The sequence below is a fragment of the Alosa alosa genome, chromosome 14, assembly GCF_017589495.1.
Source record: "Alosa alosa isolate M-15738 ecotype Scorff River chromosome 14, AALO_Geno_1.1, whole genome shotgun sequence".
Lineage (NCBI taxonomy): Eukaryota > Metazoa > Chordata > Actinopteri > Clupeiformes > Clupeidae > Alosa > Alosa alosa.
Genome location: NC_063202.1, coordinates 32,629,392 through 32,701,480, shown reverse-complemented (window position 1 = coordinate 32,701,480; position 72,089 = coordinate 32,629,392). Strand labels below are relative to the sequence as shown.

Here is a 72,089-nt window from a genome sequence, read left to right as displayed (position 1 = left end):
TATTGGAACTCCACCATATTGGATTTAGTCTAAACTCTACGAAAAGTTTCAGCGGTTACAAATTTCATCCGATTTTCACAGAACTTGAGGAGATGATCTTCAGACCGAAAATACGCACAAACGATACTGGTCAGATTTTTTAATTTCATTTTTGTTTGCTCGTGACAGCCAATCAAATATGGTGATGAAGCCACCAAACAGGAAGTGGACTATCATCTCCGTGGCACTTTGAGTTCACATAACAAAACTCGATACCATTAGTCACGACACTGTCCCAATCACTCACAGCAAATTTTATGCATATACATTGAACACTCTAGCGCCACCACCAGTTCAATGCTGGACATGCGTTCATCGTGGATCCTTGACTCTTTTGTCTGATTTCACAATTGAGGTAGTGTCTGTGTCCTTGACCATCCCGAAGTTCATCGACTCTATCCCGGCCTCTCCGCCATATTGGACCTCCGCCAAATTGGATTTGGTCCAAACACTACGAAAAGTTTCAGCGGTTACAAATTTCATCCGATTTTCACAGAACTTATGGAGATGATCTTCAGACCGAGTGCTACAAACGATACTTGTCAGATTTTTTAATTTCAAGTTTATTTGCCCGCAGACAGCCAATCACACAAGGCGATGATGCCGCCCTAACAGGAAGTGGGCTAACATCTCGCCATGCTTTAATGTATGAAGTCCAATCTTGGTACAGGGACTTGGTATCTGATTGTGAGGACGTACTACAAAATTGGCATCATGTGGCCTCTATGGGGGCGCTGTAATGCAGGAAGTGAGCTTGTATCTCAGCAACGCTTCGGTGTAAAAAGTCCAAACTTGGTATAAGGACCTGTTACCTGATTATGATGATTCACTAGGAAATTGGAATCATTTGGCCTCTATAGGGTGCTGCAATACAGGAAGTGAGCTCCCTATCTTAACGCTTTGATGTATGAAGTCCAAATTTGGTACAGGGACTTGGTACCCTCATTGTGAGGACACAGTAGGAAATTGGCATCATTTGGCCTCTATAGGGGGCTGTAATACAAGAAGTGGGCTCATATCTCACCAACTTGGTTGTATGAAGTCCATACTTGATACATGGACATATTAGCTGATTGTGAGGACATGCAAGGAAAGTGGTCTCATTTGACCTCTAGGGTGCTGTAATAAAGAAAGTGAGCTCACATCTCAGCAACACTTTGGTATATGAAGTCCAAACTTGGTAGAGGGACATGGTAGCTGATTGTGAGAACGCACAAGGACATTGGTGTAATTTGGCCTCTAGGGACGCTTGTAACAAAGTAAATGAAGCTTATTTCTCAGCAACGCCATACATGTTCTTCCATACTTGATACATGGCCATATTAGCTGGATTGTGAGGACACATGCAAGGAAAGTGGTCTCATTTGACCTCTAGGGTGCTGTAATAAAGAAAGTGAGCTCTACATCTCAGCAACACTTTGGTATATGAAGTCCAAACTTGGTAGAGGGACATGGTAGCTGATTGTGAGAACGCATTGCTGACATTGGTGTAATTTGGGCCCTCAGGACGCTACAACAAAGTAAATGAGCTTATTTCTCAGCAACACTTTGGAGATGATCTTCAGACGGGGCGCTTTAAGCCTTGATACTTGTCAGATTTTTTTTTTAATTTCAAAGTTTATTTGCCCTGACATTGAAACAATCACATTGCTGATGATGCCGCCTAACAGGAAGTGGGCTAACATCTCGCCATGCTTTTAATGTTATGAAGTCCAATCTTGGTACAGGGACTTGGTATCTGATTGTGAGGATCGCACTACAAAAATTGGCATCATGTGGCCTCTATGGGGGCTGTTGTAATGCAGGAAGTGAGCTTGTATCTCAGCAACGCTTGGTGTAAAAAGTCCAAACTTGGTATAAGGACCTGTTACCTGATTATGGATGATTCACTAGGAAATTGGAATCATTTTGCCTCTATAGGGTGCTGCAAATACAGGAAAAGTGAGCTCCTATCTTAGCAACCTTTGATGTATGAAGTCCAAATTTGGTTTTTTGGGACTTGGTACCTCATTGTGAGGACACAGAAATTGGCATCATTTTGGCCTCTATAGGGCGCTGTAATACAAGAAGTGGGCTCATATCTCACCAACGCCATTGGCGAAGTCCATACTCTGACATGGACATATTAGCTGATTGTGAGGACATGCAAGGAAAGTGGTCTCATTTGGACCTCTAGGGTGCTGTAATAAAGAAAGTGAGCTCCACATCCTCAGCAACACCCTTGGTATATGAAGTCCAAACTTGGTAGAGGGACATGGTAGCTGATTGTGAGAACCCTGGGACATTGGTGTAATTTGGCCTCTAGGGACGCTGTAACAAAGTAAATGAGCTTATTTCTCAGCCATTCTTTATCCAATTGCAATCAAACTTGCTGTGAGTGCTTGCTCATGGCATGGCAATGCCATTCCTGCTATAGCGCTCTGCTTGGCCCCCACATTGCTGCTTGCAGCTATATTTATTATTGTTATGCATAATCTTTCTTCCACCATGGGAGTCTATGGCAGCCCATAGCCAAAAGCTACTTATAGGCGTTTCAGTGTTCAGAAGCATTTACCCAATAAAGGCAATCATCAATAAATCAAATAATAAAAATAGTTGACAAAACCCCCTAACAGATATAAGGACTTGGGAGCCAAATGTGAGAACGCACAAATGAATTGACTTCATCTGGCCTCAGGGGGGCCCTGCAATAAACACTAAAATGTTTTTTTGAAAATACCTGTTGCTTTGTTTACATTGGAAACTTTACTAGGGGTGGCAATAATTCTGATAGGCAATGTAAGTGGCTGAACTTCACAGACAGACCCCAGTCAGTCAGAGTTGACGGCCACATATCTAGGACAAGAACTATTAGGCATAGGGACCCATAGGGTCTAGCTGTACCCAGTGTGGCTGTATGCTACTGCATGGTATTGCCATATGGCAACAGTTAATATATCTTAGTGTTTCTAATTGGTAGTAACACAAAACCTATATTTTATTATTTAAAAGTGAAGAAGGGGACTTTAATTTTGGTATGAAAAAATAATTGTTAGGTCACATGACTAGGATATGTTGTTAGTACTTCACATTTCTACAGAGACGTACCTCTATGACAACCACCACCTACCTTTGGAAGGCCAAAATTCAGAATTTAGGCATCATTTCTTTGAGAAAAAAAACACTATCTGGACTATGTGAACATGAGCAATGTATCATTAAAACAAATTTAGATATAATGAGTTTTTTGTAAATCGGCAAAATATAATTGTTGGCATATGGCAACTAACCTGACCCTAGCCAGATGAATTTCGCTCCGCCTAGCTCCACTCATCCATTTGGAACCAATCCATTGGAATGGTGTTTCAGAAGAAGGCTGGGCCCTAATCAAAAAAATGTTTGCATATGATTGAATAAACCACTTGTCCGTCATCTATTGGCGTGCTACTTCAACCACTCACATCGAAGCCAACCCGTGGACGCTGATAACAGTCTCAATGGCCGCTTCTCCACTCACGTCACATCTATGAAACTCCGCCCTCGTCCTGATTGGCTGAACCATAAAGTCGGTTGCAGAAATCACTCTCAATGGAAGAGGTCCCAGATGGATGTGAGTGAAGCTAGGCGGAGCTAAGCGGAACAAAATTCATCTAGCTAGGGTCAGGTTATATGGCAACAGCATGCACTTATGAAATCTTTTTATGCCCATTCAACTGAATGACATCATAGGATTACAATAGGAATACTGGAGCGGTAAGATGTATTTTGTGTTATTGTTCACTACACAATCAACTAGACATGCTTTTTTCATCATTTCTGTTTGGGATTTTGGGAAAGATAAAGACACATTGTTGGCTCTCCCACCAATGAAATGTCAGAATTAGTTATAATGCAGCAGGGAGGAGAACAACATTGATAAGTATAGCGGATATAGACTGCAGTCACCCATTCTGGCCCTATCGCTACAGTTTTAGTACTTTACAGGCCCAAATTCAAGGGCAAAAAGGGTGACCTTTCTCTCCTATCACTATAAATGGTGTAAGAAGTGGGCTGGCTTGCTATGGAGCCATCCAACGCATGCCCAGGGTGAGCCTGTAGTATAAACCACACCGGGGACCCCTATGTTAGGTTGATCCTTGTGTGTGGGACCCCAGATATGAATGAGGCATGACTTTACAGGGCAGGAGAAGTGTATCAGGGGGACTTAGTTGTTATGGAGCATTGTGTTATTTGGGGCAGCCGTACTGGTTAGCACTTCGGACCTGTAACCGGAGGGTTGCCGGTTCGAACCCCGACCAGTAGGCACAGCTGAAGTGCCCTTGAGCAAGGCACCTAACCCCTCACTGCTCCCCGAGCGCCGCTGTTGATGCAGGCTGCTCACTGCGCCGGGATAGTGTGTGCTTCACCTCACTGTGTGTACACTGTGTACTGTGTGCTGTGTGTGTTTCACTAATTCACGGATTGGGATAAATGCAGAGACCAAATTTCCTTCACGGGATCAAAAGAGTATATACTTATATGTAATTTGCAAGTTGGATGACTAAACTAACACTAGCATCATGGGGGTCATCCCTATGTTCCCAGGGTCCTATGTTTTCCTGATTAATATGGTAGATAATAGGAACATGAAAAAGAGTCCTATGTTACCAGGGCCCTATGTTCCCTAGTTAGAGGGTCCTATGCCCTGAAAGGAAATGTATACACGCAGTTTGAAACTACTTCAAGAATCTCCATAGAGTGCTGCTTTTCAGTGGGTGCTTGACTTGTATAATCATTCTATGTTGTTTTTTATGGTTTAATTATTACTTTTTTAACACTTTTAAGCCCTTTTATGCTTTTATGTACTATTACCTTGTGTATTTTATGTTTTCTTATTATGTTTTATTCTTTACTTTTTAAATTATTCTTTGACTATTGCCCTTCTATTCCTGTTTGCTTTTGTTTATGTATAGTACATTGAATGACCTCTGTGTATAAAATGCGCTATATAAATAAAGTAGACTTGACTTGACTATTTCTGCTTATTTTATCAGACAAATAATGATGAACAAAATTGTTTATTTTTATTTTATTTTAAGTGTAAGATTTTTGTTTGACCTAGAACACGAAAGATGTTATTTTTAGAGGCCAACTCATTGTGTGGTGTATAGTGATATTTGTAAGGGACGCGGCATTCAGTTCACAGAAAGAAATGCACGTTCGAGGGGGTAAAACGGCCCGACGCGCCAGTGGCCAGCGTAAGTGCATTTCTTTCCTGTGAACCGAACGTCGTGAAGTCCATTACCCCGCTTATACCACTGTTGCCACTTCCGTTGTGTTCATTTGCTGTTTTAATTTAAATGTTTTAATCACTAAAACGGTCTTGTTTGTAGAACACTTACTTCTTTCTGCCACATATCAACTAATTTCTCAACTTGCAGGACAAACTGCCATTGCTAGTTCTAAATGGATGGTTGCTATGGCCAAAGGCATCTCCCATTGTCAAGCGGGCATATCCCAGAATTCTGATGAACCTTAGCTTTGAAACATTGCTATTTTACTCAGCCTACTGCCATGTAACTAGCTAAAAGCCACCTCCATCATATGCTACAATGTTGCTATGTTCTGAACGTCTGTATTTTACAGCTTTGATGCAACATGACAAGTTTGGCGAAATAAAATATAAGTGTGATACAGCCAAAAAACAGGAGCTCCTTCATAGTTGTGCAAATAACCTACAGTTATTACACATTCTAAAGAACGCAAATTCAACCAAGCAGGGAAATTCAACCAAGCATTTGTGTGTGTGTATATATATATATATATATATATATATATATATATATATATATATATATATGCCTACTGTATATTTAAACTTAAAATGTATCCTGACCTGAACATAAAAGAAGGATTAATGGATGAATCTCTGTGTTGGGCATTGACACAGTCGGGTGTTTACATTAGCTAATTGCAGCCTGACTGTTGTTGGCGTTATTAATATTAACTGTTTATAGCTGACTGTTTAATTGCACACAGACTAACCTTTTTGTAGCGATGTTACAAGGAGTTGGTGTTTTAGTTAAACCTATAATTTCAGGCTATGGGATATACAGTGCCAGATTTATCATTTTGCCAGAGCCTTTATCCATGATGCTAGGCTACTGTTAATTTACTGTCATCAAACTTGCGAATGACAGCTATTGCACGTCTTTATCCATGATGCAAGAGCATACCTATGTTCCCAAGGTCCTATGTTCCCGAGTTAATTTTTTTGCTAACACAGAGTGGCTAAATCTCAATTGCGCATTCCCACCAAAGTCTGTGAGGACTAAGGGCTGTCCCACTATGAAATTGTGAAATGCATGAGGGCTCACTCTCACCCTTTCCATGTCCTTTCCATAACTTGGTATTTATGCACTTTACCCAAGATAATTAATAACAAATCATAATATTGTAATGCTGTAACACACAGTTATGAAAAGGGAGTGTAAGGCCAAGATTTTTGGACCAAGCTGTCAATTTCTCCAAAAAGAGAAACTGGTTTGACGGTCACTTCTGAAATCTCTGTAAATGTATGCTGTGAATATGACACATTCATGTTTGGTCTTGAATTGATACTTGTAATGTGGGCAGCAGTCTGATCATGGTTTCATTATCATCTAATATATCTGTGCATAGTTGAAGACTAAGAACTACACTGTAGTCTGTATGGGAATCTCACATCTATATGTTTTTACACCAACTGACCAATGATCTGCAGGCCAGTTGGTTGGCAGTCTCTGCTTGATTCTTCTGATATACTGCTGGCTGGAGGTCACTCTCTCCTTTCTCTGACTTCTTGGCCACTCTCTTCTTACTTTTGGGTTTGGTCTTTCTTTTACTTTATATTTGATTGTTTTATCTGGTGTATTTGACATTCTACCTTGTTAACTTGTTACGTTTAGATTTAAGTTTGTTATTTGGGTAAGTTTACTTTGTTCTTTTGTTACTTTGTTACAGTATATAGACCTATCTGAGTTTTACCTTTCATTCAATGTTAAGTGATATTGATCACATCTACCTTTATGATTTATTAGTTAATAAAGTGTTAATTCACCCACCATCTTAATTATTCTCTTATGCCATGCCACTCCTCTGCTATAGTTGATGACATTTATTTGAGGTCGATTTCTTAATTTTATGGAGTCAGATTAATTGTAGTACTTTTAGGCAAGTCCGCTCGGTGGCCATATTGTAACGCTTTTTGGGCACTTATCAGACATCCATTTCGGCAGAAATGCACTTGCACATGGCTTCATGACACCGACCTTGCTCCAGCGGCGAGATCATAACACATGATTGGCGCGATGTATTCACAACACACCGCATGATTAGCACAATGTATTAACATGTCAACTTCTTTGCTGTGGAAGGGGCGGGATATGTGTAGACAACTGCCATATTGGCGTTACAAACTAACCCCATGCATTTCTATAGAGGATTTTTTGAGTGCTGTGTCTCCTCATCAGAAATTCTCTGTCGTAGTTTCTCATAATATTTACCACAGCTTCACCAGTTCATCACTGCAAACATCACCTAACCAACCGCTAGCTGTGCAGTATGTGTCCTGAATACACTGTAAAAAAATGTGATCTCTGTGGACAGCCCAGGCTCCAAGAACGGCAACAAAAACAACCTGGGCAACCTAGCCCATGAAAACATAACAAACTGTTCCAGCAAATCACAGGCGAGATGCGCATTTAGGAGAGTTTCAATTGCACGGGAGCAACACGGGAGGGAGGGGGAGGAAGTAGCGAGCTAGCTCTCTGTTTTGTTTGAAAGTCAACAGAAGTGATCGCTTAGAGCACCTTTAAGTTTTTGAGGGTTTTTGAAGTATTTCATTAGTTCAGTTCATATTTTAGTAAAGTATTATTCAGGCTTTCCTATTATACTATATCCTATTAAGTTTTAAAACAACTATACATGCTATAACCAAACATTGTCATGAGTGTCATGGTCTCTAAAAATAACATATTGGTATTCTGGGTCAAATATCAATACCAATATATAAATCCAAAAGAAATCCAAAAGAACAAATCCAAAAGAAAACTCCATTGGCATATGGGGTGTGCCACAACAAAATTAGTCCAGTTTGAGAAATTTATTGGATATTCATAATCCACAGACCTTAGGGTCATTTGTTCAATTCCATTCAGCCAACCCAGAGATATTGGCCAAAATGTGAAAGCTATCCTCATCTCAGCAAAAAACAAGTTTTGAGAAAATCAGCTTTAAAGTTTGTGAAGTGTAATGAGCATATTATGTATATTTCCTCTCGACCAATTACCACAAGACTATGCATCCTGATAAAGTTCCTATGGCCTTTGGAATTAAAATAGCCCCAGTGCTGTCGCTGTCAACCTCTGTTGTCCATTCTCCAAAGAAATCCATAGCCAAAGATTGAATTGCTTCAGAATCAAAAAGATCGAACTACACAGCGCAGTTTCGAAATGCTCCATTCACACAGGCGGTAAAACTCGTAAGGCATTAGTGGTTAACTATAACTTGTGAGGTAGCCTATAATGTCGATAATCTTCTGACAGACAACAAGGACAATAGCCAAATGCTTTATGCATAGCCCAATGTTTTTGTTTTTAAATAGGCCGCCAACTACAAAACATATTATATATTGGACCAATCGGGTGCAATCTCCGTGAAGAATCTGGTCAGCAACAACTGTATGTTTAGGCTAGGTTGCTGTTTCTCCTCCTCAATCTCGGCTAAAATAGAAATTTTCTTCAGAATAATTATGAGCGGATAGGCTATTCATGATGACTTCTTGAAGAGGCCAAAAGCCAAAACACGAAGTTATCAGACCAAAGAAAAAAACGGAAACTTTCCTGTTCTCTCATACAGCAAGCCTCTGTATGAGGAAGAGGAAGCCTACACATTTGGCCTTCAAAATCATATTTCTTGGTTGCTTTACAGTAATGTCAATGAGTGATAGATAAGAGGTTTTAAGGAATTACAAAAAAATACATAATTTAGTCATTTTTCGACCCTCTCATCATTCAAATCTCTAAATGGATTTCCGCGACATAGGACTCATTTTGTCATGGTACGCCCCATATACTGTAAACGTACAGTACCTGTGCAATATCTGAAATTTGTCTTTGTATGTGTAGACTGATGGGATGGATGGATTATAATGAATTTGTTGTGAAAACCAGTAGTCAAAGGAACACGAAGAAGATGGGGCCCTGGGAACGTAGGACCTTGGGAACATAGGGCTCTGGGAATATAGGACCCTGGGAACATAGGACCCTTTAACTGGGGAACATGGGTCCCTGGGAACATAGGACCCTTTTTCATGTTCCCATTACCTACCATGTTAATCTGGGGAACAAAGGATCCTGGGAACATAGGGATGTTCTCTTAATGATGCTACAGACATTATTTGCTCTACACTGGCATTTTGTCTGAATATGTCATGTCCTCTCCACAAGAGTAGCAGTATCCATAAAAAATAAAAGGAACTAAGGGCTGCTGAGAAAAAATGGCATAAATCCAAAGATGCCAGTGATCCGCTATCTGCCTTTTCATCCACAGTTACACTTGCTAAAAAAGATTTCTATCAGAGAAAACTTGAGAATAAATCTGCCTGCCTAGTATCTGCGCTCATTTTCATTTCACTCTCAGCCACCGGGGTCACCGGGGTAATTAGCGATGAGAGCGTATGGTGTTAGTTTCAAAATCAAAACTGGCTGTGGTCAATGCTAATAGCTATGCCTGCAAACATTTAAAAATGTGCAGTCAGAAGAATGTGTAAATTTATGTACAGCAAAGGTAGGCCTAAATAAATTGTTTCCTGTGCCAATGCGGTTTATTACTGGTTTGTAAAGGTTAGGCGAAGTAGGAACTAATGTTACGAATCAATGTGATTGGTTAGACTGGACCAATGATTTCAAAGTTAACACAAAGTATACCCGTGTGACGATGCTAGGGTTGCAGACATTCTCTATTGTGAGCGGACAGACTCTCTTCACAAAGTGAGGCAAAGCAGTAAGTATGGTAATGAGGCTAATTCAGAATGCCACAGGCAGTAAAAAACTTTGAACTTTACTTTCAAGTCCCTTCTTAATCCTCTGCTTCCATAAGCTATTTCACTCAACAAAGAATCAGCAAAGTTATCCAACATTACATCCTCTGGGTCCCGTTACATCCATTCTTCTACAATCTATCACACTCAGGCCATGTCCACAAAACTATATATATTTTTTCTTACCGTTTTCACACCTTCAACGACACTGGTAAAAAAAACCCTTGCATCTACACAAAGAGGTGAAACCAACATAAAGCACTAAACTTCTAACAAAAGGTTGATACTCACGTGTACAGAAATCATGATATCTTAATGTGACAAACAAATGGTTTGGTTAGAGTGCGGTGGCTGGGTTTAGTGGTGGGGCTTTGTCGTAATCGAAAATGCAGGTTTTGCTGTCTACACGGCAAGGGCTAACCGACGGTTTTAAAAAAAAAAAAAACACTCTGGAAAAAACACTTTAAAAAAAAGATTGATTTCAGGGATCCTAAAACACTGGGGTCGTGTGGACTCAAGGCCAAACCAATAAAAAACTTTACCGGTTTCAAAAAAATCAGCCTCGTTTGGACGGGCCCTCAGTATTTTGCCTGCGGTCACGTATGTTATTAATTCATCACTCAGTTCTGGAGAAGCTCCTTTTTCTTTCAAACAAGCAAGGGTGAAACCTTTGCTCAAGAAAAGCACACTCCATTCAATGGTCATGGGTTTTGTAAAGTTCCCTATGGAATCTCCCTATAGGACTTTTGGTTATCCAAAATGCATACTGACAATCAAATGCATACTGCCTATGAACCCCTTCGTGTAGATTGTAGAAGCATCATCTTGGTCTCAAATGAAAGGTAACACTTTGAAGTTTCATGCTTGCATTTCAATTGTACTTCAGGGATTCTGATATGGAATGCCTACACTAAGTATGGAATAATTACACAAATATAAATAAATAATAAAATAATAATAAACAAATAATAAATCTTTGCAATTTTTATTTCAATTCAATTGGTGTATACGAGATAGACTATATATCTGCACAACTAATATTGGATAAAATAACATTATTCAATTTCTATGGATTCCTGTGAATATTTCAAGACCCGATATGCTATATCTAGCATATTGCTAAGGATATACAGTACACTGCAGCTAGAAGGTAGAGAAGCACCAAAGGCGGAGGAGGGGGAGGAGGGCATTTTTGATTAAATGTAATTGAGACATAGTTAGATTAATCTGACAATGTAAAGCACTACACATATTTTACATGTATAAAAATGATTTAGAATGTTGGGGGGTGATGGGGGAAGGGGCAACCGTCCCGCCGGCGGGACATCGCAGAGGATGTGGTTTTAATTAAGCAATAAGCCCTGAGAGACCATAGTTAACAATGATCATAGAACAGCTAAGGAGCATTGCAACCGCCCCTGTTCTAAAATCACTTACAGATTTAAGTGGCTTATTGCTTTTTCAAAACAGTTACATGTACACGGCAAGATTTCACAAAATAAAGGAACGGCAATGAGAAATGTAACAATTTATTCATAGATAATCATTCTTCCATGCAGATGCAGCAACTCTAACTTTTGTATCAAGTTGTGGTAGCGAAGCAATATAGAACGAAATGCGGTCAACATGTGGTTGTGCTGGATTACAACAGCATTGAACACGATTCAGCCAGTCATAAAAAGGACCGGAATTATCCATTTTAGAATGGTTAATATGCAGTGCTCGAATTTTGTGGGAGCCAGAGGGAGCTGAGCTCCCATAGAGTGAGGACCGGCTCCCATGAAAGCAACAAAGTCAAAAATCTGAGGGGATCTCTCATATCTGAAGGTGTCTGGCATTGTAATTTAATCTTAAACAACCGCTCATTATCCCACCCTGTGTGATCTCTTACCATTAAAGACGTTAAATTAAAATATAAGCTACTACGGGACATAGACATAGACGTACTCTACGCTCTTGAACAGACCAGGACTGCACTTCACCACCACACCACTAGACTATATGAGCAAACCGTATACGATCGATTTCATAGCACTCGCAAGTCTGAAGAAGTCACCCTACTTTGATGCGAGTGTTTTGTCTATTTACATAGGCGTTCATTGGGCTAGTCTACATTGTTTGATACATGCGTAAAGTCCTGTTTGCTGTTGAACTTGCACTTCACCTCTTCTATGTTGATTGACAAAGCCATAAATTATGGCCCATAATGCAGCCTACTGTACTTCAATGATTGTGTGAACTGATCTGTAGCTATCGTCTGCCATTCAGAGCTCCGGAAAGTTCCCAGATATTTTGAAACACCTGTTAGCAATCTCTGATGGCGGACTATTCAATGGCTATATGACAACATCTCAGTTGCAAATTCCAAAATTGTTTGTCTATTAATTTTCCACGGTTCAACACACGAGACGACTGAACACCCAGGTGTTGTTATATGTGTACATTAGCCTACTAGAACATAGTTTGGCTGCAATGGCTTTGATTAACTTTCTGCCAGTTAGTGCATTATCCCTGTGTATAAGTTATACTACATGCATTATTATGTTTGACACTGAGGATAGCCTATCTGAGACGGTGGTCTGGTTCAAATGACTTAAGTGCGCCACATACTCGACGCACCCGACCTGTAGCGCGACAATGTGACGTCACAGAAGCGCCGTAACCATTTATACTCGCGCATCGTGGTCACGACACGGGCTCTGCTATTAGCTAGCCTCTGTGATGGTACTTCAGACTTTGGTTGCTACTATTCACAACTACCACCATCATTATCATCTAGTTTCCAAGGTGTGCGCACAGGTAGATGCTAGTAACTTTATTAACTTTATCCAGCAAACTATTACAAATTCACGACTGTAACAAAACACTGCAACTCTCGCTTGCCCTCGAACTAGTCCATCTTCCTGTTTCCGCTTTGTCGCGCTTGTCTGAAAAAAAATGAGTGGTGCGCTACTTCGCGCTACCTGGCTAAAATCCTGGCGCGCCAGCAAGATCTACGTCATTTTGACGTCACGGTGTCGCGCTACCGGTCGGGTGCGTCGAGTATGTAGAACGCCTTACATTGTGAAATTGAGAATGGCACTCATACTAAATCGTTTAGTCTATTTCTTTGTATTGTGAAATTGAAATGAAATATGGACTATTACAATCAATAATATGTTGAAATTAATTAAAAGGAATCCATTTCTATGAAAAATCTCTGTCTGTTGTGTGTGTGTGTCAAGGTAAAGCCTATGGCCTACCGTGCGCATATACTGCGCAAAAACGCCTAGGCTATTTAATTGTATCGCCTTGTGAGGCTATGCGCGGGGTGTGCCAACTTTATGAGATAGATGACCCCCTTAAAGACAAAAAGATCATTCGAGCCCTGTTAATATGTGTTCCCTAAACACACGTTACCATCAGGGATGGATTACTGAACGGGCCTACAGGGCCCAGGCCCAGGGGGCCAAGGGGGCCCTGAAGCCCAAGCCTTTGCATGGAATCATTGCCTCAATATCAACAAGTCAGGATGTAGGCTATGAATCTGATTGAATTTAGTATTGGCCATCCCCAAAATGCACCAGAATACAGGAAATCACATCAAACAATTTAAAAAATTTCTGGGGGAGGACCCCCAAACCCCCCACCCACATATACGACAATTAGTGGGGGGCCCTTAATACATCTGGGCCCAAGGGCCCGAAAGTTATTTGGAACCGGAGAGTTGCCGGGTCGAACCCCGATCAGTAGGCACGGCTGAAGTGCCCTTGAGCAAGGCACCTAACCCCTCACTGCTCCCCGAGCCCCGCTGTTGTTGCAGGCAGCTCACTGTGCCGGGATTAGTGTGTGCTTCACCTCAATGTGTGCTGAGTGTGTTTCACTAATTCACGGATTGGATAAATGCAGAGACCAAATTTCCCTCACGGGATCAAAAGAGTATATATACTTATACATATACCACATATTTTTCAACCCCCTGAATTAAAGATAAACGTCTACACTTCATGCACATATTGTTTCATTTCAGATCCATTATGGTTGTGTACAGACTGAGGCAAAATTACAAAAAGAAATAAGAAATAAGAAAAATGTATCACTGTCCAAATATTAAGAACATTTGCTAACTTTTTCTGTAGCTCTAGCCATTGTTTTCCCTAACTTAGTCCAGCATCACCACCTGACCCCACTTTGTTACTGGTTGTGAGTATATTGTCTACTACATTAGTGTGCTTCATTAATTTATTCATTCAGTCAATTATTCAACCTTTATTTAATTCTCAGAAATTCATTGGGAGTAGCAGTCTTTTTCGGTGATGCCAAAATCACAAGTAAAACAAAAAAGAATAGTAATACAATAGAATATATATGGTTATGGTCATGGTTATGGGATTTGGCAGACGCCTTTGTCCAAAGCGACACACACAAAAACAACAGAATATTTAAAACTTAACAGGGAACAGATTAAAATGTTGGTCAAACTATAATAAGGAGAATAGCAATGATAAACAACAATGTCAATTCAATCAATAGCCTAATAAAATAAGCAATGAATATTTACAAAATAAACCAAAACAAAATGAACATAAAAGATAAAAAAAGTAGTTATTCAGCAACAATGGTTGCCAAGGACCAAAATAATACAAAATGTTTTATTTGCCACTGTGACTGATTCTACTCAGTTCTATGTTTGCTTGTGCATGTTGGTCTTAGCCAATCACAACTGAAGATCGAAACTGTCTGTTTGACAGTTTGAACCACCTCAGCTGAGAATTAAAAATATTATAGTAGTGGGGCAAAAGGATTAATTCAGTTTTTTTTTTTTTTTTTTAAATGTTAAAGATTGGTGCAACTTATTTAATAGCTTAAGGTTAAATCTTGTTGGGAACCAAAAAAAGTATTCAAGAAAAAAAAAGCTCTGTTAGTGCTCTGAAGGGAAACATGTAGACTAACATGTCTGATTACCCTGTAATCAAATACTAATTTTTTGGCCCATCCCAGGCTGCATTAAGATGTTTTAATAATATTTCTGTTTCACTTGAGTGTCAAAAGTGTGATTTAGAGAACAGTACTCTTTCCCACCTTTCACCAATAAAAGCATAAATGCACGTATCAAGACAGGACAAACGGGCAAGTGCTTGAGCACCACTTGTCTGTCTGAGGCCCATACTCCTTATGAACTATACACTATATACCACACTCCATATCTAACATTCTGCTAATGAACAACCAATTCAACCTCTACATTGTGATCCCAGGGTGGTGGAACTGGATTTACAAAACACACAGAATATGAATTGAATGACATTTTATCATAACTGGGTGAAGTTGTAGGAAACTGGGCAGACACATTTGAATCCAGTTTTACAGCCATACTACCTGCCATACTGCAATTGGTCTAAAAATATCAATACACTTTTATATATTAGGCTAGTATACTTTTTTCTTTTCCTCTTTTTATTTCTCATTCTTCATCCTGTCTGTTCGGTTTGTTTTTTTTATCATTGTTATTCATTCTTTCCTACTTTCCCACAATTTTTTGTCCTTTAATGTTTTATTTACTGTAGTCTCTTATAACCTAAGCCTATTTAAATGTGTGTACAAATAAGAAAAAAAGATCACTATGGATGCACAAAGATTGATCATCAAGAGTTGAAGAATCTTATTAGTATTTTGTATTGTCCCATGAGAAATGATAGTGATTCTTTTTCATGGATATTGGCGTTTCCTGTCTGAGTTTCCATTTCATGTAAATAGGAAATTTGTGAACACTAGGAAAAGCAAGTTTGGTTGAGTGTATGTTTCTGTATGCAAGTGTGTGTCCCTAAGTGTGTACTGCAATCGCAGCAGCAGTGTTGGTATGTCTGAGTCAGCAATGTGCTGTGTGCTATATCAGGCAGAGCTTGGTTGCAGCATGCCTAATTTTGGATTTTCCATAAGTGGCATGTGTGCTAAATATCCTCAGAACATGCTGGGCAAAAAAGGCTTCTGGATCTACCTTAATACTCCATTTTCTTCTTAGATTAGTGTTGGTAAAACATTAGAATTTATACACTTTATATTTATATTTAGGCTATTATATACTACTGTTTATCTTATATTGGTTGTAATCTGTTGAATTTGTTGTGAACTATTCATAGGTTACATTAATATCAACATAAAATGCAAGTTTGGTGGGGTTACTTGCTTGCCCCCCTTATTGAGATAAAATGGAATACAGAAAAAAATCTCTGCAAAATCATTTAGGCAAAATCCAACAAATATTAACATATTGACATCTCTATCTGATGGGTGAATAAAAAGGAGCATATAAATGATTTTGCCGCAAGCCTGTGCTCATCTTGTTTCCACCATAGCAGGATTTATTTCCCAACATTAGGGATAGTCACGCTTAAGAGGAAGTTGATATCTGGGCCCAGGGTTATCAGATTGGATCAAATGTTGAAAAGGGGTTGTTCAAAGGGAAAAAAGGATCCTGAAATTGGATTGGATCATGTAATCGAATATTGGTTTTGATCTGGATAAATTGTCATTGTGATATGTTAGAAACACATATCCGGATTTTGTAATTCTGAAAAGGTTGTATCTGGATCAGGTTGATCCAATCCCAAATTGCTTAAATTGCCAAATTGGCATAAAAGAAAAATGGATTATCTGATCCTGGATTGTAAAACATATTGTAAAATATCAGGGCTGGACTGGGACAAAAAATCAGCCCTGGCATTTTTGGCCCAGGCAGCCTACACCCACCATGATTGGTCAGACACATTCCCTGCAGACAGTCCACTTAAAATATGTGTGCATTCATTCTATGTCATGAGATGCCTTCTGCGAGTCTCAAGACTTATCTGTTCAGCTTACACTTAAATAATGAATTCATTCTTAGAGTTATGATTTGTATATTTATGGTATTTTTTATTATTGATATTTGATATTGTATTGACATTGTTATTATTACTATATTTATTAATATTGCAGATATTGGCCTAAGTGAGGGTCCAGGGGTTCTTTCCCACAGAAATTTTTAAAAATCTTGCTGATAAACACACCATTTTAACACAGTTTGGGAGGGACATACAGAGCAAGTAGAGCTCGCCTTCTGTCTAATTCGGCTAGGTGGCGTGAACATTGGCTACCTGCATATCACTTCACTGCTTGACAATAGGCCTACCCTGCATGGTGACATTTCACGTTAATAATGGAGATGTTAGCAAAACTATAGCTTTTGGTTAACAGAGATGCATTGTTTCTTTTTACTTTCGGTCCGCGGTTCTATGATATGATTCAATTGTGCCGCAAATTAACAGACAGCTGGGCGTAATTCAAATTCATGGCTCCATAGACCAGCAATCTATTCGTCGAGGAGGCTCATAGTTTGAGAAACGCTACAGATCATAGACAGAGATAGCTCTGGGAACAGAACATAGGCATTATTTTGTTGTCACAGTCGGCGTTGTATTAGTCCAAAAAAAATGGTATGGAAAATGTAGCCTACATATGGGGAAAAAAAACCATACAAACTGTATATATAGCCTAAATTATAATTACAGCGGCAATTTGGCCCAAAAGTGCATCGGCCCACCGGGAAAATCACCAGTATGCCAAATGGCCAGTCCAGTCAGTGGGCCACAGAATTCATTTTAATCAATTTCAATTAGAAAACAAAATATTTAAAAAGCAAGGACAGTTAGTGGCCGACTGGTTCATTTTCTTTACTGACACTGGGCTCGTGGGCTGGCCCAATAACAGGCCCCACCCCTCCCACTTTGGCTCTGTTAGCACGTCAAGATGGATAAACAAAGTGCATGTAGAAGCTGCAAAGGGTAAGGCTATTTGCACCCTTGGAACAATTAGCAGTGTATGCTATTCGTACCCTGGTGCAATTAGAAGTGAATTCTATTCATACTCGGGTGCACACAGCAATGTGTTCTATTAATACCCCGTCTGATACAAATATTAATGTATGCTATTCGTACCCTGGTGCACACAGCAATGTGTTCTATCAATACCCCGTCTGGTACAAATATCAGTGTATGCTATTTGCACCCCTGTGCATTTACTCTGGCATATTGATCACACAATGTTATAATAAAAAATAAAAAGAGCAACATGTTTTTGTTGTTCCGTCACAGGGTGTGAATAGCTCAGCTGTGTAATAGACGCTCTGAATAAGGTATGCTTAGATGTATAGTAGAAGTGGATGCTATTTGTACCCTGGTGTATATAGTAAATTATGCTATTTACATCCTGGTGCGTGAGCTAGCTAATTGTTGCAATCAAAACTTTTGAGAACCGATTTCTTGTTCAAATTGTGCGCTTTCTCTCCAGAGACATTGGTACACGTGCACACTCACTCTGCCAAAACGCATTATGCAGGAATGCATATTCCTCATGTGGAAATAACTGGTAGGAAACTGCATATCCTCATGTGGAAATAACTGGTGGGAAACTGGGAAACTTAATATCCTCATTTGGAAATAACTGGTGGGAAACTGGGAAACTTAATATCCTCATGTTGAAATAACTGGTAGGAAACTGCATATCCTCATGTGGAAATAACTGGTGGGAAACTGGGAAACTTAATATCCTCATGTTGAAATAACTGGTGGAAAACTGGGAAACTTAATATCCTCATGTGGAAATAACTGGTAGGAAACTGCATATCCTCATGTGGAAATAACTGGTGGGAAACTGGGAAAATGAATATCCTCAATGTGGAAATAACTGGTGGGAAACTGGGAAACTTAATATCCTCATGTGGAAATAACTGGTAGGAAACTGCATATCCTCATGTGGAAATAACTGGTGGGAAACTGGGAAAATGAATATCCTCACGTGGAAATAACTGGTGGGAAACTGGGAAACTTAATATCCTCATGTTGAAATAACTGGTGGGAAACTTAATATCCTCATGTGGAAATAACTGGTAGGAAACTGCATATCCTCATGTGGAAATAACTGGTGGGAAACTGAGAAACTTAATATCCTCATGTTGAAATAACTGGTAGGAAACTGCATATCCTCATGTGGAAATAACTGGTGGGAAACTGGGAAACTTAATATCCTCATGTTGAAATAACTGGTGGAAAACTGGGAAACTTAATATCCTCATGTGGAAATAACTGGTAGGAAACTGCATATCCTCATGTGGAAATAACTGGTGGGAAACTGGGAAAATGAATATCCTCACGTGGAAATAACTGGTGGGAAACTGGGAAACTTAATATCCTCATGTTGAAATAACTGGTGGAAACTTAATATCCTCATGTGGAAATAACTGGTAGGAAACTGCATATACTCACATGGAAATAACTGGTGGGAAACTGGGTAACTTAATATCCTCATGTTGAAATAACTGGTGGGAAACTTAATATCCTCATGATGAAATAACTGGTAGGAAACTGCATATCCTCATGTGGAAATAACTGGTGGGAAACTGGGAAAATGAATATCCTCACAAGGAAATAACAGGTGGGAAACTGGGAAATTTAATATCCTCATGTTGAAATAACTGGTGGGAAACTTAATATCCTCATGTTGAAATAACTGGTGGAAAACTGGGAAACTTAATATCCTCATGTGGAAATAACTGGTAGGAAACTGCATATCCTCATGTGGAAATAACTGGTGGGAAACTGGGAAACTAAATATCCTCATGTTGAAATAACTGGTGGGAAACTGGGAAACTTAATATCCTCATGTGGAAATAACTGGTAGGAAACTGCATATCCTCATGTGGAAATAACTGGTAGGAAACTGCATATCCTCATGTGGAAATAACTGGTGGGAAACTGGGAAAATGAATATCCTCACATGGAAATAACTGGTGGGAAACTGGGAAACTTAATATCCTCATTTGGAAATAACTGGTAGGAAACTGCATATCCTCACGTGGAAATAACTGGTGGGAAACTGGGAAACTTAATATCCTCATGTGGAAATAACTGGTAGGAAACTGCATATCCTCATGTGGAAATAACTGGTAGGAAACTGCATATCCTCATGTGGAAATAACTGGTGGGAAACTGGGAAACTTAATATCCTCATGTTGAAATAACTGGTGGGAAACTTAATATCCTCATGTTGAAATAACTGGTAGGAAACTGCATATCCTCATGTGGAAATAACTGGTGGGAAACTGGGAAACTTAATATCCTCATGTTGAAATAACTGGTGGGAAACTGCATATCCTCACGTGGAAATAACTGGTGGGAAACTGGGAAACTTAATGTCCTCATGTTGAAATAACTGGTGGGAAACTGGGAAACTAAATATCCTCATGTTGAAATAACTGGTGGGAAACTGGGAAACTAAATATCCTCATGTGGAAATAACTGGTAGGAAACTGCATATCCTCATGTGGAAATAACTGGTAGGAAACTGCATATCCTCATGTGGAAAAAACTGGTGGGAAACTGGGAAAATGAATATCCTCACATGGAAATAACTGGTGGGAAACTGGGAAACTTAATATTGAAATAACTGGTGGGAAACTGGGAAACTAAATATCCTCATGTTGAAATAACTGGTGGGAAACTGGGAAACTAAATATCCTCATGTGGAAATAACTGGTAGGAAACTGCATATCCTCATGTGGAAATAACTGGTAGGAAACTGCATATCCTCATGTGGAAATAACTGGTGGGAAACTGGGAAAATGAATATCCTCACATGGAAATAACTGGTGGGAAACTGGGAAACTTAATATCCTCATGTGGAAATAACTGGTAGGAAACTGCATATCCTCATGTGGAAATAACTGGTAGGAAACTGCATATCCTCACGTGGAAATAACTGGTGGGAAACTGGGAAACTTAATATCCTCATGTTGAAATAACTGGTGGGAAACTTAATATTCTCATGTTGAAATAACTGGTGGGAAACTGGGAAACTTAATATCATCATGTGGAAATAACTGGTGGGAAACTGCATATCCTCATGTGGAAATAACTGGTGGGAAACTGGGAAACTGCATATCCTCATGTGGAAATAACTGGTGGGAAACTGGGAAACTTAATATCCTCATGTGGAAATAACTGGTAGGAAACTGCATATCCTCATGTGGAAATAACTGGTAGGAAACTGCATATCCTCACGTGGAAATAACTGGTGGGAAACTGGGAAACTTAATATCCTCATGTTGAAATAACTGGTGGGAAACTTAATATTCTCATGTTGAAATAACTGGTGGGAAACTGGGAAACTTAATATCATCATGTGGAAATAACTGGTGGGAAACTGCATATCCTCATGTGGAAATAACTGGTGGGAAACTGGGAAACTTAATATCCTCATGTGGAAATAACTGGTAGGAAACTGCATATCCTCACGTGGAAATAACTGGTGGGAAACTGGGAAACTTAATATCCTCATGTGGAAATAACTGGTAGGAAACTGCATATCCTCATGTGGAAATAACTGGTGGGAAACTGGGAAACTTAATATCCTCATTTGGAAATAACTGGCGGGAAACTGCATATCCTCATGTGGAAATAACTGGTAGGAAACTGCATATCCTCATGTGGAAATAACTGGCGGAAACTGCATATCCTCACGTGGAAATAACTGGTAGGAAACTGCATATCCTCATGTGGAAATAACTGGTAGGAAACTGCATATCCTCACGTGGAAATAACTGGTGGGAAACTGGGAAACTTAATATCCTCATGTTGAAATAACTGGTGGGAAACTTAATATCCTCATGTGGAAATAACTGGTAGGAAACTGCATATCCTCATGTGGAAATAACTGGTGGGAAACTGGGAAACTGCATATCTTCACGTGGAAATACTGTACATTGTTCTAAAACATGAAAACCCATGCAATAATATAAACCCTCATGAAACCCATGATTACATCCCTTTAAATCATGAAAATCCACCATATTGCGGGCATCGGCCTAGCCATGCAAATAAATCACTGTTGTACACCATTTACGAGGCTCAAAGTAGCTCCACACTTCATTGGTAGACTACCTCCACCTAGAGCCTGTTATTTGTTTTGCAAAAATCCACAGCTCCCAGTTCTTCTGGTCCAATCAGAGCAGGGCTGTGTGAGATCTGACTGTCAGTCATTGTCTGGTGCACACTGACGAGCACAAACTCGATGAGAGGGTGCTCGGTGGTAGTGGGGGAGGGGCATGAGAGTTGTAAACATTCAAAATTTTGACTAAGTCCCCTCAATCTGTCAGACTTGCCAACTGCAGCTTTAAGGAACATGGATGTGTTTATGAGGGAGGAAAAAAGAGAGGGGCTTAGGCTTGCCTTTCATTGCGAATGTTTTTTCTCTCGTAGAATAACATGTTTGTGTGTGCAATGCATTGTGGGTAACGTAGTGTGAAGTTGTGTAGTTCAGGAGTAGCCAAGCAACGAGTCAACAGCATGCTGTTGCAAAAGTGCAAGCAGACAGCGTCACTTGTAAGGAGATGGAAAAAAAAAACATAACGTTTAATTGGATCTCAACAGTGGCGCTTACAAGGAGAGGAGAAGAAGTTTGGTGTGAAATTGACCTAAAGTGTGTTAAAACATGATACAGAGTGTGAACTTTTGTCTCATAGCTCATCTCTGCTTGTCCCCTGCACTCCGAAATCTGGCGCTAGTTAGCCGATGCTACCAACAGGTTTTCGATGGGGGTGCCTCGGGCATCGGCCTAGCCATGCAAATAAATCACTGTTTTACACCATTTACGAGGCTCAAAGTAGCTTCACACTTCTTTGGTAGACTTCCGAGGGCCCTGACATTTAAAACGAGACATTGAGAACCTTGAAAAACCACTGGTAGTTTATTTATGTAGCCCAGGGCAGCACTTTGTACACTTTTTCTGATACATTAGATCATTTCCTTCTCCCCCTTTCTGTCTGCGCACATTCACGGTCAGGCATTAGGGCCCAGCGGGAACGTGGTTAGGTTAATGAGGTCTCACTTAGGCCTTAAAATGTCATCTGTAAATCACCTGGCACGAGACGCCGAGCCTATTGTTCATCCGAGTGCACCTGTGTCGTTGGCAAGCGTGGCCTACTTTGCCTCCATACTGGAATGTTTGTGGATTGTATCGGATGTGCGTTTAAGTCTTTATCTTCATACTGGATTGTTAAGTCAAGCAGCCTCGGTGGTGGTGTGAGCCTAGCTGTAACGCCGTGCCTGCAACGAGACGAGTTTCATACTGGATTGTATCGGATGTACGTTTAAGTCTTTATCTTCATACTGGATTGTTAAGTCAAGCAGCCTCGGTGGTGGTGTGAGCCCAGCTGTAACGCCATGCCTGCAACGAGACGAGTTTCATACTGGATTGTATCGGATGTACGTTTAAGTCTTTATCTTCATACTGGATTGTTAAGTCAAGCAGCGTCGCTGGTGGTGTGAGCCCAGCTGTAACGCCGTACACGCAATGAGACGAGTTTCGGGGTTAAGTGAGTCAACCAAGGTAAGGTTGCTCTCTTTCTCTGGTGAGTGTATTTAATGCTTCGGGTGTTTGGTATACATGAGATTAACTACGATCATTTCCTAACATGGTAACTCCCATTTCTACTCTCAGGAACGAGTCTATATTACTACACGGTGGCTTGCCGCGGCCGTGGTCCTAATTGGTGTTGCTACGATAGAGGGGGGCACCACTGTTTTTCCCATGTTGATTTTATTGTTTTTTATTAAGTTTGTTTCTTATTGAGCTCTCGTGAATTTAGTGGGCTATGTGCAATATCTGACTAGGCCTAGGTTTCTGACTAGTGTGTGCTGTCGCAAACTGAAGAGGCATATTGGGTTAGTGCAATATCTAAGGTGACCTCTAATGTGTGTCTAGTGATTTGCATTAGTTGGGTTAATATTCAACGGGTTTGTGCAATTATATCTATGTGCAATTATCAGTGGCTATATGGTAAGTGCAATACCTTTCAGTCTTTGATGTTAGTACACAGGTTAACTAAGGTGTGTGTGTGTGCGTATAGCCAACCCCAGTTATTCTCACCTTTGTGTGCTGTGTATCTTGGGCACTCTGAATAGAAGTTAGCTTCTCTTAAAGTGGCAGCTGCATTTATTTTCATTTGTAGCCTACATTAGGTGTTTTGTTTGATTTTGTTTAGTGTTTGCTGTGAAACATCTTTGCTGTGTGGTGTGTCTTATTGGTTGGTACCATCACTACATCTCTGAGCCTCAGTACTGGCTGTTGAGTACTGGTTGTATTGAGCTGAAGTCCTGGACTATTGCAAATTTGCAGTGTACTGTCTGACCGTTGGATGTCATTTATAATCCTTTAATAGTAACTTATTTCAGTGACTATATTGTTCCTATCTACTAGTGTTTGCATAATGATATCTGCCATATTTATTACTTCATGCCATTTTGCACAATATCTGCGATACTACTTACTGCCATTTTGCACAATATTGAGATCGCTTTTTTGCACATTGCCTACGATTACCCTCACTGGTGGCGATTTATAGCCCATTGTCTTCCATGTGTATAAAAATAACTCTGTGAAATAAATAAGAATTTGAATACATGACGGCTGTACCCTGATCAGTTTATTCTCTTAGTGAACTTGCTGGGGAATTGACCTAGGGGTATGGTATAGGGCCCTCCCACCCTTCTAACCGGGAGTGGCATAGTCACTGTTTAGAACATTATGCTACAGGCCACATTAACAAGATGATTTATACAGGGAGTACCTTCAGGAAGTTTACTGTTCGCCGCCATCTTGAATTTAGTCACGATAAGTCGAGCGACGAGTACGAATGAACAGGTATGATAAGGGATCAGATTCCAAAAAAATAATTCTGTGGAAATGCATGGATTCCAGTTGCTTCCAGTAGCGCCAGATTTCGGAGTGCAGGGAACAAGCCGAGATGAGCTATGAGACAAAAGTTCACACTCGGTATCATATTTCAACACACTTTAGGTCAATATCACACCGAACTTCTCCTCAAAATATGAGCAAGTTAACGTTAAAGTTCTTTATTTGCAAATATGTGGCTTTCAGTTCAAAGTTCACAGAAAAATGTACGTGTTCAATGAACACCAACTTTAAATTGTAGCTAGCGTTAGCTGCTAACTAGCTCTATTGACTTTAACCACATAAACTAGCATGGTCATCTTTCCTCAATGAGTGGTAATGTGTAATGCTCCCCACACACAAAAAAAAAACTTTGAAGAAGTTTGGGGGCATCTGTTTGAAATTAAACAGGAGGCGACGACTGGACCAGACATTAGCAGCTAGCTGCTAGTTCTAACATTAGACCCCCCTCACCTAATGCAAAGCAGGAATGATGTCGATATGGTCCTACTATATGTCACACAGATAGGCCTACCATTTTACAGCTAGAAGCTACCGTTTAGCAACCAAGTGTACAATCAATAGCAGGTATATTTTTATAATTCAGTTAAAACTTACCACAAGCGAAGAGGAAAGGTGAGCAGGTTGGAAGTGAAGCAGGCAATATGTTGCACTGGCTGACTGAAAGTTTTGTAAGGTAAACGGCTATTTGGACTGTTCCAAATAAATCCATAGACAACTGAGATCGTTTTACTTAGATGTTTGTTTGCTTTTCTTATAGGTTACACACAACACATGTTTTACACATGCTAAAAATATTACAATCAATTGTCCACAGCACATTGTGTTTAATTTAAAATATATGAATCCCCCTCCCATCAAATGGTCTCACATAGAAAGCAGTGCCCCCCACCCGCCAGCACCCTACTAAAACGGTATGACAACTTACATCTAATGTTTGCCATTTAACCATTAAATCCAACCATAATACAAATGTTGATTCAATGACATTTTTTCAACTTTTAATTTTTTCAGTGGTTGATCCACCATCAGCTTTCAACTATAACCGTAAATCAACCATTTTGACCAAAACTCAACGTTGATATAACATCTTTTGCTATCTGCAATACAACCAGCGGCAGCACTGAGGAGGAGTAACGCCGGTGATCTACTAGCATGCGATGAGAACTCCGCGACGCAGTATCCCTATTCATTTCTATGAGAAGCGAATTCCGCACCCGCACAGGATTCTGGGTATGCAGTGCGACGAGTGCGACGGTAGTGTGGTTACCGCCAAAACAACGTACAGAAACATGGCAGATGAAAAATTAATCATAACAGTGTCTACATTTCCGTGTTTGTATGATGTGTCGCTAGAATCATACAGGGACAGGGATCGCATGCTAGTGGATCACGGGCGTAACGGCGCTGATCCACTAGCACGACACGACATATGCATGTGTCGCGCTGCCTCCCGTCGTTCCCCACACTGAAAACAGCAGTGAAAAAATGTTGCGCGTCATAAAGCTGGGCGATGCCCATTTTTATGAAAATGAATCCGTTGATCCGTTGGTGTTTCTGGTGAGGATTTGAGTTTGCATTGAGTAGTTTAAATAAAACAAGATTTCGAAATGGCTTGCATAGTTTGTATAGGCTATTAATGTGTTAAGTACATGCCTAAAATTGTGGTCCACATGGAAAAACACTTAAGACAAGTTAAAACGAACTATAAGCTGCTAACTGACATATTAAACGAAACGTCCACACACGACTGACGGCGCTGATCCACTAGCACGACACGACATATGCATGGTGTTGCGCTGCCTCCCCTCGTTCAGTCGTGTGTAGGCGTTTCGTTGCAGGAGTGGTGGTAAATGTATTAGTGACAGTAGGCTAACATAGTTGAAACACGTGTCAGTCTGTTTGTCCTGTTTCATTTTGAGTAGGCTAAGTGTTCAACATCAAAGTTCAATATGGATTTAATTTCAATCATAGCCGTAGTAATATTTAGATGGGGTTTTTTTATGTCAGGGAGAGAACTCAGTTGGGGGGGGGGGCTACTGGCCTGTTTGGGGTCGCCTGGCCTCGGCCTGGAAGAACCAAAGATTCCAAAGTGCTTTGCATGACAGAGCTTGCTCGGTGGGTTCCAACCTGACGTACGACTATTTCCTTGTGGTAATGCCGGGGAACTCCAAGTAATCTGAGGTTTAAGAGTGATGAATTTTCAAAATTCCATGACCAACAGTCTCATGTCTTTCTTTGCCAATGATCAATATAAGCAGAAGTTACTTTTAAGTAGTTTTTAAAGACTGGACGCAGCTTAATGTTTCATGGTTTGACATGAAACTGTTAATGAGAACTAGCCTACTTAAGAAAGTAAAAAAATGTGGGCCTAGCTTACTTATTCCATAATATCAAAACAAAAAGCAAAGGCCTACCAGAGCGATTGAAAAATTCTTACAGCGAACCGGACCCCGACGCACAGCGGAGGGCCCTGAATGGACTTATTTTCCCAATAATGACTGGCGTTCTATACATTATCCGGCTTATTACACGGCTACTTGCCAAAACGAAACAATAAACTCCCCACGATGTGACTCTTTAGCCTACATAGCCTAGGCTATAGCCTATTTGTTACCGTTTCATCGTGGCTTTTGGTGAGAAACAAATAGGGTGCATCCGAATACCCATACTAGCGTACTGTACAGTAGGCGAGACGTAGTACGTCACAGTAGTAGTACGCCCGAATTCGTAGTAGGCAACGACTAGTAGGCAAAAAGTACCCGGATGGCCTACTACCTCCACAGTATACAACGGATGGTCACTACGCTATCCCACAATTCAGCGGGAGCCCGATAACCGTAGAAGACGACGAGCCGCCGGGAAAATCAAATCAGACAAAATGGCTTTCACGATGGAGGTCACGGCAGCTACTTCTGCCGAAGTAAGTATATTAGGAGAAATGTTGAATTTAAATGTTGGGTGTTTCGAAAATACGTTATGTATATCGGTTGAGTTGAGGTAAGTTGTATTTGCTATTGTATTAGCTGCTATCGGGAGAATACATTTATTCAGGTAAATGTTCGTCAGTATCTCATTATGTCCGTTTTCATTTTGGTGTATGTTTTATTTTACTATCGACTTTAAAGTGGAATTCGTCATGTACGTTAAATGTGTTGTGTACGTTAAATGTGACGATTGGTCAATTGCGGGCAATTGTATGTAACGTTAGCGTTATTTTGGAGTTCTACACTGATTAACGTTAACACTAATGCTGTAACGTGAGCGGAGCTAAATTTGTTATTTTGGAGACCGCTGTGCTGTGTGTGTCGAGGGTAATATCGTGTGCATTCCTGTGAAGAAAATGATTACCTGTTAACGTTAGTTTTGTAGTACAATTGTAGTAAAATCTTGTTTTTTTGCTGCTGTAGGGACTGACGAGGATACATGCCGCCTCATACGGTGGCGTAAAGAAAATGAGCTGCTGTTCACTGGGAGGCGAAACGCGGCAATGAAAGGTTTTGAGTAAGTACAAATAGATTTGTGATTTAAAACTGCAGTAACACAAAGTAATACTGTAAGTAATGTCAGCAAACGTTGTTCAGAGCATCTCAATGTATGCCTCAGGTGCATTAAGTTAAATGCCTTGCTAACAAAATGTAATAAGTGTGTCTGATGTCTTACATGTCCAGTAATAGTTTTTGTTGTTGTGGCTGTTTAACCTGCAGGTAATATGTACAGGAAGCCGGCCTTGTAGGGAAGGTCTCTCCCACTTCTGTTAAACGGAAGTGGGAGAACCTAAAAATGAAGTATAAGGTAAGTTGTGAGTAATTTCAACAGGGTTATGTGTATTACATTACTAATATTCTTTTTCCCTGGATGAATTAGATTTAAGATTAGATTAGATTGAATTCAACTTTATTGTCATTGTGCAGAGTACAAAAACAAATGCAGTTTGCATCTGTTAGAGCAGAATAAATATGGCCATGTAGTATAAATAATGTATGGACAACATGTATAAATATGTGCAATATAGTAGCAGTAATATTATAATAGCAGTACGAATCATATAGATAAAAGCAGGATATTAACAGAATACATAATAATAAAAAAAAAACCAGAATAAATATGGATATTGAGTATGAACCATACAGACAGATATTTACAGCTGTGTGGTAAAAATCATACTCCTTGTGAATGTCCCATAGGAACTACGGTCTCCCCCATCTGGGGTGAGCACCAAGGGTGGGGAGGCAACAGCGGCATCCTGGAAATGGTCATGGATGAGGCAATCGGCGGGAGGCCATCAATAAGTCCTCCCTGCTTGATTGCCTCATCCAGCCAGGGTGCCGCGGTTGTCTCCCCACCTCTCCTCCCCGTAAAAGGAGGGCTGGGGGCAGCTCTGGCGTAAAGGAGCTGTTGGAGGAGAGGGAGAGGAAAGACAGAGAGAGAGAGAGAGAGATGCAGGAGATGGAGGAGAGGCGATGGCGGGAGCTGGTGGAGAGAGAGGAGAGGCGAGAGGCAGAGGAGAGGAGGGAGCAGCGAGAGAGAGAGAGGGAAGAGAGGAGAGAGAGGGAGGCAAATGAGAGGGAGGAGCGATTCCTCCTTCTCCTTCAACAACTTCATAAATAATAATAAATAACACAACTAAAATAACTTATATATAGAATATTACACCAAAATAAATATTTATTGAAACATGTATTTTTGTTTAATTTGTATGTACCATGTTGTGTAAATGAGTAAACTGTCACATTTGATAGAACCTTTAATTGATAACTGGAGCTGAATGGATTATTTAGTAGAGCAAGCAAGACCCGATCAGTTCAAAGCCCACTCACCACATCAAGGTACAGGCCAAGAGTGGGATGTTAGTAAGACGGGACAAAACGGAAGACAAGGTTAATGGTATTAATTTCACATACAGTGTAAGTGTTAACAATCGTTGACAAATCACAAACAAACTGCACAAAGACAAACATGGAGCAGTCAGCCCTTACACCAGGTGGCAGATTCGCAGATTGCATGTCTCACTTGGGATCCGTAAAGGCCCTCCTGCAAGTGTAACACGCACACTGACTGTAGGCCTTCAACCTGGAAATTAAATAGAAACGGCAGCAGGACTGGGCACATTAAATAATAATAAAAAACACACACAGGGATGGCACGACTAACAGGTGGCAGATTCGCGGATATGTATTGTGTAACGCACTACAAATATGTATTAGTGATTAACACACTACATTTTCCTACAGGTAGTCATGCTCATGAAGTGCTGGGACCCTCCGCACAGGAGCAGATACTGCTGCAGCCAGATAGATTGTCCCGTATATGGTCACCACGCCTTGTCTCAATGGCTCTCTCGTCTGCTGGAACATCATCAGCATCGTCCAAGTCATCGACATCAGGCTCGACAATGTCCCCGTTGGCGATGCAAAGGTTGTGCAGAATGGCACAATCCGTCACAACCTGGGGTACAAAAGCAGGACTGACCTCCAAAGCTTTAAAAAAAAAGCGAACGCCACCTTGCCTTCATCATCCCAAATGCCCTCTCAATTACATTTCTAGCCTGTGCGTGCCGTTTGTTGTAGTGTGCATGTACAGGGTTCCGGACTGGTTCTCTATACGGTGTCATTAGACACATAGGCTCGCTCAGACACGGATACCCACCATCCCCAAGAATGCACCATCCTGCAGGCGGGTACAAGCCCCCCGTATACACAGGACTGTTTTTAAGTATTCTGGCACTATCAGCTGATGGTGGCTTTATGCGGATGTGGCAGCCATCTATGGCCCCCACTGCCACATTAAAAGCTGGGGATTCAGCCCGTTCTGCAAAACCTGCACCCACCACAGGTTCTGAGGAAACACAATAACCCTCCGGAGAATGGCCACGATAGCCGTGCAGATCCGGTGGACAATGTCGTGTACCGTGGACCGTGGTATATCAAATCCTTGGTTACCACTGGGTAAGTTGCTGCATGGACAAGAAAAAACAGAAACACAAGTATCTCTATGTCTCTCTGCCATCCATGGTCAGAGTCTGACCTCAGTGCCGCAGTGACCGCAGTGATACTCTGCCGTGACAAGCGGAGATCACCCTTCAGATCCTCACCACGGAAGTACGACCGCAGGATGGGAACAGCTGTATTCAGCTGGCAGTAGGATGTTGGGCCCAAAGTCTGTCAATGAATTATTGGGCAAATTTGTAAAAAATAAGAAGCTGTATTATTTTCATATGAAAATGTAAATGATGAAAAATTAAATGTTGTGTACATGTGAACTAATGAATGAACTCAATCCTGTTCCTGATTAACTTGTTCTCTCATTCAGTGGTAGCAGCTACATGTTAATTATTTAATAATTCACATAATTAGTTTTAAGTTAGCTTACATTGCCAATTAATTAAGTAACGTGGGTTTTATCTCGGATTGACAGTCTATAACAGCCCTCTAACACTGATGAAGGGGAGAATAAAATCATGCCTTACCCAGCTCCTAGAAAAATCCATTAAGAGCTGCCTGTAAGTCGCTCTTCGCGATGATACACGACGACGCCTTCTGGCGGCGATGTCAAGTGCCATTAATTGGAATGGTATGCTATGATTGTATGCCTACTACTCGCTCGCATACATAAATAACGTTCTAAATTGACGGTTGAGTAGTACGTTCTAACCGACGTTAGTATGTACTATTCGGATGCACCCATAGTTCGCGTCACCCAAAGTTCCAGTCATTGCGCAGTAATATGAAAGATGTAAATTAGAAGCACAAAGCCCATTTTCCTTGACAGCAGTCTGTTATACTTAGCAACGGTCTGTTATTGACAATTAGCAGACCACCGAACGGTGGGAAGGCCCATTCAAGTGAATGGAGCATTCTGCAGCACTCTGAAGAGCCGTGTAATAAGGAATGTTAACCTGTTGAGGAGTGAATTATTTTCCTGGTTCCTTCTAGAACTCTACGCAAACGATCTATAGTTTCAGTGTTCTTTATACAGACTATGGGGAAAATCTCTGAGGGTAATTGTCGCATCATAATATGGAACTTTCGGATTGCGAACATTCTAATCACATATTTGTGACCCTACTCCTCAACAGGTTAAAACGGAAGCCTTGTGGGAACAACTATGATGCTGATAATGGAACTCTCTTGAAACGGTCAATTCAAACTGACAGCGCATTAACATAGGCTAGTTAACAGCTGATGGCATAGGCTAGGCCTATACAATGTTTATATTTAGATACAGCTTTAGGCCATTGATTTCATTAAAGCATATGCTAATGATATTGATGAGGGGGTGTTTACAAGGTGGAGACCTAAAACCATCGAGCTGCGCACATACAAGTTCACGTTCATTTGTGATTTATAATTGCCACATCTGGAAGAGTGGTGTATGCAGTGCACGTTTTTTTTGCGGGCGTACGTTTTTTCTAAATCACACATAGTTAATTTCTGATATGATCCTAAGATCAAATGAAGGATGGTTTCTAGGCATTTTTATAAAAACATTTTTATAAATGAGGCCCTTGATGCTTAGTTTAACTTAAACAGATCATCTTGACCACATGCCTAAATGCATTGAGTTGCTACCATGTGATTGGTTAGGTAGAGATCTTTGTTAATGGACTGGCGCTGGATGCTGGTGACTGTACAGTATGTTAGACAGACAATGCAGTGAATGATCAAAATATAATTTCCTCATGTTATGAATGCAATAGATCATTTTGTTATCTGGAGAACAGTCATGTAAACAGTAGAAAATGCACTTTTATTTCAGTTCCAGTTAAACATTACATATATTTGAGGGAACTCCTTTTACAGAAACTTACTCCAACTATTTTTTTTATCAATCTACTTTTCACAGGTTAGAGCAAAGGCTATATTCACACACACTTGCACACATGTACAGAAATGTTCAGAAATCAATTCTTAATTCTGAAAGAAGCAACTTCACCGGAAAGTGTCATAAAATCCATCCAGCTCTTACTGAGACACTGTGTGCTGAATGTGATTAGACTGTGTTTCCTTTGTTGCAAGCTCTACAGACTCCCATTCTCCACTTCGACTGGCACGTTTTACTGCCTCCACAACTGTATGTACATACAGCCCATCTTCAAAGGAGGCTGCCATGGCAACAGGTGGCCGTTCCCATGAGCAGCGGTCCTTTTGTGTTTCAAATGCCAAACGCAGCTGTGTAACCATAGCTATAAGCCCTCTTACAGCAGGTCCAGCTGCAGAGTTATCGCTTAGCAAATGTTCTTCCCTTGTGTCACCATGGCGATGTCCCCAGAGCTCTGTCCCCCTCACAGCCAAATGACCTGAGGAGCCCACAACCATTACCTCATGGTGAGTAGAACCTGGCAGATTGAAGTTGAGGGTAACACTACAGACCACTCCTCCTGACATTAGCATCTGGAAGCAAGCATAATCATCTGATGTGACAGAGCGGATGCCAGGCCCAGCCCTCCTCATAAATGTACGAAGTATTCCATGCACACGAACGGCATGAGAACCAATCAGGTGGCTTAGTAGGTCAATGATGCACCAGCCAATGATGTGCAGTCCGCCACCCCCCATTAACTCCTCCCATGCCCAGCTGTATGACTGACTGAGCAAAGATCCACCGTACACACGTGCCTCGCACACCTGCAGAAATAAAATGACATTCTGAGCATGTATGTGAGGGTGTGCGTGTGCATGTGTGTGCAAGCATGTGCAAATATATACCTGTAATGCACCACAATATCCTTCTTCTATAAGCTTCCTCATAAGGACAAATGCTGGAAGGAATCTCAGAGCATTAGCCATAATGCTCAGCAGCTGAGGGTAATATCTTGCTGCAGCAACCATTTGTAGAGCATCAGCACAAGACGCTGCCATTTCACTAACAACATTCTTCCCAATGCCTATGGAAGGAAAGCACATTGTGTACACAGAGATAAACCAATCATCATATGGATGGAAAAATAAATTATTATCTGTAATAATAAGAGTTAATTCATTTTAAACAATGGTTAACAAATGACATACTGTATTTTGGCAAAGTTTGGAGGCTAAGGTCTCGATGTAGCCTAAAACATCTGAATCCAGAATTTCATCAGTTATTTTATTTTAAAAATTATTTCATTAGTGCTTTTTACTATAATAAAAACTAACATTAATAACTAGAAATGCAATTCCAAGGTATTACCAGTGCATGAAAATGCAATTTAAAATATAATATATAGTAAAAACAGATGCAAGCACAGAGATAGTTGCTAGTGTAGACAAGGTGGCGCTATGCTTAATAAAGTGGATGCTATGCTGGTTGCCAGGGTAATCAAGTTGGTTGCTATACTGGTTACTAGGATGACATTATTGCAGTGGTTGCTAGGGTACATATGGTGATTGATATGCTAAATAAAGTGGTTGCTATGTCAACATTTGAACCAAGTTTCTACATTAAGCGGTTAAGGTGTAAATATTCACAGATATGTATTGGTAATTGATTTGATTGTTAAAGATGTGAGTGCATTGGTATGCGAACCTCTGGATCGGTTTAAATGTACTGTGAACTGGTAAATAATTTTAAAATGACAAATCGGTTGCTGCTAAGCAAAGCTGCAGTGGAAGACCTAACGTGACAAATTACATTACTTTCGAAATGATCTGACCGACTCTGATTCGCTCTGATTTGGCCTTCTTCAACTAGGGTAGCTAAGTAGCGTCACTGCTACAGTGGCAGCAAACTAGTGACTGAAACACACCATGTTGCTCACCATAAGCATGGACTAACAGCATGTGTGTGTGTGACGTTAACGTGTGTATTGCAGTATCCTGAACGAAGTCAGTTAGTCTATCTGCTGTCGTGTCATCATTGGATCGATCGAATCATAGATACGCATTGAATCGTCTTCTAAGGGAGAGATGCACACCCCTATTAAGCGGCCAAATAATATCACTTTGATTAATGTCAAGTTGTCATAATCAAGACAACCCAAACAATGTAAACTTATCATGACAAAACCCAAAGACACTTAATCATAAACGTTTATGACTTGTCTATAATGTTTGAGACACGTTCATGACAACAAACTGTCGCTGTCAAAGTCCACCGAGCTGCTGATCTACAGGTTCGCCCATGACTGTTCTGTGTTTCCAGTTATGGCAAGCCAAACAAATCAAAAGCCTGGCCAACACAGACACCACCCATTCAGTTGCACTTCGCGCTAGCTGCGCTAACCTAAGACCATCGCGCGCTGTCCAATGTTACAACTGTGCAATCGAGTTGGCCGACACCACCTATTCAATCTGCGCTAACATAACCAGAGACCATCGCGTGCTGTCCAACAACTGCGCTATCGAGTTGGCCAACACAGACACCGCCTAGTCAAATTGTGCTATAACCATCTCGCGCTGCCTAAAATATTGTAGTGAACTGAGCCTAGCTGGGTCATGACTGAACTCCCCTGGTGCTGTGCAGTGTGTGTGTGTGTGTGTGTAATGTTGATGTTAGTTTTAGTGAGAGTAATTGCGTTTACCTTGTCATGTATGTGTTAGCTGGTATAGTCTTTCTTTATGTTGTACCTCATATGTTTACCCTGTGTATTGTATGTGACTACCCTGTTTGTGTATCGTGCTTGTTTAATTGACCTCCCTTGTGTTGCCTGTGTAATGACGTTCGTGTGTTTTGGTGCGTAACCAATTAAACCATTCTGAGACAACTTTGCAGTTTGTTACAATATCAATAACAGAATTGCAATGTTTTCAATGTGTGTAGAAAGTCACATGTTACAAAGTAAGTTACATTCCCATCTAAAGGATCACGACTCAGATATATGTTAATTTGAACATGGATTACTGGGAGATTACTGAAACGATAGGCTACGCTATATTATTATCAATGAAAACAACTCATAATGAAGTGGGGCAATTCACATCTTTTAATCTAAAGCCCTGATGTAGGATGTTGCAAAAGTGGGATATAGTGTGACTGCTTCCCCAAAACAATTGCTCCATAACTGTGGATTTAATAGTTTGATATAGTTTACAAAGCCACCCCCCTCCCCCACATTGGACTTTCAGACCATATCACTGTTATGCTAATGCCCGCATACAGACAAAGGGTAAAAGCGAACAAACCGGTTCGTAAGCAGGTAAAAGTGTGGCCTGAGGGAGCCTCCGATGCTCTTCAAGACTGCTTTGACACAACAGACTGGAAAATGTTTAAGCAGGCAGCCACTTACAACAACCGGACAGACATAGAGGAGTATACAGACACTGTAACCTCTTACATCACCAAATGCATCGATGATGTGACCCACACAAAAGACATTATCACTCGGGCTAACTGGAAGCCATGGCTGACAGGGGATGTCCTCAGGCTGCTGAGGGCCAGAGACAAAGCCTACAGAGCTGGGGATGAAGCTGGCATGAAAACAGCGAGAGCCAACCTGTCCCGTGGCATCAAGGAAGCAAAAAGGAATACACTCACAAGATAACTACCCACTTCAAAGACAGCAGGAACGCGACAAAGCCTATGGCAGGGCATTCAGGCCCTCACGGACTACAAGCCCGCCCCACAGAGCTGTGAGAGCAACATCCCTCTGCTCAACAACCTGAACCGTTTCTTTGCTGCGCTTTGAAGCACAAACAGCACCTGCCCACAGAAGACACATCCCCCTCTACATGAGCAGCCCCTGTGCCTCTCTGCCGACAGCGTGAAGAGGACACTTGCTGCTATCAACACCCGTAAAGGCAACAGGTCCAGACAACATCCCAGGTCGTGCGCTGAAGGACTGCGCGGGGGAGCTTAAGGATGTCTTCACAGACATCTTTAACACTTCCCTGAAGCAAGCCATCGTCCCATCATGTTTCAAAGCTGCCACCATCATACCTGTGCCAAGAAAACTGCTCCATCCTGCTTCAATGACTACCGCCCTGTGGCACTGACACCCATCATCATGAAGTGCTTCGAAATGGCTTGTCATGTCACATATCAAAGCCATTCTCCCCCACCCTGGACCCTTCCAGTTTGCATACCGAGCCAAGCGGTCTACAGAGGATGCAATCTGCTCTGCCTCCACCCAGCCCTCACCCACCTGGAAAAAAAGACTCATATGTGAGATTGCTGTTTATAGACTTCAGTTCTGCATTCAACACCATAATACCACAACAACTCATCTGCAAACTTGACAAACTGGGACTCAGTACCTACCTCTGCAACTGGCTACTGGACTTCCTCTGTCAGAGGCCCCAAGTAGTGCGTGTTGGCAACAATACCTCAAGCAGCATCACACTGAGCACAGGGGCCCCCAAGGCCAAGTGCTCAGTCCGCTGCTCTTCACCCTGCTGACGATGACTGCACTGCAACCTACAGCAACAATCACATAGTGAAATTTGCTGATCTACACAAACTCTGGTGGGTCTCATCACTAAGGGCTTACGAGACTCAATACAGGTTGGAGGTCGACCATCTGACCACGTGGTGCAGGGACAACAACCTCCTGCTGAACGTCAGCAAGACCAAAGAGATTGTTGTTGACTTCCGGAGAGGTCACACCCAACACCTGCCACTGACCATCGACGGTGCTGTGGTGGAGAGAGCGAGCAGCACCAAATTCCTGGGGGTGCACATCAGTGAAGACCTCTCCTGGACCACCAACACTGGATCACTGGCGAAGAGAGAAGCGCCCGCCTGTACTTCCTCTTGGAAACTCAGGCGAGCAAGTGCTCCACCAGCCATCATGACCACATTCTACCGAGGCACCATTGAGAGCATCCTCTCCAGCTGTATCGCTGTGTGGGGCGGAAGCTGCACTGAATACAACAGGAAAGCCCTGCAGCATAGTGAACACAGCTGGAAGGATTATTGGTGCTTCACTCCCCCTCCCTGAAGGACATTTACACCACCCACCTCACCCGCTAGGCGACCAAAATTGTGAGTGATGCAAGTCACCCCCTCACAATCTGTTTGATCTACTGCCCTCTGGGAAGAGGTACAGAAGCCTGCGCCCCAAGACTACCAGACTCACCAACAGCTTCATACACCAAGCTGTAAGGATGCTGAACTCTCCCCTCCTCTCCCCCCTCCACCCTCAGCTACATAACATCCTGGACATTGGACCCAAAATGGCCGCCTGCACTACTCCACTTGCACATTTGCACACTTTACAACTTGGTGTTGTTGTCTTGAAAACACAACACTTCTGCTGCTCTTACATAACTTGCACCACTATGCCACTTTCTTTCTTACTTAGGTCAAACAGAACTACCCAAGCCTTTTATTGGCCTGACTTTGCACTAGTATTTTATTGACTGTCTATGCACAATTTCAACCAAATTTTGCTGCTCTTATTTTTTTCATTATTATATGTGCCCTCTTATTTACTTATTTACTTACTTTTTTGTTTACTTGAATGTTATGTTTGTCTGTGGACCTAAATTGGCAAAATATGTCTTGTCTTCACCGTGGGATAGTGAAGAAACGTAATTTCGATCTCTTTGTATGTCTGGAACATGTGAAGAAATTGACAATAAAGCTGACTTTGACTTTGGATAACTTTCAGCAGACTAAACAAATAAGGTAAGATTTTGTCATCACAAAGCTAGCTGGTTCATTATGGCGAAGCATATTACAGCCAACGTTGGCTACTTGCAGCAGTGAAGCTGAGTTTGTTGATAACATTGTTTGTTCGTAACGTAAACGTTTCTTCAGCAGGACTTTTTATTTTCCATTCATTTTCATTGGCAAAAGCTAGCCTAATATGCATGAGAAACAATTTGAGGGAGCTGCAGCTGTTAGCATCAGCACGGTCATAGTACAGTTCACTCTACAAGAAAGGGCAGAGCAGGCTGTTCTTCCTGAGGAGGCTGCGGTCCTTCAATGTGTGCAGTAAGCTCCTCAGGATGTTCTACCAGTCTGTTGTTGCCAGCGTCCTCTTCTATGCAGTAGTATGCTGGGGTGGAAGCACAAGGAAGAAGGATGTGGGGTGAATTGACAGGCTGGTAAGGAAAGCTGGCTCTGTAGTGGGAGCTGAACTGGAGTGTATCACTTCACTATCTGACAAAAGGACCCTGAACAAACTGATAAACATCTTGGACAATGAGTGTCACCCACTCCACAGCACTATTGTTAAACAGAAGAGCCTGATCAGCAGGAGACTTCGCTCACTGCCTTGCACAACTGACAGACTGAGAAAGTCATTTGTCCCCAGGGCCATTGAACTGTTCACTCACTTAAGGGAAGAGGAGAGATGGACTTCTCTGCATAGTCTGTCTGCCTCTTCATCCCCTCCATGTTTGGTACTGTCTGTCCACTAGCCACTTGTACCACTGTCTTTATGCCTCACTGTTTGCGTGCTATATTAGCACATTTGCATAACCCCCTCCATGCCACAGCTGAACTGTGGCCACACTTATACATTTTCTTAAATAGTTAAATATATAGACTTTACTTTATTTCTGCATTGTTGCACTGTTGACTTACTCATTTGCACTACCACCATCACTCATTCACACAGAGCACCTTAGAGCACCTTACCATACCTTACTATGCACAGAGAATCACAGGCTCAGTCCCTGCCTCAGTCATTGCAAGCGCCTCTGATTTATTAAATCACCACTATGTGGATACTGTTTTTAGAATTGATTTAGATTAAGTGTTAGTATAATTTGTAATTTTGTTATTTGTATTTTAGTATATTTTTATATATTGTATTAAGTGTTAGTATAATTTGTATTTTAGCATATTTAGCATATTCTTTATCTTCTACTGTCCTTACTGCTTAGTTGTGTTTTTATATTATATACTTTAATTACTCTTCTGCTGTTAAAGAATGTGTTTGTCTTGTATGTATGCTGCTGAGACCTTGAATTTCCCCTGGGGATCAATAAAGTATCTATCTATCTATCTATCTATCTATCTATCTATCTATCTATCTATCTATCTATCTATCGTAACACAGCAGGGCACACTAGCCCAGTGATGAAGGATCGTGTAAAATCCCCATCCCCAGAAAGTTTCCAACCAAGCTTGCGCTGATGCATGATAACTGATCAAATTACTTTCTTACTTAATTTTCTGACACAACCATTCCAGGTCCTATCTGTCTGAATCCCATTTTGAGCTCTAGCCTAGCATCTTAATATGGTAGGCTATTTACAGCACGGTGACAAATGATGTTCGTTTATTTATTGCAGGACTTACACGTTTTATATTTTATTATGATCACTCGCATTATGGGGTTACTGTGAAGGTAATGCTGTGGTTAACTTACTTAACATGCCCACCATGAGTTAGACTAGAGATAAGTTAGAACATTTTTAAAAAAATTTTAAGCTGTCGCGACGCCTAGCTACTTCACTAGGTAATTCGCTCATTAGCTCAGACCAGTGAAGAACTAGGCAGCCTTGGCTAGGCTACTACAGAAAACTCAACTAGCCTACTTGGGGAGAAAACTCAAAACAACGTTAAAACTAGATGTGTTACAGTTTCTCGTCGCAAAATACAAATTTCACTGGAGCTACAAGCGGTTGTGTACACGCAGCCTCAAACACTGTTTACAGCTCTTCAAGTCACTGCAAGGTCATTTTTTTTGTATAGCGATCATTTAAATAGGCCTACACTTATGGGGTACGTGCGATTGTGTTTTCTAAAGAATCTCCCGTCTTGAGTCTAGGCGTTGCTTGGCAACCACTCTGATAGAGGAAATATTTCTTGGTGAAACAATGAATGATTATCTATGAATAAACCATTCAATTTGTCGTTGTTGTAGCTTTATTTTTTATGACATTTTGCTATATGTTTATAGTAACCGTTTTAGAAAAGATTTTGTAATCTTTTTTATTAATTAATTTCAAACATTCCAATATGGATAGCGTTGCCAAAGATTGTTAAGGCGGAGCAAGATACTTCGTTGTAGTTCATGTCTATGGGCATGAAATGGGGATCGAATCCTGTCTGCATAAAGAGGCGTGTCGATGACGTATTGATGAGCGTACGTTGCAACCGGCCAACAGCAGCGGCATAAATAACCGGCGCACACCTGAAATGTTCAGAAGGGTTTGAGGATCATGAAAACGTGCCCAAAATTCACATTCTTAACTCTATAGAACCAAGACCTTAGCATGTGGTAAAATTCTGAGCTATGCCCATAGACTTCAATGGAGCAGTCACTGCCTCTGCTCTGCATAAAGGGGGATTTTGACCCCCCCTCGTGCGATCCGGGTTCCCGGAAGTGGCTCCTGATGAAATATCTTGCTCCGCCTTAACAATCTTTGGCGTCGCGCCGCCCAGTTGGATCTCTCCTATGTTCAAACGTTCCAATATGGATAGCGCCGCGCTGCCCTTTGGATCTCTCGCTATGTTCAGCTGGATGGGTTGTGTCCTGTTTGCATAAACTTAGTTCGAACGGATAGCGCCACGCTGCCCAATTGGGTCGCTAGCTCCGTCCAGCTGGATGGGTGGTGCCCTTTTTGCTTAAGCTTTTGAATTGTTTGGCCTCCCAAATCCAGTGCTCTCCAGAGAGCCAGTAACATTACATCCTCCGGGTTGGTCTGTTATAGGCCTAAAGACACAGCTGTGCGCTGTTATCATCATCATCATCATTGCCCTTGGACATCACATCAGCCGGTTAGATGCAACCAACTGGAATAAACATGGATTTTTTTCTTATTTACTTATTTTATTATTTGTTCATTTTGTTTATTGTCTGCCTTGTAGGCCTATGTATTGGTGTCTCTGGTACGCTGGTGATTGCCGCTCCGTTAGGCAACTCTTGTCTTGTGTGTTTGTTATTTTGTAAATTTGTTTGTTTATGTCTTGGTGTCACGGGTACGCTGGCGACTACGTCGCTCCATCCAGCATCTTTTGTCTTATGTGTCAATGTCTTGTGTGTGGAGCACATTGGGTTGCACTCTGTGCATGCAAAAGTGCGCTATATAAATAAAGTTACCTTACCTACCTTCAAGTAAAGTGTTACCGAACAGAACTAGAAAATGTAATTCCGAGGAATTACCAGTGCATGAAAATGCAAAACACATATTAACATAAAATGCAAAACAAACTTTTATTTGAAAACAGTTGTGGGCAGAGGAAACAGTTGACGGGAGTCATAGTTGATGACAACTGACAGTTTGAATGGCTAAACAGTCAAATAGTTGAGTAGTTTAAATAGTTAAATTATTTAATAGTGAATTAATGGATGTGCATAGGTAGATAGTTTAATGGATGAAGTGAAGAAACAGAAGTGAAAGAAAGTGGAGAAAAGAAAAGTGAGCTATCCAGTTCAATGGAGAGAGACACAGAGAAGAGGTTCCATTGAAGTTGTCAGTGAGCTACCCAGTTCAATAGAGAGAGACACAGAGAAGAAGTTCCATAGAGTACCAAAGCCATGACGTAGCGTTGTCAAGGCAGCAATTTCACTGGATCTAAACAAATCAATCTACCATTGAAATCACCATAGCAGTGGCTTTAATCTATTTTAATAATTTCGTTTCTTCGTTTCTAAAATTTGCCTAATAATTTGGAACGCAGTGTAACTCCCTGTGAATGAACAAACGTTTATTTGATTCAGACAATACGGTTTACAATATGGACGTCACTATAGCGCTTGTTTAACAGGGTTTGTGGGTCATTCAGAACTCTATTCCACTAATGCAAGAGCTTCTTGACAGTACGTGAGCAATTTTTTAGTGTCCATTCTGTATGACAATACGACGGTTATGCGAATGCTATGCTTCTTTTGTGAGTAGCCTAAGTAACTAAATAACTAAAGAGCTCAAAAAGGTTCAAATAATATCTATATATGCCTGGGGTAGGCTACTTGTAGAAGTGACATCTGATACCTTGACCGAGTGAAACGTTAACCACACATAACTTTGCACTGAATCTATGATAGGCTGCTACTTTCCAGTAAAAAAAATCTGAGTTTGTACGAAAATGTTCCCTTTATTTGTGTTCATAACTACAAACAAAAACATAACTAAACCTGGTTTCCAATGTTGAAATTACAATGGACGACATAAGCCTACGCAAAAAATTCCACTTAACCTACCTTGCAGGAACTGAACTTGAACACTCATGGCACATACGATTGGAAGTCTGACACGCTAACACAACAATCACACAACAAGAATATAATACTTTCAGCTTTTAGGCAAAAGCTAACTTCCCATGTTTAAGTTGGGATAGAAGACAGAAATACAGAAATAAGCTAACAATAGTTTTTTTCCACAAACACAACCTACTCTGTTGCATTATCTTGATGGCTGAACGAGAGCTAGCCAAGATAGATACTGTCTTCTAAAAATCAAATCATGTGCGAAAAAACTATGCCTTGCTGTATAGACTATATACAGCCTCGAAGTCACCAATATTAGGCCTACTACATTGCCCACATTTAAAGTAAGTATAACAGTAACCAGCGGGAACTGATGAAGTAGTAGTTCAAGACAAATCACGTCTGCAGTGGTGCTCTTGCTAGCTTCTGCCTGCCATGCAGATATGTCGTGCCTGGTATGGGTTTAAACTCGGATAGATCTAGTGGTTTCTTTTCAATACATTGTATATTTGAATTTGAACTCTTCCTAACAACATACTCTAAAGCAGCCATTCAAAATAATAAGTATAGGCCTACTGAAGCGAGGCTCTCTCTCCACCTCCACAACATGAGCTGCTTAACAGGCTAGCCACTCTCCGAAGTTGCATGGGAACTGAGCAGCGCTTGGTTCCGTCTTCAATTAATCCTCAAAATATGGTTAGATTTTGTTATTTTATTATGGACACGTCAACACCATACCGCACAGACCTGTTTATTGAATCAGAGTCACGTCTGCAGCAAATAAGGTAAACTACCTGCTTGTGATAACGTGTTAATTGTTTATCCCCAGTTAACATGCATCCCATTAAGATCCGCAACACCGGATTGATTTGCCCTCAATTACTTGATAACTAGGTTATACTTGAGCTACACCCCTGACATTCCATGTCTGGATGCTATTAGTAACAGATATTGACTGTAGAAAATTTGAAGGCTACAGGTGAGATAGTTTTCCTGATATTTCTATTTAAAAATGGCTTTTCAGAGTATGATGCCAAAGAAATGCCCCTCATACCCCTCATTCAATACTTTTTAATGAGAAAACGATTTTTCTTATTAAGAAGTGTATCTTTTTACTAGAATTTTTTCAGGAAATTCTGAGATGGTCAGGTGGGAGGCATTGGGTGAAAGGATAATGACTACACGAAAAACCAAAATCAATATGGCCTGCGATAATTTACAAATGTTTGTCCCTAGAATCCAGACTGAATTAGGCAAAACATAGCTCTATGGGTAAATGTGACTGCCTCTATTTTACTTTGGATTTCATTTTCTAACTGTATTTGTTTTACAAATGAGCTTTACTGCTTTAAACCATTAAAATGAAATGAAAAAGGACAAAAAAGTATAAGAGTATAAAAACTACCTTGACAGCATATTTGAGACAGAATGGAATGGCAGGCTTTTATGTAGACTTACCTCAAATACATGAACCAAAGGCTAGAAACTGAGAAATATTGGTAATATTTACCTAAAGCCTTCACTGCAATCTGTCGTGTGTGTGGAGGTGGGGTGTAGATGCATACAAGATGCACATCCGGATGAAGAAGAACATCATCTGACTGGCTTGTAAAAAAGGGTATGTCCAGTTCCTTTGCAAAAGATTCTGCCTCCTCTTCATTACGGCCCCATATCGCTTGTATAGGGAATCCTTGTTCTCGTAGCAATGGAATCAGAACACGCACAGTCCGACCTGTCCCAAAAACACCCACTCCTGGCAGCATGGCAATGATGCACTCACAACGTCATTGCGCTTAGGACATTCAACCCCAAGGTCAGCCTAAACAGAAAGAAAACAGTGTTGATTGATAACACCAGAGTTCTATAACATGACAACAATAAGAATGGGGTCGTTTCCAATTGCAGAAAGGTTTTATGTTTTATGAAATGAGGGTTACTCTTGATGAGCCAGATGGATGGGCCCGTGGCTGGATCATTAATGGGCTCAGAGCTCCACTTCAAGTCAGACGCTAGAAAGGTGGAGGAGGGGTACTGGTATGGGCTGCTATTATTAAGGCTATTATTGAGCTAGTTGGAACTTTTCGGGTTGAAGATGGACTTCCAACTCCTAAAACAACTGCCAGTTTTTAGAAGATACTTTCTTCAAGAAGTGGTACAGGAAAAAGTCTAGGCCTATGTAGCCCTCCTTTGCACAAAAGGCTGACAAATAGAGGAAGGGTAAGTCTTTGTAAGGTTAAAGAATAATTATAAATACGCACTGGGACCAGCAGGATCAGAATTTCTAGGAACGCCTACAGAGCCAGGTGTACCAAACAATATTACCAGATAGAACACTCAACACAGTAGTTTATCTTTGGAAGGGCAGTAAACCACTTCCTTTTAATATAAAAGATGTATATAATTAAACTATTAAAATAAATAATTCAAGCAAAAATAAAAGAAGTATTACCCGGGGAACAAAATAATAAACAAAATGGTAAAAATATGTCTAAATTCCAAATGTACAGATTAAAGAGTACTCTGAACTTATTCTACAGTTCAGAGTTCAAAGGTTACTTAATCTACAGTTCAAAGTTCAAAGAGTCTTCTTTCTTCGCATGCAATTCTTCACAGGTTCATGGGAGGCTCACCATCAAACAATCAAATCCATGTAAAAGATAAAAAACCTGACCTACAATAGGCCAGAATCCATATTCAAATATCTGTCATGGCTGCTCCATAGTTATGGAGTAATGGATAGGATAGACTACACTATTCAAAGTCTAATGTGCATACAATAGAAAGAAAGCAGTTAAGAACTAATAAAGCAGTGATCGCTTTATTGAATATAATCCAATGTCTCTAGCCTACAGTCATCAGAATGACTTCAAGCTTAAACAACAGGAAAATAAACTGTGTACCTAAAGTACACGTTTAAGTTTGTGTGTGTGTGTAGTGTAAATGTAGGCTAAAATGTGTTGTTTAAATTTGATGCACCGCTAGCCTGTAGCACCGTTAACTCTCGAATGTAAACAATTAGCCGTAGTAACAGTAGCTACGGTAAAACCCAGTCTAATAGTCCAGGCAATCTATGAGGGGAAAAAAAAAAAAAAAAATTTCACCCAACCCGAAACTAATTGCAACAGAATTGTTTTTTGTTGTATTCAGTTCATGAAACCTTCCCATATCACATACCAAAAGTCCATGAAAATCCAAGTAATGGAACATTGTCAAAATTGGAATTATTTGTGCATAGGTCAATGGTGAAAAAGCTGCAGCTTTGGCAGTTTTATTGAACTTTCATAGTACAAGGGATATGTGAAAATTAGGTCAAATTCTTTCATATAAGCATGAAACTTGGTGAACTTGTACAGTTTGGAGCCCTGAACATTTTCAGATATAAAACCATTATCAAAAAACCCTAATGGTCGCCGTGGCAACAATTAAATGTTCCACTATAACTGAATTACGCCTATATTCTTCATTATATCTCCTGAACCAAACATGGTATCTCAAAACAAGTGATGCCTACAGGGATGAGCAGCATTTATGGTACATGTATTCCATATTTCATATACAAAATATATTGTATATTCGTAATTTGTATTTGACTGGGTTGAATAAAATGGCTTCGTATTTTGTATCAAAATACTTTATAGGTATGTATTTTTGTAGTTTAAAATATTGACAAATATTTTTGGTAAAACCAATACTTTTGGTTATGTGATGACACAAAAGTGCAAAACATTGAATGTAGCCTCTGACTTATAAATTTGCTCACACTTGATATATTGATATTCAGGAAGATGATCCAGTGCAAGTTGAGTAACTTTAGGCGGGTCAATATAGGGTTCAACATCAAAAAAATTGATACAAAAGGTTTTTTTTATGGATTCTGGTACTGTTAGACATGCTAAATAACATACTACAAATCTAGTAAAATCTGACTTTGAGAAAGGGGTCATTTTCAAGATGGCCACCAAAATGGCTGCCAAGAGGTTAGAATGGCTATGGGCCCTATCATGACGGTCAACAGTACGGCGCAAAGCGTATAATCATCACGATGCAACATTTTTCTACTTTAGAATATTGTACACTATTGTACACGTATTTCTATTAAGTTTTTTGTCATGCCCGTCTCTTTTATTGAGCAACGCACCAAGGGGTGTGGCAATTAACGACCTAAGGAGGGGTCTAGCGCATTATCTAAAAATCGCTATCTTACACTACCTAAAACGATTACCACTGACCAAGAAATACCTGGTCAGAAATCCATGGCGAAGTTGTTTATATGTTATTTTAAAGGGACACCAGGCAAGCCTGATGCTTTTTCTCTACGAAACTCCCCCACGCTCGGTCTGAAGCTCTTTTCCTTTTTGTTTGCATCTTCCGTCAAGGGATTTCGCTGCTTCTTCGCTGGCTCTGCCATTATACACATCGCTTGCAACAATGCGTTTTGTTAGCCTGCCTCTGTGCTGTGGATGCAGGATGTAAACTGATCCTGCTTCGTCGGCGTGTTATACACTGAACTTGCAGCGGGATATTCTTCCTACAGGCAGTAGGGCGGGCGAGAGAGTCTTCATTCGCCCTGTAATGAGTCAATTAACCATATACCGACTTACGAAGATGAGTAATTAACACGAAAACGTTGCCTGGTGTCCCTTTAAGAGTGCATTATCAACAGTGATGGGCGAGTGCACAATTACACCCTGCTTTTCTCGTCCACAGGAACGTGCACCAGCGCACATCCATCCAAAACATTACAAATTACACGATTATAATGGGGAACATAATTATAATAAAGATATCAGGAAATACCTCTCACAATGAGTAATTATTCACCATCATTTGCAAATTGATAATGACTGTTAAAAGTGAATAGGCGAGAGGCACATATGGAGCACATCTGAAGACGCACCGTCCTCCTCTGCAGGATAAATGTCCTTAGGTTTCTTATTTACACTATTGGGGTAAGTTTTGCCTTTTTCAGGCTATTTTGTCAATGGTACATATTGTCAGTCAATAGTGAAAGTATTTAACTGTGTATAACTGTTTTGTCGTTGACTATGACACCACGGAGAAGTTAGTTTCACTTTGACAATGAGTTCAAATAATACACAGTGCAGATGTGTGCAGGCTATACTCTGCTAGGTTTTAGTAAAGCATATTTTAGTGGAATACCTGTTCCATATGGTCTCGCATGCAAGCAGATTCCTTCAAATGCGCCGCTGACTATCAAAATATCGATGCGCTTTTTTAAGTCACACTGCTTGCTGTTAAAGGGAATGACAGATGTCACTCTCATTGGTTTAAAGGATGTTACGCCCAAAACAAACCCATGACTAATTAAGAAACATAAGATCCACCTTTTTGCCGGACTTTTGGAACCAAAACCACACCCAATGTGGACTGGACAAACCCCTAAGCTATTTGCTAGTGACCATGCGTATTAGACAAATATAGCTCTATATCTCAATTACTATTCAGCCCACAGGGGTGAATCTGAGGACAAATGATGGTCAAATTAAACAATAATATGATTTTAAATGTTAACATTTAACATTTTGGAAGGCTACCTTTTTCAGCGATATATTAAAATCAATGTGTTTTAGTGTTAATTTTGTCACCTATTTTTAATTTAGTCTTAGTCTTGTGACGAAATGTCTTTTTTAGTCTTTGTCATATTTAGTCATTCAAATATAATTTTTGTTAATCAAGTTTTAGTCGACTAAAAGTCTCATCATTTTAGTCTAGTTTTAGTCAAAAGAAAATTAAAAGTATCTTAGTCTTAGTCAGTTTTAGTCAACACATTTTAGTCTTTTTTTTTATAACAAATTATTTCTGATTACCATTTGAGTCAAATAGTGTTTCACACATCTCAATTTTCCAACAATATTGTGTGTCCACATGGCTACTCGTCTGTTATAATTACTCATTCTGATTTGTTGTCAGTCAGTATGTTTACATGCACAGGTAAGTCGAGCTACAGTTATAGCTCGGCTGGGATTTGACCATAGACAGTAAAAGATTTGACTGGACCACGGTCATATTAAGTGACCAGTGTTTCTCAAAGTGTGGTCCGGGGATCACTGGTGGTCCACAAGCTATCCCAAGTGGTTCGCGAGCAGACGTGGTAAAATATAATATAGATGAGTTGTTTGCAATATTGAACCAACTTGTATGTAAAAACAGTTCTGCAACACTGTCTATGTAAGATATGCCAGTTTAAATCATACAGTATGAATCCACACAATAAGCAAAGTGCAAAGACAATAAGCAAGGTGGTTCAGTGAGTAAGCCTATTGTGTAGACTAATTATAGGCTACTGTTGAAGTAGGTCTAATCTTTTTTTTTTTTTTTTTAGCAAGGGTTAGTTAAGTGGTCCTGAAACTGAAAAAGTTTGTTGAGAAACACTGTCGTAGGCCAAAGTATTAATGTTTTACTCCGCCTCGCTAGATGGTGATATGCGCCCAAACACAACACATTCCCCAAACAGACTCTCCATCTTAGCCATAGCTAACATGCTAGCGAACTTTCCATATTAGCTTACTTGCTAGCAAACTTTGCATCAGTCTAACTAGTTAAATAGTTGACATTACATGATGAACATTTTCGTATGGACATTCTGGGGGATGTTCATTTGTATGAGAGAAGCTTCAACTTCTGGGTATGTAGCATTGTGGCATAAAGCTTAGGTAGTTATCTTGCTAACTCTGGCAGAAATCTCCAGTGTTCTTGTTCCATGTAGTTTCGTGTTGCAGCCACAGGGTTGCAGCAACAGCACATAGACTAGCCTACAGAAAAGCTGTTGCGTATGAACTCATTCGGAATATTTTGAAACGTACTGTAACAGCTAGATATTCTGTCTTCTCATTTTGTAGACGAAAATGAAGAGAGATTTTATCTTAGTTTTTATTTCATGCAAAACATTTTAGTTTCATCTTTTTTCGTCAACAATAATGCATCTTAGATAAGTCTTAGTCAGTGTTTCAGGACATTACTGCCGTCTCATCATCGTCTCGTCTTAGTCATGAAACTCGTTGACGAACATATTTCCTCTTGTCTCGTCTGACGAAATTAACACTAATGTGTTTTAATACAGAGTAAATGCAATACAGGAATATGTATAATGTCCAAGACATGGAGGAAGATAATACTTAACTGGTATTATATCTCATCTAGAGGGCATATGCTTTTAGAAAATATATAGTTTATGGTGGTTAATCTGTTTTCCCTGGACATTATAGGCCAAAATGTATCCACTTTACACTAGACTCAGCTTTACAGAATAGAGGGCAATGTATTGTGCATGGCATGGAGGAAGATGGGAAATGTCTGAAATTGTGTAATATCTCTTCTAGAGGGTATATGCTTTCATAAAATATATAGTTTAGGGTGTTTAATTTGTTTTCCCTTGACTGTACATGCCAAAATGTATCCACTGTACACTAGATTCGCTTTTGCAGAATAGAGGGCAATGTGTTGTGCATGGCATGGAGGAAGATGAGACATGTATTAACTGGTGTTATATCTCATCTACAAGTAATATGCTTTCAGAAAATATATAGTTTAGGGTATTTAATCTGTTTTTCATAGACAGTATAGGCTAAAATGTATCCGCTTTATACTAGATTCGCCTATACAGAATATAGGGCAATGTATGAGCATGGCATGGAGGAAGATGGGAAATATCTTAACTGGTGTTATATCTCCTCTGGAGGGTTTATGCTTTTAGAAAATATATAGTTTATGATGTTTAATTTGTTTTCCTTAATAGTGCAGGCCAAAATGTATCAGCTGTTCACTTGATTTACCTATACAGAATAGAGGAGTATGTATTATGCATGGTATGGAGGAAGATGGGACATAAGTTGATTAATGCTATATTTCATGTACAGGGCATATGCTTTTAGAATATGTATAGTTTTGGCTGTTCTATTATTTTGGTAAAACCATGACCCATGCATAGGCATGCATTTTAATTATTAATCTTAAATATTTATTAGTATAGCATCTACCTTTTGCCAGACGTCACAACAGTCACCTCTTTGGAGGCTAGCTGCAGTTATCTGCACCTTTCTGTCGAATTTGGACATGATCATGTCCATCTTCAACTTTGCCTTTACAATTTTCCTTCATTCATTCACTTACATAAACATACTGTGCTGTCTGATTACTGTTTTAGCCAAAATTGTGTAAAGTAAAGAGGCATCATACAGGCCCCTCTGATTGGACAGACAGTCTCTCAGTCAACCCCCGGGCAATAGGCCTATACTGTATATGATTCAGTGACTTCTAAATCAGACCACCAAAAACACTTTCCTAGGCTAAATAATGCTTAACTATGTGTTTTTTGTACAACTTTAACATTGTGGAACACTTACATGCAAAAACACACTGGCTCTATTTAAAGACTCAACAACCATTTCCATTGATTCAAAGGGCCAACATGTAAAAATAGACACCAATTAGCAACAAACCTGAAGTAGTTTGTCTGAAATAAGCCTGAGAAATGTACTAACTCTTTGAAAAATATAGCTGCAAGCAGCAATAAGGGGGCCAGGCAGTTAAGCAGGAGCTGGGATTGGATTGGATTGGACTGGACTGTGTTGTGTTAGATTGGATTGGACTGGACTGGATTCGAAGGTCACCGAATTTATTGTGTGTCCTCAAGATGTACTCCTAAGTCCACATACCAAGTTTGGTTTAAAGTGGTGAAAGTGTTGATAATTATAACACCCCTAGTGGTGAAAGCACACCAAATTAATTGTGCATCCTCAGGATGTAGTCCAAAGTCCAAATACCAAGTTTGGTTGCGATAGGTGAAAGTGTTGCTAATCATAGAGCCCCTAGTGGTCAAATGTCACCAAATTTATTGTGGGTCCTTAGGATGTGTTTAGGAATCAACGTATCAAGTTTGGTGTCGATACGTAAAAGTCTTCCTAATTATAGTGCCCCTAGTGGTCAAAGTATACCAAATGTATTGTGTGTCCTCAGGATCAGGTCCCGAGTCCATGTACCAAGTTTGGTTTTGATAGATAAAGGCGTTGCTGAGATATGAGCTAATTTCTTGTATCTCTAGCGTTGTGTTGAATTTGGTGCACTTTTGTAGTGTGCAGGTCAATTCTGGGTTCCAAACTTCTAAACTTCCTACATAATTATTATTTTTTTATAGTCAGTAAAATAGTAGGCATACTTTGTGTGATTAAGTCCTTTATTGTTTGTTATAGTTCATTTACATTGTGTTGTGTTTTGGCAATAAAGTAGCTTTAAATAGCCAAACTAGGCTAGATCAAGGTCAGTGTTAAAATTACTGCATGCAAATCACTGAATGCTATGCAGAGAGGCCTAATCTTTAGGCCATCTGATGTACAGTATAGGCTACCCTAGGCCTTCCCGTGTTCATGGGATTTCTTTGACAGTTGCAAAGGGGAAAATGTGAGGATAGTCTTCTTTGCGCCCAGTGTACAAGTACGACATTCTAACCAGGACTTCGTCAGATAGACCTACACCATTACCTGTTGCAATATATCTGTGTGCATTCCTACATTACGTCTATTTCTTTGATAACATGATTTGCTACCACGTACTGTTAACAATAATTATTTACATTTTTTTATATTTACATATTTATTTTATAATTATACGTTATTATTATTAGGACTCAACACGCTTTGGTGGTATGCTGTGGGCTTTAATTAGCGGTCTACATGCCATGCCAAATATTACCAGTAGTACTGACCGAACATGAAATAGATCGTTTACAAGTTATGGTACTGTTATTCTGGCGTTAACATTGCGCTTTCATCACGTTAGCACCCTATGATTACAGCTCGTTATGTCTCGTCAAAATGATTACAGCTCGTTATGTCTCAAAATTCATTGATGAAGGAAGGTTCGCTTTATCCCAGAGAACCATACTCGTTTCACTTAGGCTAGACTAAAACATAAGAGAAGAACTTGGCACTAACCATGTAATCGTGTTTTCTATAGCATATTCGTTAACCTGTCGTTCTTTGAACTCTTTAAAAATGTTGGGATATGTCTGCGAGGTGTTTAGCCAAGTTCCATGCGTAGCCTACTGCTTTTAAATGACTTTGAAACATATTTTACAAACGGGCCTCTGTGTACCTGATGGCTTGCCTTCACTATTCGCGATGTATCCGAAATAGTTGCAAATTTCACTGCACCTTTTGTTTTATCCACAAGGCCTAGAACTGTCGGCAAAGAAATATGTTGACGTTGGCTGCGCACTCACTCACTCAGAGCTGCCTGCTTGACACGCCCACTTGCCTAGATGCGTGCAAGGAGCAGTGAGAGCAGCAGTTCACACAGACACAGAACTTTATTATTTTAATAAAGTATCGATTCTAAAAACGTCTGAAATCATATAGTTTTTTGCGTGAAGGCATCGTGATACCTTTTTAGTATCGATACACCGTGCAACACTAATATGTGAAAGCATTGCTGAGAAACCCTACTTCCTGTGATTATAGCGCCCCTTAGTGGTCAAAATACTCCAAATTTATTGTGCATCTTCAGGATGGGGTCTCAAGTCCGTGTACCAAGTTTGGTTTCAATATTTGTAAGCATTGCTGAGATATGAGCCTACTTCCTGTGATTATAGCGCCACACAGTGGTCAAAATTACCAAATTTCTTGAGCCTCCTCCTAATTGGGTCCTGAGCCCATGTAACAAGTTTGGTTTTGATACGTGAAAGCATTGCTGAGATATCCCTTCACTTCCTGTTTGGTGGCTTCACCGCCAATTTTGATTGGCTGTTACGGGCGAACGGTTTTAGGTTTGAAGACAAAAAGGGATAACTTTTTTGAGGCTTGGACTGAAGATTGTGTGTGTCAACTTTGGTGTCAATCGGACAAACTTTGTAACCTGTGAAAACTTTTAGGTGTTTTTGATTAAATCCAATATGCCGGAAAATCCATCATGGCGGAAAATGACGTCATAGGGTGCGTTGAACTCGGCTTGGTCCAAGGATTCCAACGATACCTCATATTTGACAATCGAGCCAACGGGTCAAAAGTTACTTATATGAACGCACGTCCAACTTTGGCCTGTTGGTGGCGCTAGAGTGCTCGAGGTGGCAACTTGAAACTTGGTGAAATTAATCATGGGACTGTGCCTAATTTGTGTGCCAAATTTTACAACTTTTTACCAGACGGTTCTATGGGCTGCCATAGACTTCCATGACGGAATAATAATAATAACTAGAGAATGTAATTCCAGGGAATTACGAGTGCATGAAAATGACGCTAGGACAGACATGGTGGTTGCACAGCTTAATAAAAGTTGATAGTTTAAAAGTAGAATGTAGATTGGGAGTTGATCACACTAGTTGACTGAAAAGCCCAGGTTGCCAAACAGTTGTGGGCAGAGGACACAATTGGCGGGAGTCATAGCTGATGACAACTGACAGTTGGATTGGTTCAAATATTTCATAGGGAATTATTGTAGTGAGGACTTATTTTGAAACAGCTTTGGGCAGAGGAAACAGTTGACGGGAGTCATAGTTGATGACAACTGACAGTTGGAATAGTTGAACAGTTAAAACGTTGGATAGTTTAAATGGTTAAATAATTTAATAGGGGATTATAGCAGTGAAGACTTATTTTGAAACAGTTGTGGGGAGAGGAAACAGTTGACGGAAGTCAAAGTTGATGACAACTGACTTTTGCTAGAGTAGTTATGGTGGTTGCTATGCTGGTTGCTAGGTTTTAACTGTGAATGTGGTTGCTAGGCTGTTGCTAGGGTACTTGAAGTCGTTGCTAGGTTGTTGCTAGGGTGTCCATGGTGGCTACTATCAGAAATAAAGGAGTTACTACAGTGGTTTGCTAGTATAATCATCTTGGTTGCTATGGAAACTGACATAGATGCTTAATTTCAATGGTTGCTAAATTGGTTGCTAGGTAGGTGGTGGTTTAATATAGTAGGCTAGAGGCATAGTTGATAACTGACAGTTGGAATAGTTGAACAGTTAAATAGTTGGATACTTTAAATGGTTAAATTATTTAATAGGGAATTATTGTAGTGGATACTTTTATTTTGAAACAGTTGTGGGCAGAGGAAACAGTTGAACAGGATCTGTAGTCTTAAGAGAGCCAGATTGTGTGCTTAAAGCCTGAGACAGACAGTTGAGGTGGCCGGAACCATATGGCACTGGCCTGAACACTTGGCATAGGATTCCAAGTGCCCTATTGTGATGCCATAATCGGCAATGTTAAGTCTATGAGGGAAATTTTAATAGTTTTGAATTAATAGTTCAAAAAGTATAAAAGTTACAAATATGAAAAATACATTCCACACCTGTCCTAAGTAAGACCTACGTAACGCAGTTTGAATGAAGTTTCTACATTAAACGGTTAAAGCCGCATTAAACGCAGAAAAAGCGTTAGAAGAAGAATAATAACTAGAAAAGCATTTCCTGAAGGAAATACAGTGCATGAAAATGCAAAAATATGATGAGTTCATATGGTTAAATTATTTGCTTGGTAGATAAGGTTTAATATAGTTGGAATGACTGAACAGTTAAATAGGTTGATTATTGAAATGGTTAAATGATTTAGGCAGATAGTTGACGATAACTGACACTATGGGTGTGTTCCAAACGGGAGACAGCTGCCTACTGCCTCCCTCCCTACATAGAGAGCTGTCTCACTAGACATGACTTTGGATTAAATGCATCTTTTAAAAATGAGCCGTAGCACTCTAGAATCTTTGGTTAACACTCACGGTATGGCGTTAGCAAATGCCTGACGTTAAACTAAATTATCTTCACGTAAGCTAGCAGGCTAACGGTATAAATTAGTTTTACGGCCGGCAGATATATCAGACCAGACGCTATTAATGGTTACAACAATGGCATAATCAGATAGTAAATTGTTTATTTCTAATCTGTAATCTGCAAATCTAAGCAAAATAAGATCACACAAATAACATTTTAAACAGATTCAGCAGCCATTACCGATGTCATCCGCCATGTTTGTTTACCTTTCACAGCTGTTTCAGACGTTGCCGCAAGGGATTATGGGTAGGAGGCAGCATGAAGTGTGCATCGATGCTGCCTTCAAAAATGACCGTTATTTGGGAATTCTAAGATATCTTAAAAGGCAGCAGAATTTGTTTTTTCGGTTTCGAACCGCACTTGCTGCCTTGCTCCCCAGTTAGATATCTTAAAAGGCAGCAACTTTACCCGTTTCGAACACACCCTTGGAATGGCTCTAATGTTTGCTAGTAGTTATGCTAACTATGTTAACAAAGATAATAATGTTAACCAAGTTACTATGCTAACTAGCATGCTAACAATGTTAAAATGTTAACTATGCTAACCATGTGACTTAGCTAACCTAGCTAATCATTTTAGTAGTTATGCTAGCTATGCTAACTAACATGCTAACTATGTTAACCATGTGACTTAGCTAACTTAGCTAATAATTTTTAACAGTTATGCTAACTATGCTAACCATATTACTTAGCTAACTTAGCTAATCATTTTTTGTAGTTTTGCTAAAAATGCTAACAATGTTAGCAATGTTATCATGCTAACTATGCTAACCATGCTAACTAGCTACAGTGGGTAAGAGTCATAGTTGATGACAAGTAACAGTTACAATGGCTGAACAGTTAAAAAGTTCAGTAGTTTAAAGGGTTAAATTGTTTAACAGTGAAATATTGTAGTGAGGACTTTTATTTTGAAACAGTTTTTGGCAGAGGAAGGAGTTGAACAGGATGTGTAGTCTTAATAGGGCCAGTTTGTATGCTTAAAGCCTGAGACTGGCAGTTGATCCAGGTGGCCTGAACATCTGCCATAGGATTCTAATTGCTGTGATGTCATAAAGGGCAATGTTAAGTCAATGGGGAAATTTTGATAGTTTTTAATTAATAGTTTAAAAAGTATAAAAGTTACAAAGCTGAAAAATACATAGCACTCTTGTCCTAAGTAAGACCTACGTGACAATGTTTGAATGAAGTTTCTACGTTCAACGGTTGAAGCTGCATTAAACGCGTTAGAAGAAGAAGAAGATGCCTTGGAAGAACAGTATAGTGCATTTTCATGCACTATAATAAGAACAAATCGGATAACAGTAGATTGCATTTTCATGCACTCTAATAATAGGAAAACGTAGAAACACAATGGGTGCTTTCGCAGCTTCGCTGCTTGGCCCCCAATAAAAGAATGTTCCTCAAACAATGCAATATTCTAAAATTCCATGTTAAGTTAGATGGGGTCAGATATTCTTTAGAATGCTTATTCTATAACATTCTAATTACAGTTTTGTCAATTTTGCTGAAGGATAATGTATAAGACAACCCTCATTTTAACATATTTCCACCAACTGGATTTTCATGGACTTTTACTATGGTGTTTAGATCACCAATTGAAATATAAAAATGTGAAAATAAATTCTGTTGCAATTAGTTTTGGGTCAGACCTTACTTTGCCTGGACTATAAGTGAATGACGTTTGTTAGCATTCCTAGGTACTGATGGTTAATGGTAGAACAAAGCTCACCAATGCGGGATCAAGCGTCGTATATGGGCGAAGACAGGTCGCCAGGTTGCTCAGACAGAGGTCAAAGTACTTAAAGAATTAAATAAAAGTGTGTCACAAGATGTACGCTTATGACAATAACTTGACAATATCTTGTTTACCATTGAATTAGCATTGGTGGCTAGCAATCGCTAACTAGGGATTAGAATGTTTCTCTTACCCAAATAGATGCAAATAAAGTTCTCATGTTGTTTAAAGTAGTTATTTTCGTAAGATGTTAAGTTCATAGATGATCCTGGGCTGTTCGCTTCAAAGTTATTCAAAGTTAAATAATGGTGGTCGAGGTAAATGTAGTGGCTTTCAACACCTCGACTGTCTTCTGTATCGTTCAAGGAAGAAGTGGGCTCCGGTTCTAACGTCTCGCATAAGACTATCAGCTCACGCGATAGACTTATTTTCAAAAGAAAATATTAAGAAATACATTTCTAAAAATTTTTTTAAATATTAAAACTAATTCTAATATGGACGTTTGTGGTTTATCTAGTTGCAGATCAATTTTAGAAGTGTTTTTTGCAGTGCTTCTACCTGCTCTGATGTCATGCCTATTCACTACTTTTTAACAGGCTGACTAACCAGGGTTACACCTACATCTAGGGCTGCACAATTAATTGAATTTTAATAACGACCACGATTTTGGCTTTCCACGATCAAATTTGCGTGATCGAGCAACATTAAAAATGCGTGCTCTACCCATAGAACCAACCTGGCAACCCATAGAACACTCCGCTACAAAATAAATCAAGCGCTCCTTAAACCTGTCTGACCATGTGCCTGCATGCGGCCTACCAATGACAGCTGTTCCCTGAACTGCTCAGCCTGATGCACTGCTCAGTTTGGATGCACTGTGGACTAGTAGTATTAACTAATTAAAGGGGAACTTGGCAACTATTTCAACGTAATAAACCCGTTTAGAAATCATTTGGATGGTTAAATGACCTGTTCCGGTGAAAATGGTGACTTTTCCCGCTGCCCCTAGCGTCCCCCGGCGGAAAACCAACCATGCAACATTGAGACTACCGTCCCGGAAAGAGAAGTGAGAAACAAGAAACTCGTTTTAAATCGTGTTTCTTACCTTGTAACATCCACATTGTCTGGCGAACTTACGCTAACCGTTTTGCTAGCTTGTAAACAAATCCATGTGCTTTATCGTTACCTTTTTCCACAGTTTGAAATAGCATAATGCACAATTTCTCCAGCAGAGGGGGAAATCCTGCCAAGTTTCCCTTTAACTATTAGTAGGCTAGTTAGACTATACAAAAAAACGACGATCAAAAATCAAATGTGTGGCACAGCAGAAGGCCAAGCACTAGCCATAGGCTATATTTGAGTGGAGCTGGCAAAGAGTCTTAAAGTGACAGTGCACCATTTATAAATGAATTAAACAGCATCAAATTAACAGTATTTCTTAAGAAATAAATTTTCTACAACAAAAATAAATAGTACAAAACGTTATTTTATTATGACCGCCGCTAGCGAAGCGGTCATATGGGATTGTCAAAGTTTTTTTTTTTCCGCCCCGTCATCTACTTCCTGAATTTTTGGTCAACGATACCCGGGAGACCGAACCACCGGGGCACATGAAATTTGGTGGGTATGTAGCCCCACTAGACTTTTATGGAAAAATGTTGTTTCGTCCCCGGGGGCCACTCCCCCACCCCCCCCCGTGCTGGGCCCCACGAATCGCAAAAAAAGCAGTTTTTCCTAAATAACTACCTGCACCGTGGCACTGAGGATGAAGAATCTTTTATGGTATGTTGGTCTCAAGGGCCCACATCAATCTGGCCCATAATCACTCATTTGTGATTTGCACCCCCCCGGTAAAAAATGAAAATGCAATATTATTCTGCTTTAATCGCCCCTATCTTCAGTTAAGATGTTCAGAAGTGCACCAAATTTTATGTGTATGATTGACCTGCCATTCTTGGGGGGGGGGGTCAAAAAAAAATTAGGTTATGAGTACATTTAGTGACTGTACACTCATTGGCCTGTAGATGGCGGTGCACACATATACACATGCACACACACACAGGCACCCACATACTAACGGTATTAGAACGGCCGATACATAATTACAAATTCAGTAGGATTAAAAGAAAGCCAAAATAAATATTCCTCATCATGGCTGCATTTCCAGTATTGGCGATAAGTAGTCGTTTGTCCACTAGATGGCGCATCGTTGCAGTGAGACGTAATTTTGCTGGAAGTTAAAAGTGGGTTGGAAAAACAATGGGCGCTTCTACAAGGACTGTAGTTTACCGCAGAGAACGTCTAATAAGGATAGGGCGATGTTCACATGAAATGTAATTCCCATTTCTTCTTGAAGCGAAAATAAATCTGAGGATGTTTATCGGACATGTTTGGTTTTACTGCAGGTGCGTTAATCTTATAATATCAATAAGGACCTAGGTAATGTTACCGTTAGCGTTGGTTGAGTGATGGAGGCCAATTTGATTGATTGCATTTGTAGAAAACTATAAATGCGGTTATACCAAGAAAATTGATAGCAGCACTGTAATTGTATCTTTCGACTGTCATTTGTTGCACGTGCTACAAAAATCATTCTGTGCAATGGAAGATTTACCAACGTTACACCGGTCTGATACAGTTTTGCCTATACATGCGTGAGACTGAGTAAACGCATGTTTATTTGTTTTAAGTACGTGCAGGGTGTGAGAGGGGAATCGATGTGCTTTGATTCCATCTTGGTAGTTGTAGTCTGTGAAATTAAAAAGCACGTGTGTGTGAAGTATCCAAACAATGACACCTTCATTTCATTATGGCTGCTTTAGCAACACACCTTAAGCTACTGTGTAGTGGGGTCCCATTTAGAAGTGGCTAGTGAGTCCCATTTAGAAGTGGTTCCTTGACTCATGGAGCTGCGTGAATTTTATTACAACTTTTCGCCACGATATGGCAATTTAAGTCCGCTTGATACTGTAAGGCGTAAGCCATTGGTTTCCAAAGGAGATTTTATCACCAGCATAGCCTATTGACAATTTATGTTGTAACAGTTACACAATGCAAGGGAACATGAATCAGCCTATATTTGCACGAACAATAACGGACAACAGCTATTCAACTTTGGCCCGTTAAAATGTGTATGAACAGTCTAGCGACGCATTTCATCAAGGCCCATTTGGACATGTCAGTTATTTGCACCACTGGTTAGATGTAAAACAGCATTTCGTTTCAGACTACTGTTACTTAATTTGTGCATTAACAGCAGTGTTGGTCAAGTTACTTGGAAAAAGTAATTAGTTACTAATTACTGATTACTTATCCAAGAAAGTAATCTAGTTACTTTACTGATTACTTATTTTCAAAAGTAATTAGTTACTTTACTAATTACTTTACTTTGTTACTTTACAAAAACACACTAGCTATACACAACCTGAATACACTTTTTTAAAACTTGGTTTTATTAGTTTCAATCTTAACTTTTTGGTGTGTATACTCCTTCATTCGAATAGATGTAAATAAAATACAGCAAAAAACTATGAAAACCAAAGTCTCTATTAACATTTACATCTTTTAACAGTTGCAGTGCAGAGAGGAGTAATGCATTTACCAAAACAGAAAATGCTGTTGCATGCCACATTTAGGCTGTTCTAATGTCAAGAAGAGTATGTGTTTGAACTGTGTGTGTGCAGTGCCGCTGCTGGCTATTTTGGTGCCCAAAGCAGAACTGTTAGTTTAAAATATTTCTTAAGAAATACTACTAATTTGATGCAGTTTAACTCATTTATAAATGGTGCGCTGTCACTTTAAGAGCATCTACACAACTCTCATAATGATCAGCTCCATTCAAATATAAGCCTATGGCTAGTCCACAAACTCCACATTTGGCACTATATTAGCAATAGTCATGATATTAAGTTGGTATAAACAGATAGCTAGACATTTTCTGTTTGCAATTAAAAGTGATAGCCTATATGAGCCCTTGTAGCACCTATCTGAGTGGAATGTGTTTCAATCGGCATAGGCTACTGTGCTTCATGTAAATGCTTAGTTTAAGGCAGTGGTTCTCAAACTTTTTCTTTCATTCCCCACTTTGATCAAGGGGGCCTTTGAGCCCCACCTGTCCCTCATCGCTCTAAGAAAGTGGTAGGTCAAGCTTAAAATTGACAAATGTATTGAAATAATGACAAGTTCTAAATTTATCCTCTTCAGCAGAGCTAAAATCAGCTGGTGCTGCAGATCTAATAATAATAAATACATAATGAGCCATTGTAAATTAAACACACATATTTCTGTTTTCCAGCAACATATTAGGAAGCATAGGCCAATATTTTACAGCATTGTACAATATATTCAATGAAATACCAACATGCTGCATTAAATGGATCCATAATACTGAGCACTGCTGGTTGGGAAATATTTTTGAAATAAACTTTGCAGGGATGTGATGTAGGCCTACTGTTTAATACATGGGATCACAAGAGTGGCTCCCGAAGCAGACGTTTCAGCGATTTCACTCAGATTCTCAAAGGCATACTGTTGCGATCGAGGCGCCAGTCCCATACCTCAAGTTTTTTGGTGAATGCAGTAATCTTATCTGCTAGGTGAGGTAGGTGCTTGTCTTTGCCTTGTAACTGGAGATTTAACTCATTGAGCTTTCCAAATATATCGCTAAGATAGGCCAGCTTCAAGAAATGTTCATTAGTGAACGTGCTTGCAGATTCAAACATGCGCTCACGCTGCCTTGACACGAGCACTTCCCTATGAATAACACAGTGCGTCCATTGCGCATCGGGTGCTACCTGGGCCTAGGCTACAGATAAAAAAATAAATTAAAAAAAAACTCCTGTTTTTCGCGCCCTACCTGGCATGTCTCCGCGACCCAGTAGAGAAATGCTAGTTTAAGGGAAACGAATTATTGAAGACTTCAACACTCACCAGCCCCATTACAAAAAGGCAAAGACCACATTATATTTTGCCCATTTTCCAAATCACAGTGAATGCAGCCAGAATATTATAATGCCCTGGCTCCTGTTATAACGGGCCAGTAGGCTACAGGGAACCCGCAACGTCTTCTATTTTCACCTGTTGCTGCAGCCGTCATGTCGGGATCTGGGGGTGTCTCAATGAGTTTCACATTCCTGTGCCGGCTTGCTAGGTGCTTGCTCAGATTTGAGGTGGAATTTTTCGCTGTAGACAACATTTTTCTTCCCACGAAGAGTGTACAGCGTTAATGTTTTTTTCTTAATGTCTGAACTGCAATGAATTAAATGCTCCATGTTCGCGCTCTCTCCTGCACTCCATGTCTTGCACACGTGTGTCTGTTATTTACATCTATATCACGCAGCTATAGCCTACATCATCGTCACGAGTTAGTCTCACAAAATCCATATGGCAAAATCCCAAATTCTTTTACTGTCTATGGCAAAATCACGGTTTAGTAACGCAGTAACGCAGGCTGCTTGCAGGAAAGTAAAAGTAATCTAATTACTGTTTTTGCAATTGTAATCCCTTACTTTACTTGTTACTTGAAAAAAGTAATTGGATTACAGTAACACGTTACTTCTAACGCGTTACTGCCCATCACTGATTAACAATAACATTTCAGACTACTGTTACTTAATTTGTGCATTGACAATAAAGATGACTAAAATCTTATGTAGAAGAAGAAACATTCACAAAAAATCCATCCATCCAAAAATGACCTTTGTTTCTGATAGCTGTTGAAAACGGCATGGAACTGACAGAGATGTTTTTGTTTATAAATAAATAAATAAATAAATAAATAAATAAATAAATAAATAAAATTATGCTGATACCTTTTGCTTTTCCCAAATACAAGGTCTACAGGTGTAAGTGACCTTTCATCAATCCAGTTGCAATGGATGAACTGTGATGAACTGCCCTACTTGTGATTGTTTAGAGATTTTAAAGGTTTTATAACAATGCTACATCTTTCTTTGGCTATTCTACAATCTATTCACCTTTTCAGCACCAGTAGGCTACTTTCTGTGCAGCCGCACACACAGGCATGCCAAACAAGCATACACAAAAGTTTCAAGAGTAGGGGATGGAGTAAAATATGGAGACAAATTGAAGTGTGATTTATTTTCGCGGAACGGATGTACAGGACTGAGCGGCGGTCATATTTTGTACCGCTATGCGGTACATCTAGTTATTATTATTATTATTATTATTAGTAGTAGTAGTAGTAGTAGTAGTAGTAGTAGTAGTAGTAGTAGTAGTAGTATTTGTGTGCCAATTTTCAAAACCCAATGTGGACACCCCTGGACTAAACGATTAAACTCATGAACAAGAAGCAGAGCTTAAGTGGCTAATGGGGAGCGTTGGGAGGATTCCCGGTGGGCCGTTAACGTTTCCCCAAATATTAACAAAGTAGCATGCACAAAAAAGTTATTTGGAATTTGCTTGGAAGTCGCAGTCAAGTCTATATTTGCAGTAATTTAGGGGTGTAAATGTGAGGGGAAGAATTTGGGTGAGCCAGATAGCAAGTCCAATATGTTTAGGGAAAAAATATTTTTGTCGCTAAAATTAATTCATAATCTTGATAAATAATCGTGATCTCAATATTGATCAAAATAATCGTGATTATCATTTTGGCCATAATGTCCAATGTGTTTAGGGAAAAAATATTTTTGTCGCTAAAATTAATTCATAATCTTGATAAATAATCGTGATCTCAATATTGATCAAAATAATCGTGATTATCATTTTGGCCATAATTGTGCAGCCCTACCTACATCGATCAAAAAGGACATGATTTTTATGCAGGACAATGCTCCATCACATGCATCCAAGTACTCCACTGCATGGCTAGCAAGCAAAGGCCTTAAAGATAAATTAATTCCTCACCTGACCTAAACCCTATTGAGAACTTATGGGCCCTTCATAATTAGATTTACAACGAGGGAAGACAATACATGTCTTTGAACAGCATTTTGGAGGCTGTGTTTGCTGCTGGGCAAAAAAGCTGATCACCAGATCAAGAAACTAACAGACTCCATGGAAGGCTCATGACAGTTATTGAATATCTTTTTAAAAATGTCTGAAGCGAGTTGTTCATATGTTACTCTTACTCAAATAAATAAAAATATACTAGTGAGGTGGGAAATGTTTACTTTTTAATTTAGTTGCATAAAAATTCTTCACACAAATAGTTGCCTAATAATTCTGCACACATTGTCCGAGGCGCTGGCCAATCAGCGACATGAATGATTCTATAGTTCCGAAATCGAAAGTGGCAGTGATAAACAGTAGTAGTAACGCCTGCAAACATTAAAAATTGCAGTCGGAAGAATGTGTAAATTCATTTACAGCAAAGGTAGGCCTACATAGATTGTTTTCTGACTGCCGATGCTGTTTATTGTCAGTTTGTGAAGGTTAGGCGAAGTTAGGAATCACTGATCAAAGTGATTGGTTAGCCTGGACAAATTATTTCAAAGTTAACGCTATGTCTACGTCCGTCACCATCCTAGTGTTGGAAACGTTTTCCAATTGTTAGTCCCCATACTCTATTTACAAAGTGAATAGCCAGTAGTCAATAGTTTTAACCAGGCTAGCATGATGTGGCAAAAGCCTGCCAACTCCACACATTGGACAGTGCTTCAACTTATTGTGTTTTGGAGTTTGTGTCTGGCCATGGTGACCCTGCGGTACTCAGCCACTGATTTTCTTCAGCTCTCAATAGCGGAATGATAATCGGGAGAATTGGGACAATTCCCGGTTGGTCGGTGGCTTTTTTTAGTGCCGGGCTGATTTCTGTAAGCTGCTGTGCCCTCCAACAACCTGCACTGTGTGACAGCAGAACTTAACTTTCACTACCCGCTGACTTTCCCCACAGCCCTGAAAATTACATGATGACCTGACATGTAGGCTACAGATCCGGATCGCCTTATACACCCCTACATTACCCGCATAGGGACCCACAAATTAATCTAGGCCCTTTGCCTCTGTCTTGCATCAAGTTAGCCAGTGTTTTATTGTTAACGAGAAGATGGAGCAGAGCTATCCGGGCATGAAAAAAAGAAAAACTGCGAGAGCGTGAACTGCGGGAACAGCAGTCGGGTAAACTCGGATGTTCCTCTTCAGGTTTGATGGCAACAAATAGCACTGTTAAGCTCATCAGCTGATTTAGTCTACTAAATGACATGAGTAGCCTAAAAGGCTACACAACCTAGGCTTATTCGCAAATGTTCTGGAAATTGCCTAGATTCTTCTAGCTGTTCAGTTCAAGGAAAACTCCGGCAATTTTTCACATAGATCTCTGTTTCTCAAAGTCACCAAGTAGTGTCGGTACAAAAACAGCTTGAGTTTCTGCAGCCAACAGCGAGATCAGCCAAGCAGCTACAGTTGCTACAGTGTGTGTTGAGTGTTTAAGTGTCCCACTCCGCCCCTAACAGATCTTTTCCAGACATGCTACTCTCGGCAAGGAGGATCTGGTCCTCTGCCGGGCAGCAGTGATATCCGCCGGAGGCACTATGTGCATCAGGGCTCTGGCCGCACTTCCAGCATTCAGCGGGCGACAGATAGTAATTCAATACATCACAGTCAACTTCGTAGTTCATCACAGCACAAAGAAGCTTTCGAGAGTGGTTCGCCTCTGCAATGTCATACTGCTGAAGAGATGCTGATCAGAATCAAGTAAACAAGTTACTTGTGAGATACTGCCATCATTATATATGGTGTCAAAGTGACAAAGAATGCAAATCTCTGCACTATGCATTGCTATGGACTGCTGTTGCTGTCAGTGAGTAGACACAGCGGAAAAATGTGCATATAGGCTACACGCAGAGAACTGCGACGAACGGTCACGGCACGCTCACGAAGTGGGAGAGAGCCTAGCCAGTGAGTGAATGAGTGCATGAGTTGACACAATGCACAAAAGTGAGGAAAAGTTTTTCCTGAACATAAAACTATGAGGGAAAAGATGTCATGGCAGTTTCAGTTCAAATAGCACACCCAGAGACATTCGACTTTTCAAATCCATCAGACTGGACAAAATGGATTAGAAGATTTGAAAGATTCCACCTTGAGTCAGGACTGCATGAAAAGGAAGAAGCATATCAGGTGAATGTGCTCCTTTATGCAATGGGGGCAGGGCGCCACCAAGGGGTGGCCGCGGCCGCCAACACAACATAAACTCTGGCCACCCCAGGCTATATGGCCAACGGACACAAAATGTGTCCAAATTCAGGTAAGGTCAGCCATACCACATTGAGATAGAAAAGGGGGCAATACCCTATGCCACTGTTTCCCAACCTTGGGGTTGGGACCTCATGTCGCCTGAAATTCAAATTGGTTGGCTGAGATATTGGGTCTTACAATTGACCAGTTCATTTAAAAATATACATAAAAAAGAAAACCCCCATGATATCCAAGTTAAGTAACAAGTCGGATCTTTCATTACAATCTAGCTATGTAAAAATAAACATACGAAACATGAAGCATGAGATCATCATGGGTAATAATGCTTGATCCACTTTCCAAACAAAGTAGCAAAACAACCAGGCGAGTCAAACAAACAAATGCTTGCTAGAACATTTCGGGAAAATACCGTTCTGAACGGGATGTTAAAGCAGAGATGAAATGCGGTCTCTCTCACATGTTGTGAATGACTGGGGTCGCCAACATTTTGTGACTTCAAAATAGGGTCACCTGCCAAAAAAGGTTGGGAACCCCTGCCCTGTCAACACCTCGGAGGGTTCCTCTACCTCTGAGAGACAAAGTTTGTGAAGAGCTAGAGAAAATGGAAAGTGACTCAACCGACTGCCTGATGTTCCGGGATGGTAGCCGTTCTAAAGACAATGAAAGACAAACTCTGCGTCAGAGTCTGCGTCGATCTCACAACATTGAATCTAAAGGTAAGGCTGTGGTGAGGAGTGGCTTGCGTCGCTGGCAGCATGTGGATCTGTGCCAATTAAAGAAAGGGAATTACCTTATCGTGACTGGCTAAGTACTCTAAAGACATTGAAATAACTTTGTTCGTGACATGGGGAACTCCACTGGAGCTGGTGAGTAACAACGCCACACAGTTCACATCTGCAGAGTTTAAGGACTTTAGTCAAAAGTATGGATAATCTAGCCTGACGAGCCAGACCCACATCAAGATGTAGGGTTTAGGAACTTACCACTGCTCAATCAGAGGGGCAGGATAAACGGTTGGCTTTCAAATTTCCTCTGCACGCAATAGGATAGCGCTACAACTCATGAGTCCCATGCATTTTCCCACCAGCGGAGCTAGTTGGCTAGCTGATCAAACTTTTGCCAATTTCAAAAAAGCTTAACTCGAGTCACAATTCAAAGATTACTGTTCGCCAGCAGCAGCAGCATCCATCCATCTACTTGTTTTCAAGTAGCAGGAAATTCATGCGGAACCGTCGCAGACTCTATACATAATGTGATTGGCCTGATAGAAGTTTAATTTTTCCAGCTCGCAAGCCAACGGAGTTGCTAGACTACCCTGGCTGCCAATTACATTTGCTGCCACTAGGGTGCGCCTAGATTTCTAGGCTATGGATAATCCACACTACTACTAGCCCTCAATACACCCAGGGAAACGGTGTTACTGAGTGGGCCTAATGCAATGACAGGCATGGGACCCAGTTTACCTATGGCTGGGAAGCACATCTGAACTTCGCATTCTATGTTGGCAGATAGACTACAACCACACCTAAGACTGTGGACAGACAGCAGGTCCAAAAAAAAAGACATCCAAACCAAGTCAGCCTACCAGTTCTTCTATGACTGCCGCCACTCTGCATAACCATAACCACTCATTTGTAATTTGCATCCCCCTGGAAAAGAATGAAAATGCAATAATATACTGCTATAATCGCCCCCATCTTCTGAACTGCACCAAATTTCATGTGTATGATTAACTTGACATCCTCTGGGGGTATAACAAGTTTCGTGGATTTTTTTCCATGGGGGGTTATAAAAAAAAGAATGTTTGATGCTGGGTTGATGCTGGTAGAGGATGATGAGGAGAGGAGCTACAAGGTAGGACTGTCCTAATGCACTCTCTCTCTCTCACACACATACACACACACATGCACCAGTGGCGGTTGCTGCTCTTAGGAATAGGGGAAGCTCTGATAAAAATGGTCAATTATTAAATTAATATTATTAACGTGCTATATTGTTCTTTGGGCAAAAATTATCCCAAAACCCAGAATAGTCAGTTTCTATTTGTCTTTGTAAATAGCATACTGTAAATAAACTGTTTTGTGGAGTTAGAGTTTGTGACTTGCTTTTGTTTCAATGCATTTAGGCTAAGTTAGGTAGCGTGCTATATAACGGTGTAGGCTACATGCTAATGTTTACTTGAATTTTAAAGGGACACCAGGCAAGCCTGATGCTTTTTCTCTACGAAACTCCCCCTAGCTCGGTCTGAAGCTCTTTTCCTTTTCTTTGCGTCTTCCGTCAATGGTTTTCGCTGCTTCTTCGCCGGCTCTGCCATTATACACACGTTTGCAACAATCTCTAGCGTTTCGTTAGCCTACCGCTGTGCTGTAAACTGATCCTGCTTCAGTTGGCGGGTAGGATACACCGAACTTGCAAGTGGGATATTCTTTCTACAGGCAGTAGGGGTGGGCGAGAGAGCCTTCATTCGCCCCGTAATGAGTCATTTAACCATATACCGACTTACGAAGTTGATTAATTAACATGAAAACGTTGCCTGGTGTCCCTTTAAAAGTAGACCAAACAGTAGGCTATAGAGTTGCCATGGCAGACATGGCAGCTTGGGGGGAGTTTAGGCTAGCCTTCTAGAGTTATTTCTCTGTGTGTTCATCTGCCTTGCTGTTTTATTTTGAATCTCCCCTGGTGGGCTATTGCTCACAAATTATGAGAATTTGAGCTGCAACTTGCCTTGCCTCTCAACTTCACCTGCCAACACCAACATTAACGCATCCCTTGAACTTCAACCACTTCCTGCCAGATCGTGACATATGCTGTCAATCAAAAAGAGTCCAGCCTCTATGACGGTTCCTCCAATCATCATACAGAAGCTCGGTGTCCGGGCCATCCCACTTATCCATTCACTCCCAGAGATGCCAGGCTTCCCTGGAAATGACGATTGTGTGGCGCTTGTCCAATAAACTTCACAGAGGTTTTCCTGAGACCTGATGCCTTTCCATCTGAGGATGTCCTAATATGCACAGCGCACTTTGGTCTCCTTCAAGCAAGCAAAAAATGCTTTGAAAACATAGCTGTTTTGCTATTTTTGGAAGGGATAGGGGCAGGGTTGTAGTGGAGGCTAAACGCAAGTAAACACAGTTTATCCACCTCTGTGAAAGATCGTAATTCCAACGACTACAAACCCATTCACATCCACACTAGATTGTACAAGCATACCAGCAACAGGTCTTAATTGGGCTGTAAACCTCAGATTTTTTAAAGGGGCATCACGGCCAATGCAAGGGGCAACGGCGGCCATGGCCGTCGTGGCCGCCGTGAAATTCATACCCTGGGTATAGGTATAGGCCTATAAATAAAATAAAACAAAGTAAAATAAATAAATAATAAGATAACATACATTACACTATAGAGGAGGAAGGGGAAAATACATAAAATCTTAATACATAGGAAGGTTTGTGATTGCATATCTGAATTGATTATAGGAAAGTATAGAGTTCATTTTTATATTACACTGAAGATTATTCCAGGTAGTAGGGGCACTATAACAAAAGGCCGACTTTCCCAACTCAGAGTGGATACAAGGAACCTTGAGCATCAAACAGTCATTTGATCTGGTCTGATAGGGACCAGAATTCCACACAAGCATGTCTGAAATATAACCTGGTAATTTCCCAACAATACCTTTGTAAATAAACAGATGCCAATGATTTTGTCTCCTCTCTGTCAAAGATGACCAACCCACCTTACCATAAAGGACACAATGATGAGTGCTATAGCCATCACCAGTAATGAATCTCAGGGCAGAATGGTAGACTGAGTCCAGGGCTTTAAGTGAACAAGCAGTAGCATTTTTTTTATATATCACATCACCATAGTCTAAAACTGACATGAAAACTGCTTCAAAAACTTGTTTCCTACTTTCCATAGGGAGGCTGGCTTTGTTTCTGTAGAAGAAACCTATTTTTTTCTCAGTGTTTTTGCTAGGGTGGCTATATGGTAGTTAAATGTGACATTACACCCGGAAAGGGGCAGTGGTGTAGCCTATTAACATTTGGAGTTGATCACCGTATGCCACTACAGCTAAGTAGACCTACATCACAGAGACATGCCCGATGGTAGGGCAAATGTTATGAGACCATTAAAATACGGCATATTTTATAGTAAGATATTAAAACGGGAAGACAGCTGGGGAACGTGAGAAACCCGGGGGAAACGGGAGGTAGCCTAAACTACAATGCAAGCAAACAAACTAGCCAGTGTCACCAGGAGATAGCCTTTTGTGAGAATGAGCAATACAAAACATACGATATCGTTACAAGTCCAAAGTTTTGTTCAGGCGAATAAAATTATATTTGTTCGAGTTCACGCTAACATTTAACAGTGGCCAAGTTGATTTCCACACAGGGAAACCCACACCACAAACTGGCAGTATAGCCGCGAGCTTAGCTCATCCATCTTCACTGACATGTATAATATCAGGAATGTTTCGTATGGTCGTGGGTTATGTTAAATATTTCGGCAATCGAACCCTGTCAGATAGTCGAAAGCTCTATGTAATGTAAGTTACCAGTAGCCTATGACGACAGCCGAGGTGAATGCATTAATAATCAGGCATTGGTAGTTTCCACTTTTCGTAGCTGTTTGCACAAACTATGTAATGACATTCAACAATGAAAGTAGGTTATTCAGCAATGTACGTTAACCATAAAAATGTTGTTGCGCAAAAAACTAGCTTCCTGATATTTATTTCATCCACCCTAGCTTGTAAGAGGACCGTCCAAACGGGTTCCAATAGGGTGTTTCGCGTAGTCGACACATATTGTTTCTCTTCTATCTATCTATCACTCAAATGAAAAACATTAACGATACTGCTCCAAAGACTTACCGTCTCACGAAGCCCTCAGTAATTCTAACAGCCGGCAGCCGGAAGTAGGCCTAGGGTGCGAGATGTTACGTGCGTGCCATCAAAGAATAGACCATCACGCTATCCGGCAAAATATTATTTGGTCACCGCTAGTCTCAGATTTACGGCTCCCATTGTCTCACATTCATCTAGGGCCTGGGTTAGATTTGTATCGATTTGTATGCACTTCATTTAGCGGAGAATTTCTCAACAGCCAGAGTAACCTTCTTCTTCGTCTAGTGAGTTTTTTGCCATTTTGCAAACCGAGTGCATTTCCACCATCTCCTGGACTGAGGTGTAATGACAAGTGTACCCTGGGTGAATAAGGCAAATAGGTAGGGATGTGACGTTCGAAGCTGACGTTTCCAAACAGTGTCGAGCTTCCGAAACGCAAGTGTTTCGAACAGTGTTTCGAAGTGTGGTTCAAAACGCCCATGTCACGTGACCATGGCTTAGTGAGGCTTCGTGGTGTTTCAATTTGGTTTGGACAGGTGGCACACTTGCCGCGCGAGCCAATTACCCGAGTAAACACCTGTTTGATCTAAATTACAAAGTCCCAGAATGCTTAAAAGTCATTCAAACACATCCTATCTTTGTGGTTTTTTTGTGAGGAGAGAGATTTTAAGAGATATAGCGACATAGAGACATATAGAGATAT

At 40.4% G+C, this 72,089-nt stretch overlaps 1 protein-coding gene across 2 annotated transcripts; it reads right to left on the bottom strand.

Moving 5' to 3' along the window:
* Positions 1–32,574: 32,574 nt before the first annotated feature.
* Positions 32,575–71,711, bottom strand: gfod2 (glucose-fructose oxidoreductase domain containing 2). 2 transcript variants are annotated; one of them, XM_048262426.1, is made up of 4 exons: positions 71,414–71,711; positions 44,377–44,685; positions 33,553–33,731; positions 32,575–33,471 (listed from the first exon to the last, which is right to left on the bottom strand). In XM_048262426.1, exons 2-4 carry the CDS (start codon positions 44,627–44,629, stop codon positions 32,809–32,811), a joined length of 1,095 nt encoding a protein of 364 aa, XP_048118383.1. In that variant the 5' UTR covers positions 44,630–44,685; positions 71,414–71,711; the 3' UTR covers positions 32,575–32,808. The 2 variants fall into 2 exon arrangements, with proteins under 2 accessions (XP_048118383.1, XP_048118384.1); XM_048262427.1 differs by lacking the exon at positions 71,414–71,711 and adding an exon at positions 57,373–57,425.
* Positions 71,712–72,089: the final 378 nt, after the last annotated feature.

Bases quoted from the DNA above. Each gene is read 5' to 3' on its own strand.
- gfod2 (XM_048262426.1), bottom strand. From the start codon at position 44,629: ATGCTGCCAGGAGTGGGTGTTTTTGGGACAGGTCGGACTGTGCGTGTT. The intron at 33,732-44,376 runs GTAAATATTACC...TTCCTTCCATAG, and splicing joins GATTGCAGTGAAGGCTTTAG to GCATTGGGAAGAATGTTGTT. The intron at 33,472-33,552 runs GTATATATTTGC...TTATTTCTGCAG, and splicing joins GATATTGTGGTGCATTACAG to GTGTGCGAGGCACGTGTGTA.